This window comes from Cryptomeria japonica, chromosome 11 (assembly GCF_030272615.1).
Source record: "Cryptomeria japonica chromosome 11, Sugi_1.0, whole genome shotgun sequence".
Classification (NCBI taxonomy): Eukaryota; Viridiplantae; Streptophyta; class Pinopsida; order Cupressales; family Cupressaceae; genus Cryptomeria; species Cryptomeria japonica.
Genome location: NC_081415.1, coordinates 707,986,833 through 708,058,921, shown reverse-complemented (window position 1 = coordinate 708,058,921; position 72,089 = coordinate 707,986,833). Strand labels below are relative to the sequence as shown.

General features: G+C 35.1%; 1 protein-coding gene across 2 annotated transcripts; it reads left to right on the top strand.

Moving 5' to 3' along the window:
- Positions 1-31,164: 31,164 nt before the first annotated feature.
- Positions 31,165-50,917, top strand: LOC131061347 (ubiquitin-conjugating enzyme E2 36). Of its 2 annotated transcripts, none has more exons than XM_057994993.1 (9): positions 31,165-31,486; positions 37,618-37,645; positions 37,787-37,873; positions 43,374-43,432; positions 43,585-43,626; positions 43,714-43,787; positions 43,917-44,014; positions 44,167-44,243; positions 50,445-50,917. In XM_057994993.1, exons 1-8 carry the CDS (start codon positions 31,451-31,453, stop codon positions 44,202-44,204), a joined length of 462 nt encoding a protein of 153 aa, XP_057850976.1. In that variant the 5' UTR covers positions 31,165-31,450; the 3' UTR covers positions 44,205-44,243; positions 50,445-50,917. The 2 variants fall into 2 exon arrangements, with proteins under 2 accessions (XP_057850976.1, XP_057850975.1); XM_057994992.2 differs by having other exon boundaries at positions 31,222-31,486; positions 50,454-50,917.
- The last annotated feature ends 21,172 nt before the right edge of the window (positions 50,918-72,089 follow it).

The window sequence follows — 72,089 nt, the reverse complement described above, 5'->3', positions numbered from 1 at the left end:
AAATAGCCATACATCATCTAAATAATGCATCATCATATATAAAGCATACATCCATCATACAAAATCCATAACCAAATATAAAGTAAAAGCATACATCATCTAAATAGTTGTGCAACATAATCATATAGCAAGTAGAATGCATATAGAGCAAATAGAATCGACTACATATCATATCATAAAAAAGAATCAATGTCCAAGGTACAATGATATCACAAAAATATATCGCAGGAATCATCAATGTCTCATCAATGGTGTATACAAAATCGGATCAATGATCAATCTCTCATATCAATGTCAACCAGGATGATGAGTAGAACTCTCTCCAAATATTGTCGGCCTAACTGAATCTCATGCTACTCCCCCGAATGCACCAACATCAGCACATCTAAATCTTCCTGCAACGGGATATGAACAAAATTTCAGTTCTTTATCCAATCAATCGCTTTGATCAATTGATTTTGTATCCAATCCCCTCGCTAGAGATTTCCATCAATCTCTTTGAGCACACATCTGTGAATCTCATTCATCATGAGGTCACACATATAGTCTATCCAATCTTGAGTTTACATCATTGACGCTCATCAATCATGAAGTCAATCAAACTCATCCTATCAGATCATCAAAGCTTAGAGTTTAAATCATTGACCCTCATCAATCACGAGGTCAATCAAAACCTATCAATCATCAAATCAATCAAAGCATCAAAGTAATCAGAGAATTGACACTTTCATCAACCAAAGTTGCAGGAATCAAATAAATTTTAACAGGAAATCAATTTCGCAAAAATCCAATTGTCAATTCTCTCAATTGATCTCTCGAGGCAGAATCCTTGTATCGTCATTTATCAATCAATGTTTGGGGCATCATATCAAATAATGTCCACATCAAATCAAAATTTATTGTATCAAGATCAAATCTGCATCAAATCACATCAGCATCATCAAATCGAATTTTCTTTGAACCAATGCGTCCTCACACATCGCTTCAAAGAGGGGCGAAATGTATACACTAAAAAATGGTCTAGAGATAATTGATTAAATACTCAGTTATTTAATTAACAACCCTTCCCAATTAATTAAATTCGTAATGATTTAATTGATTCCCCTCAATTCATCTACTTGTAAATAAATCTAAATGATTTATTTATATAGTTCATTTCAATAATCCCCTTTGATTAATCAATCTAAATTAATTAATCCTCCCCCCATTTAAATCAATTATTATTATCCCATAATTAAGATTAACAAATCCAATTTTGTTGAAATTAATTATCCATTTTGCTAATTATTTGAATTTCTAAATTCAAATTGAGCAAATGGATCATAACTTCTAACCACCTAGCCTAACCACACCCTAACCTAACCCATTATATCTAATCCTGGGTTTAACTAACCCTATCCTATCTTGCACATCCTAACCTCTTTATTCTAACCTCCCGTGAGTTGGATATCCCCTCCTTGAGACACATGACATTTTGGCCACATGTCTTCTCCCTTGAACACTTGCCCTCTCATGAGCAAGGTTCTTTTACACTTGTCACAACACAGATGACATGTGTCCCTTCCTCCAATCACTTCTCTAACTTCCTCAATTATAGCCCTTGATATCTTTAGATCGAATCTAGACTGTCGATTCCTACCACCTCAACTTTGGCCTTGGAAATCCTATAAATAACCCTCATTTTGGAGCAATAAAGATCCCTTTCATCCTAGATTTTAGTATCATTACTATAGGCATTTTATATCTAAATCATCTAGCATAATTGATAATTAGATCAATATTAACATGTTTATAATAGCTTTTAGCATGTTAATTTAGTTTCCATTTATCAATCATGTAGCTTAAATCATCATTTTAGTTAAATCATGCATCAATCAATCATGCAATAAATTACATGCATTATCATGAAGTAGCTACTCAACTTTTGAGTTGCAACTTTGGAGGTCATTGCTTCGCTGAGAGCCAACAATTCAACACCTTCGAGTTCCTCAAAAATAGAGGAAGATGGGAAATGTCAAAGGAGCTTTTGGTTTGATTTTATTTAGCTTTCCATTTTCTTAATAATTTCATTTACATTGTCTCATCTATGTGCTTGTTTATTACAATTGAACCTAATTTTAACAACACGGTCCATCAAGGAAGATGTGTCAATACCTATTGATTCCACTAGTTGCATTGTTGAAGGGAAATCTTTAGATGCTAAAGTTGAAGAAAAAGATGAATGGGTGATTGACAGTGGTTGTTCACATCATATGATTGGTGATAAAAGTAAATTTGTGAGTATGGAAAGGTATGATGGTGGAATAGTGAGATTTGGAGATGACAAAGCTTGTGTGATCCGTGGTACAGGTTCTATTTCTTTTGATGGTAAGCATAATACTGATGATGTTCCATATGTTGAATATTTAAAGCATAATCTTTTGAGTATTGAACAGATGATTGATAAAGGTCATGTCTTGCAATTTAAGAATGGTAAATGCAAAATCCTAAATGTCTCTAGTATATAGATTGCATCTAGAACTAAGACTGAAGGTAACATTTTTCATTGAATGCCGATGAGAAAATTTGTTTGATTGCTCAGATTGATGAAAGTTGGTTGTGGCATATGATAATGTGGCGTGTTAATTTTGATTCTATGATTAAGATCAGTTCTATCCAAGCTATTAGAGATTTGACTAAGATTGTTAAGCCTACTAATCTGGTATGTAAAGAATGTCGGTTGGGTAAGCAAACAAGAATTTCTTTCAAAAGCAAGTAGTATATATTTGATGGATTGTTGGATCTTGTGCATACTGATATATGTGGACCTACAAATGTTATAAGTGTGCAGGAAGATAGATATTTTATGTTGCTAATTGATGATTATTTCAGAATGATGTGGGTTGTCTTTTTGAAAGAGAAATCAAATGCATTAGACAAATTCAAGATATTCAAAGCAAAGGTTGAGACTGAGTCAAGATTGAAGTTGAAATGTCTAAGATCAGACAGAGGTGGAGAATTATGTTCTAGTGAGTTTGATTCATTCTGTGAGAAGCATGGGATTAGAAGACAATTATCTTCTCCTAGAACCCCTCAGCAAAATGGAGTTGTTGAAAGGAAAAACAAGACTGTCTTGGATGTTGCAAGGACTATGTTAATTGAAGGAATGTTCCGAAGATCTACTAGAGAGAAGCTGTTAGCACTGCTATTTACACATTCAACGGAGTTCATATTAAAGGTGATATCAATAAGACTCCTTATGAGTAATGGTTTGGTCGTGTTCCCACTGTGAGATATTTTAGAGTATTTGGCAGCAAATGTTATATCAAGAGAGACGAGGACATAGGAAAGTTTGATGCTAGAAGTGATGAAGAAATTCTCTTGGGATATTCAATAAAGAGAAAAGCCTATTGGTGCTACAATAAGAGGTTGAGGAAGATAATGGAAAGTGAAAATGTGAAGGTGGATGAGATTCTTGGAAAAGAGATCAGAGCTTGTGGATATGATGATGGTTAGCATATTGTTCTTAATCCTATTTAGACTGAAGAATTGAAGCAGATTGATCCGGTAGAGACTGTTAATCCAGATACTGTTGTTGCCGATGGAGAGATGCAGGAACTTGAAAATCAAAACAGTCAGAAGACCCCAAGGTATGTAAGATTGAATCATTCTGAAAATTAAATTATTTGTGATAAAAATAAAGGTGTGATGACTAGAAGAAGGTTAGTTTCTGAAGAAGTATGTTTGATTTCAAAAATTGAACCTAAAGATGTTATTGAAGCTTGTAAAGATGAAAATTGGATGAGAGCTATGGGAGAGGAATTAGATTAGATTGAGAAGAATAACACATGGGAACTTGTGCCTAGACCTAAGGATAAGAATATTATTGGTAATAAATGGGTATTCAGGAATAAATTGAATGAAGTCGGTGAGGATGTCAGAAACAAAGCAAAATTGGTATGCAAAGGATATTCACAGAAAGAAGGAATTGATTATGAGGAGACTTTTGCTCTGGTAGCCAGACTTGAATTTGTTAGATTGTTGCTTGCATATGCTTCTTACAAAGACTTCAAAGTGTATCGGATGGATGTCAAATCTACCTTTTTGAATGGTGATCTTGAGGAAGAAGTTTACATTGAGCAACTTCATGGATTTTCATTATCAGATGATGAAGACATGGCAAAAAGGTGATCTTGATGAAGAAGTTTACATTGAGAAACTTCATGAATTTTCATTATCAAATGATGGAGACATGGTATGTAAACTAAAGAAATCTCGTTATGGTTTGAAACAAGCCCCTAGAGCTTGGTATGCTAGATTGGATAAATATTTGTTGGAATTGGGATTTAATAAAGGGATTGCTGATAGTAATCTGTACTTTAAGATTGAAAATGACAACATCTTGATTGTTGAAGTATTTGTTGATGATATCATCTTTGGAGGTGATGATGACTTGAGAATGAAGTTTGTTGGTGATATGCAAAAATAATTTGAGATGTCTATGATAGATGAGATGAAATTTATCTTAGGTTTGCAGATTTCACAGGCTAGAAAAGGTATTTTTATATCTCAAACTAAATATGTGAATGAATTGTTGAAGAAGTTTGGATTCAATGACTCCAAAACGGTTGGAACTCCTATGGTGATTGGCTGCAAATTATCTAAGAATGATGATTCTCCAAAAGCTAATAAGAGTTTGTACAGGTCTATGGTTGGTGAACTACTATATCTTACTCTGACTAGGCTTAACATTGTGCATGTTTTGTGCATGGTTGCTAGATATCAAGTTGATCTTAAAGAGAGTCATGTCACTATTGTGAAGAGGATATTCAGATACTTGAAGGGGATTGTGGATTATGGTTTGTGGTATACAAGGAATGATGATTTCATGTTATGTGCTTACACTGATGTTGATTGGGCTGGTGATGTTGATGACAGGAAGAGAACCTCTGGTGGTGCATTCTTTTTGGGTAAGAAATTGATTTCATGGGCTAGCAAGAAACAGGATTCAATAGCCTTATCTACTACTGAAGCTAAGTACATTGCTGATGTTGGTAGCTGCACTCAGGTAGTTTGGATGAAGCAAATGTTGAAGGATATTAAATTTATCTATGATGAGCCTACTATCATGTATTGTGATAATTCTAGTGTTATTAACATATCAAATAATCTGGTGCAACCTTCAAAGACTAAGAATGTGTCTTAAACTTTACTGACGGTATTTGCATAAGCTTATACTCCCACTAAAGTGGGGGCTAAATGGAGTGTCCTAAAATTGCACCCCTTTGCAATTTTGATCGCATTCGGGGCCCTCACCTTAGCGTTTTCATCCCTACACTTAATCGAGAACTATTTATGCCTCCCCCATGCAATAAACTTCATGTTTTCATCTTGCACTATGCTGAGGCCCCTTGTTCCTGACCCAATTTGGGGTAGGACCAGGGCGCCATGCCCTGGTCCTCCCTAATTGGGACCTATTTTGGCCCCTAGGCCCTATCTCAAATTTGACCGGGAATTGATTCCTCATGTAGGCCTATGTCAGAAAATTAAATGTTTGACGACAGGCAGGTATACGAGGAGGCCTTCCCCTCTCATTTGGATATACATTCATGAAGACAGAATTGGATCTCAAGTGTTCAAGCATTCTTCAAGGTTGCATATTCTTCATCTATCCATTAGAGCAACATTACATGATCATTTGCAAGCATGTGTGTGTTGGGGTTTTGCCATGTTCATGCCATTTCATACAACATATGTGATTACATCTAAGAAGCAAAGCATCGTCATCATCTATTGCAGATCCAAAGGTATACATTTCCATCATTTATTTCAAACATTTGTAGTATTTCATTCAAGGTTGATTCCAAGCTGGGGTTTGACTTAGGCAAACCCCTATTCCCAACCCCTTTCTCATTATTTTTGTGTACAGGAAATAGGTGCGCAGTTGTGCCTCTGGAATTAAGCTTTATTTGCAAAGATGGAAAAACCCTTTTCGACACGTGGAAAGTTTGGAGGACTAAGAGGGTGGGTGTCCTTGTCCGAACACATGATCCCTACTACTTTTGGTAGATTTCACAAAGCAGCTTCGAATCATTTCATACTTCTCAGATCCTGGTGCACGACAAAATCCCAAATCTGTAGCTCATCGTTTCCGCTTATTTTGTCTTCAATTTTAGCACCTTACTAATTCAACTTACAAAAAAGGGTCAAACACATTCCAAACACAATCAATCTACTTAATATTCAGTCCTTGTATCATTTAGGATTGGATCTAGTGGATTCATCCCCTCTTCTGAATGTAAAGTCTTCCAAGAGAAAATTGACTCGGTGATTTCTCCTTTCCATGTGGTGAATTTACTGCCCAGATTTTCCACTTTACAAAAATAATGAGAAATACCTCTCAAGTGACAAAATATCGAGTAGACCAAGAGTGGGGAACGAGAATGCCCCTCCAAGACTTCCAAGTCATCATGACTCATCCAAGAGAAATCTCCTCATAGGTCTCTGCTGAATTCTCATCCAACCAAGATGTAGGCTCCTCAAACTTCCAGCTGAAATCTCATCAAGAGTAACCATCTCAGCATACATCTCTCATCAAAAGAGAACTATAGCCTCACCTGAGTCTCTATGTATCCATGAGTACCAAGAATTGATCAATCCCTGTCAAACTCCAAATATATCTCCATATTCCCATGAAGCTCGCAGACATTTGACCAACACACCCGATACAAAGAGAACTCACCAGACCACTGTCAAAGCTCCAATCTGCAGAATCAATAACCCATCATGACACCATGATCTTACCATCTCCTCTTAGGAGATCACGTGCCTCAAGTGAACATACCATGGTCTCAAAAGCAATGTATCATGCCAAAATCTAAACTAGTATCAAGAGTGTACCATGACATAACACCAACATACTCTAGACCAATATCACCTATCAAGCATAACCAACACCTCAAATAAGGACTCGTTGAACCCTCGAGATGTCAACAAATTATGAAGATAACCATCTCCTAAAAGTGTGCTCACAAATGTGAAAGACCCTTATGCAACAATAGGATCTAAGGCATCCTCCAAACATATACACACTAAGAAGATCATCCACCATCCAATGGTGAATATGCAATCATTGCTAAAGCTCCCACTGATATGTGGTATCGAGCTCTCCAAACATTATGACACACCATCTCCCAAATCTAAAAATCTTCCAGAACCACACACATAGGTATACTATTAGTCACACCAAGTGTAATCGAGATCTCCAAACCAAGAAAATACACCATGCTACAGGACCCCATAACTGACTATCCAGGCACCCAATTATCATCCATTCTCTTATCTCAAAGCAACCACACCAATGCACAAGTGACCACAGACAAGGCCAACTAACAAGTCTTCATAGGCACTGAATCAAACCTCGTGGATAAAGATAGTCCACACTTGAGTTATCCCACTGCAACTGAATAGGTTACTAGCCTACACAACTACATAACTCGTAGATCCAATCAACTACATGCAAACTCACTATCACATTAGCTACATGCAAACTAAGATATCAAACAAAATATTCATGTAGACAATATGACTTAAGCACAGATCCGATTTGCCAATCATGTCCACATCGAGCACCATAGTCTAGGAATCCATCAAGCACTGCCACATAAATGCTAAGTGACTAATTGCTATCAACATCCCTATAAAGAGAAAGCATTTCACCTCCTCTCATTATGCACAAATCATCCATATAGAACTGCAACTATCTCATCCATTAACAACCTCGAAAATAACTCTTCAACATATCTACAAGTCTCTTGGTATTCCAAAACACCTACATGATCAATCCATGATAAGCTCCAAAATGCAACATTGCACCATCATGAAGCTCTCCAAGCAAATGACCAAAGTATTTGATACCAAGACTCACCTTTATTGAGATGTTATGTTGCCAAGACATCATTGCAGGCACTAGCATCGCTCTAAGAAGATTTAGTGTCAGAAGTGTTCTTCTTTCCCTTCTCACAATCCTTTCAGATATGACAAATCTGCCCACAATTCCAGTACCTTGCCTTGGACTTCTTTCCTGAAGACTTTGATCTCCCTTGTGACTTGGATTTGGACCTCTTGTCCTTCTACTTGCCTTTTTCCTTTGATCTGCCCCGCACAACTAGAGCATCTTGACCATCTCAAAAGATTTACTTTGTGCTTCCTCTGATAACAGTGAAGCAACCACATCTTCCATTTTAAAAGTGGTTGTGTTACAAGTGCGGTGGTTGTTGCACCAAAAGATTGACCTGTTAATGCCTGATACAACCACTGGACTTATAGAATCCACAGGAGGCGGTTAAGCCATCTCACAAACCCAAGTGTTGCGCTACACAACACAAGGAGACCAAGGGCACACACCTTGCAACAATCCCCCCAGTGCAAACAAAGGGGTTTGAACCTGTGACCCAGGTTTTGATACTACTTGTTACAAGTGTGGTTGTCATTGTACCAAAAGATCAACCTGTTAATGCCTGATACAACTACTAGACTTATAGAATCCATAGGAGGCGATTAAGCCATGTCACAAACATGAGTGTTGCACTACACAACACAAGGAGACCAAGGGCGCACACCTTGCAACATGTTGTAGTTATAATGACCATCACCAGATGATATTGTGCATCAGGCAAGGAACGTAACAAAATCATACAACGATCCTCGTCACTAATTGTTACACTCATAGAAGTTAACTATGCAACAATGATGTTGAAAGTATTTAGATGGTCTGCTATAGATGTACCTTCATTTATCTTCAAGGAGTACAACCTTTTACTCATAAATAACTTATTCACCAAAGACTTTCCCTGATAAATGTCACCAAGCTTCTTCCACATAGTGGTTGTTGTCTTCTCCTCATGAACATTCAATAAAACAGAATCTGCAAGGCAAAGTCTAATCAGCTGTTTGGCTTTCCTATCTATGAGATCCCAATCCTCTTATTTCATATCTAATGGTTTAACTCCAGACACTACAACCCAAAGGTCTTTGTCCACCAATAGGTCTTCCATCTTGAGTTTCCATAACTCATAATCACCACCATTGAACTTATCAAAGTCTACTCTTCTTGATGTGCCCACCATCTCAATCTAAAATCAATAGTACTCTGCAAAACTCCCACAACAAAATTAACACAAACAACCCGTCCTATCCACAAGGATAACACAACTAACCAATCTTTGATATCACTTGTAATGAAAGCATAGAGTGGAAACGCCTTCAACAGTGTTAAATTCAAAGAGGAGAGAAGCAAAGATGACTTTCAATTTCAATTATAGTCATTAAGTTGCACATTAACAAGATAACATAGTAAACAACAAGATTCACACAAGCACATAGATTAATTTTTATTTTTTACATGGGAAAACCCTTACGGGTAAAAAACCCACCACCAAAGCCAATCTCTTGTATTACCGTAATAAGACAATTACATACAAGTTATAGATTATGCTCTCAGGTGTACATTTGCAGTCTCTGTTTAGGCAGCATTACAGACAACAGATTGAGTTCAATCCACATAGATTACAAGCACAATGTTTTGCACAGATTACATTAGGCATCAAACAAAACCATATAGTCGACCTACTTCTAGCCACTTGCAACCGTTTCTTCAGGTGTTCATATTTCTCTGTCACGAAAATAGTTTGTTTCAAATCCTCATGCCTCCAACCATCAAACACATCAAACTGTGGAAAACATGTCATGTATTCTGCATTGAATCCCCCTAAGTCGACTCCACCATGGACCTATCATCAACAAACAACTTGGCAGATCGAGAACACCTCAACTGTGGATCCCACTCCATGTCATGGCTTATCGACAAGAGCTAGAACTTCAACACTCCCTTATAATCATCTTATCGAACTTTGACATTACATCGAACTATCTTTCTTATCGCTAAGACTCAATAGAGTCTCATTGAACATTGGCTTATCGGAGTAAGTTATGCCTTCGACAATATTTCACCAAACATTGAAGTCATACCAAAATCAACTTGTCGCCCAAATCCAACAAAAGTCACACCAAAAATGGCTCAACGGTAAGAGATGTGACTTCAGTTAACTACTTGATGCATCTAACCAAAACTTGAAGTCACATCAAAATCTGCTCTTTCGCTAAGACCAACAAAAGTCACACCAAAATAATCGTAAACGTTCGATGTCGCCAAGACTTCTTATAAGTATTATCGATATGGTCTTATTGGCAAGAAACCACGACTTTGACTTACCTCTTGGAGAGACTTACCGAAACCTGAAGTTACATTGAAATCCACTTTGTTGCCAAGACCACTAGAAGCTATATCAAAATAGTCTTATCGCCAAGAGATGTGACTTCGGCTATCAACTTGAAACATCTTGCTAAAATCACATGTTACACCGAACAATTCCCTCTATGCTCAAGTTCACCAAGACACCGAACAGAGCCACACTGAAATGCTCACTATAGGAACAAAAGGTTATCTAACTGAGATTTAAACCAATGAGTTTGAGACACCAATTCCCAACATATACTACATTACTTCGTTGAATTTATCAAGTATTGTCTTATCGACCTTGACATGCTACCTTTATCAACTTCTTATCATCAAGACCGATCTCCAAGAATCTTTGCTGCTAATTTGCATGATATCCTCATACCATGTATTGTATATCATCTCATAATGAGCATTGGTGGACTTCCATACCGATTATGCTCAATTTTAATATTTTCTTTGATATCTTTATCTTTTTGTTCTATGTGATAAAGCTAATGTTTCCTACCAAACCTCGTCATTTTATAGATCCCTTCACTATTTCCTTCTTCTCCTTTTACATGTTTGTGTACATGGAATTGACATTTCAGTATTTTTATTCCACTTGCATTCAATTATTATCTCTTCAAGTCATAATATTTTCTTCATTGTGAAAACTATCTAATTTCGTGCAATCCTTGTGTTCCTTATTTTTTATGAAACATTAGACATTTATCCATCAACTATCTTTCGATTTATTGAGATTTTTTCATCTGCTTCTATGATAGCAAATCAATCCTCTTAAGTAGATTTGAATATTTAATGTTGATCAGTTCGTAAGTCTGGAATCCAATGTTATTGATTGCGTAGCCCATACAAATCATTAGGTCCATGATATCCTTATCAGTGATGCCCTCTAGGTGTATGGATGCCCTTTTCTCTTATGCATCATATTCCCCTAGGCATTTTAGTGTACCAATCTCTTATAGAAATCCTACTAAGATATATGCATAAGCTCCTTTGTTCAATCAATCAAAAAATTAAAATTCTCTCATATAAATGTTCTCCAAATGTTTATACAAAACTGTAGTTCTATTAGATAAATTGAATTAGAATTCTAATTTGTACTCCTTGCCTCATCTCACAACTTGCTTATTATTTTTGGCCATCCATCCTTTGAATTGTAAACTATCTCTTGTCTCTTTTGTTCCATACCTTTATTGCCCAACATATCCGTTGCACCATTTGCATCCCTAAAAACATGAGTGATTGAAATATTTGTTAGAAACACAGTTGTTGTTGCACCAAAAGATCGACTTGTTAATTCTCGATACAACCATGAGGTTTTCTTTTAATGAATCCATGGGAGGCGGTTAAGCCATGTCGCAAACCTGAACTCTGTGCTTCACATCACAAGGAGACCAAGGGCACATACCTTGCAACAATTTTGCCTCCCCAAGTGCAAGCAAGGGGTTTGAACTCGTGGCCTAGGCTCTGATACCACTTGTTAGAAACACAATTGTCGTTGCACCAAAAGATCAACTTGTTAATGCCAGATAAAACAATGAGATTTTTTTTAATGAATCCATGGGAGGCAGTTAAGCCATGTTGCAAACTCGAGAACTGTGTTGCACAACACAAGGAGACCAAGGGAACACACTTTTCAACAATATGTGAAGAGGAATCATTCAAAAAGCCAAATACTCGAAGACAAGAACACAAGAGTTCAGACAAGAAGAAGTGTTATAGAGGTAAATGAGCAAACTAATTGGTATTTTATTTCACTCATTGAACCTAAATCACATGAAGAAGCAAACAAAGAAGAAAGTTGGGTAAAAGCAATGGAATAAGAATTGAATCAGATACTGAAGAATCAGACTTGGGAGCTAGTACCTAAACTAGTGGACAAAAATGTGATAGGAATTAAGTGGGTGATCTAGAACAAACTAAACAAACAAAGATAAGTCACAAGGAACGAGGAGAGATTGGTATGTAAAGACTATTCTCGGGTAGAAGCTATTGATTTTGAAGAAACTTTTTCTCTAGTTGCTAGGATGGAAGCTATTAGAATGTTTCTTTCTTTTTCTGTCTATAAGAACTTCAGAGTATATCAGATGGATGTTAAGTTGGCATTTCTGAATGGAGAACTAGAAGAAGAAGTATACATTGAACAATTAGATGGATTTAGATTGTAAGAAGATCCAAACATGGTTTGCAGATTAAAGAAGGCATTGTATGGACTCAAATAAGCACCTAAATCGTGGTATGTGAGATTTGACAGATATTTATTACAACATAACTTCGAGAAAGGAACTATAAACAACGATCTTTGTTTTGAGGTTGAAGGCATTAAGTTGTTGATTGTTGTTGTTTATGTTGATGACATTATCTTTGGTGGAAGTGATGGCTCATGTAAAGAATTTGCAGAAGAGATGCAAAAAGAATTTGAGATGTCTATGTTTGGAGATATGTCATTTTTCCTTGGTCTTCAAGTTACTCGGATGAGTGATAGAATCTTTATTTCTCAAACTAAGTATGTTAAATAGATGTTAAAGAAGTTTGATATGGAGAATTATAAACTTGTTACTGCCCCTTTAGTTGTTGGATGCAAATTAGGCAAAGATGATACATCTTTTGATGTTTATTAGAAGAAGTACAAATCTATGATTGAAGGATTGCTATATCTTACTACTTCTAAACTAGATATTATTATGCAGGCTATATGTTTGGTTGCAATATTTCAAGTCTAAAGAAAACTCATGATCAAGTAGTGAAGAGGATTTTTAGATATCTGAAAGGAACTTAGGACTTTGGCCTATGGTATAAGAAGGATGGAGATTTCATATCGAGAGCATATACAAATGTTGATTGGCTCAGAAGTATTTAAGAAATGAAGACTACTAGTGGTGGCGAATTCTTTTTGGGTGACAAACTGGTTTCATGGATAAGTAAGAAATAAGAACTAGTGTCATTATCCACTATAGAAGATAAATATATTGCTACAACATCTTGTTGTACTCAAGTTTTGCAGATAAGTAGACTCTTAAGGATTTTAGAGTGGTATATGATGAAGCTATTCCTATTATGTGTGATAATACTAGTGCCATAAGCATTTCAAAGAATCCGGTTATGCATTCAAGAAACAAACATATCTCAATCTATTATCATTTCTTAAGAGATAAGGTTATGAATAAAGAAGTCAAACTTGAATATATTTATACAACAGGGTAGGTAGCAAATATTTTTACTAAGGCATTGACGAAGGATACTTTTGAGTATCTCAAGTAGAAGTCATGGATTATTGTCCCTCCCTTTTCTAACTAGATGCATTTTCAATTTTTGGGGGGAGACTTAGTGCTTATCCCTGTCTCATGGACTGATGTTATTGTTGCTCTCAGGGGGGAGTAGTGGTGTGAGTTGGTTGATATGATTTGCAGCGACCTTTGTCATTATTGGCAAAGGGGGAGAAAGTTGTTGTGAGATTATGGAGAGAGTTGTTGTTGTGAGATTATTATGATTAAGTGATGTGTTGGTGTTGTCAAGTGTTGTCATCAATGACAAAGGGGGAGGTTGTTGGAAGCATGAGCTTGTATGGTTGTCATTGTTGTCAAACCTAGTCATCCAGATGGATGTTGGTTCAGATATGCTCTTGGTTGTTGTAGAGTTATGTTTTATGTTATAGTTAATGTTTTTGGTGTTGGTTGTGTCATCTTGTATTCAAGATGGTCTAAAAAGCTTTTGGTGCCATCTGAATATGTTATTGATTGTGTTGTGGTTTAGTGGATCATATTATTTTGGTTTGAATATGTGTTGAGATGTTGTTTTGGGTCTCACCATGGCGTGTGGAGATCCACCTTGAGTATTTTGCATCAGAAGAAGTTATGTGGTTGATTGGTTGTTATTTATACTTGTTGCATTTGGTAACGAATTTGGAGTATGTGTTAGCGTGTGCAGATTGTTGGATCAATCATGGAAGGATCTATTGTAATATGTTTTGGTTCCCTCTTTCTCTTGAAGTGGACCGATTTGAGTATTTTAGGTCTGGGTGGCTTATTTTATGTAATATTGCTTATTCTATTTTGGCAGATCCTTAATTAGGACTTCAATATTGTGTCTCATATTAAAGTTGTGCGAATGGATGAATTGTGGAGTGTGAGAAGTGTATGCGAATGATTTGAAAGTAGATTCAAGTTTGTGATTGTGTGAAAGTCAGTTTGAGAAGAGCTTTGAAGGTGATATATTTTGCAAGATAGTGTGTTGTGACAATGAAGATTATTAGAGATGTTATCCATGATGTTGGTCACTTGATCTAGTTGTTCATGGATAATTTCATGTTCAAGAGAATCCTTCTCAATTTCAATTTAGCTATTTCATTCATTGCAGACTAACAATGAGTCCTTCAACAATAGTTTGTATCTTATCTTGAAGAAGTGATTTTCAGTTGAGCAAGTCCTCTTTGTATCTTGCCTAAGGTTTTGTGCCTTAGTTCTGCAAGTCCTTCAAGTGTTTGTGCTTCTTGGTAGTAAGCCTAAAATGTTGTAAATATTGTTATTCATATTGTGAGTTAGATTCTCACTGTGGTTTTTCCCTATTTGGGTTTTTTACATAAATCTGGTGTTCATATGTTGATGGTTGATTCTTATGTGCTGATGATTAATGTGTTATTGCTAAGTAAGTTACTATTGTTTATTAATAATCTATTTTGAAGTTCTGGACTAATTCACTCCCCCTTTTAGTCTTGTTGGGTGTTGAACAATATTTTCCAACTTTCACATATCTTGTCTAATATTTTCTATCCAAATCTTCAATTTTCAATTCTGTATTTGATTCTTGCACATTGTATCGATGTAAATTTGTGAATCACCTTCTATGTCGACATATTGAATGCCTTTTTTGCACATAACCATATTTCCCTTGATAATGCTTCTAATTCAGCCTTGTTGTTTGTGTTTATTCCAACTTTCCTTAAGAGAGCCCATATCATTTCCCCTTTTTAATTTTTGATAATACACCTAGCACCAACTAGGCCAAGGTTCCCTTTCAATGCCCCATTCAAGTTCAATTTATATCTTCCTACTTTGGGAGCCTCCCAATTAGTTGTTATTCTATCCTTCATTTTATTGGTCATATTGCCCTTTAATTCCTTTAGGTTCTTCTATTTCTATTGAATTTCTCTATATCCCAACTTGTGATTCTTTTCCCATTATCTTTGGCATTAATTACTTCACAAATTGCCTCCTCTATTTTACTTATTAGTTCTTTTGACTCTAATTTATTATCGCATAAGATCCCTTGATTCCTTTCTTTCCATAAGTGCCAAATAAGAATTGATGGGGCCACAATCCATATCTCTTTTTGTCCATGATGCTGCATAATCAACCAAATTTCTAAGATTTCGAACAACTCTTGACTCCTAGAGGTAATCCATCCCAGCGAATATTGTAGCCAGTCTTAACATGCCAAGGAATAGGGGCATCCGAACAAAATATGGTCTATTGTTTCTTCATTTTCATAGCATAGCTCACATCTATATAGCCCTACCATTCCCAACTGCATCATTATTTCTCCTACCAGTGTTCATTTATGAAGTGCAACCCACAAAAATGCCCTTGCTTTGGGTAAAATATTTTTGTTCCAACAAATCTTTGCCAGCCATTTGGCACACTCATCGACAACATTTTTAATTTTATAACCCAATTCAACTGTGTATTCACCCGACTTCACCCCACACGATGTTATTTCATCCTCTTCCTTTCTTATCATTATCTTTCTTTCTTGTAGGATTCGTCTTATAAAGTTTGCCACCTCCTTTAAAAATAGAGTGAGAGGGAAATCCACCCACCCATAATCTTCTCCTATTCCCTTAACACAATTTTTTATATAATATGCAAATTTACTACCAAATATATCTATTGCTCATTAATTTTTCTATTGCAGTTTACTAAAGACGATAGGGGATTATTGGATTGTCATTCCAAGAATCATGCCATAAATCTGCCTTCTTCTCATTACCAATTTTTCATGTTAAGTGATCTATGATGACTCTTCTGCTTTCCAATAGGAGTTTTCGTATTGTAAAGCCTCCATTAGTGTTGGCTATTGTGAGAATTCTACTAGGCTCGCCATTATCTAGATACTTCTTTATGAGAAAATTGACACCATAGCTTTTCGGGATTCCTTTACATTTTCCAATTGAGTTTGGCCCCTAATGTTAAGTTTTGTTGGTCTATTTTCCTCATACCTACACTTTGTTCAAATTTTGGATGACTTACCTTGTCCCAACTTATCAGAATGATTCTCTTTTCTTCCTTTCTTCCATCCCATAAAAATTTCTTCAAAAAGCTTTCCATCCCATTCCTCACCCTCCTAGTCAATTTGAAATAAGACAAAACGTACATTAGTATTGCAGATAACATAACCTTGATCATTAGGATTTTGCTTGAAAGAGAAAGCCACGTATTCTTCCATGCCACTATCTTATTTATGCATTTGCTTATTGTCTTCCCAGTGGGAATATTTGCATGCCTCTGAGAATAGAGGAGCCCCCAAGTATTTTGTAGGAAGTTCTAATATTCTAAATCCTAATGTATGAACTATCCTCCTCTGCATAACCTTTTTGGTGTCAAAAAAGTATATCTCTAATTTGTCCTTATTAATCCTTTGCTCAGACACCTTAGTACATTTTACAAATTCTAACATTGTGTGTATACAAAAATGCAATTTTTATGATTTCTTATAATTTATAAGAATAATACATTTTAATAACAAGAGCTCTGTTAGAGCTGGAGTCCCTGCCTATTGCTAAAAATAGCAGGTAAGGTTGTGAATTTGAAGGCAACGAGTTGAGGTTCTTGGTATTTGGTATATCAGGTCTCTACCATTGCTCGATCTTAGCAGTGAGAGATAGTGGCAACACGTGCTTATGAGACTGTATCATAATAACTAAAATATATTATAGACATGAACATCAATAATGCTTACTGCTTAGATTTCATTTGTTCACCTAAATGTTAAGGATTTTTTGGAGTGAATTTCAAAACACAATTGCTAAGATTATAAAATATGAGCAATAGGTTGTAGATATGAACATTGCATTTATCTTTAAGATCAAAATCAATGATGCAGTTTTTAAACAGTACCATAAGATTTGAATAATCTCATAGATCAATACCACATGGTTTCATTTAAAAAACAATAGAAAAATCACAATAACTTCTTTTTTACTAAAATTTGATTTAATCATTGCAAAGAAATTACTATTGCAATCAATCAAAATACAATCTGAAATAGTGGCATAAGATTTCCATGCGAAAATACAAAAATGCAGAACATGTGTTCTTTCTAAACAATTTTAAATATTGCGTCTAGTCTACAACATCTGGTTTTCAAATTAATCAAATGCTTATGATGTATTGCTTGGGCCTATTCTCTTAGAACATTTTGGGCAACAAATATTTGTAATGAATATTTGAATTAAACTTTGAAAGCTGAACTATAATTCATCATACTACAAGATTGATGGACTACCAAGGATTCAATTGATTCAAAAGTAGTTTGCAGGCAAGGAGATCTAGCATCTGGTTTGTCAGAGATGCTACCTGAGGTGAACTTTCCCCTAATGTTGTGGTAATTTGCAAGCTTCAATGGTGTGTTAGGTTGCACAAAGGAAACACCATTTAGCAATGTCGCCATAATGGTATGATCCAAATTCAAGTGGGTAGATTTAGGGAAGCTTGAAATTGAAATGATGGTTTGTTAGGGTTTTGTAATATTTTTCTTGCAAACTCTGCTCAATTTTCCTCATCAACATTGTTGACTCTATGAAGAATCTTGAGGTAAGTTGCTTACCATGGTCTTTGGTTTATGCACATTCGTTCACCACAAGCAACACAGAATTATACATATATATAATCATTCACCTTGTATGTCAGCTATCCTAGATAACTTTTTAAAGTTGTTGTGATGAGATACTTTGCAAGCATGGAAAAAATTCTTTGGAACAAGGTATAGGTTTGCCAATTGTTTGATAAAATGACTGCAAAAGATGTGACTTGCTTAATGCATGTGGTTTAAGGTTGGCTGCTAATATGAAGGTGTAGTGAATTGCACATGGAACCCAAGTGTTTTGTAGGCTATTGAATCTCATGATGTATATATTGGTAATTGCTTTGATAGCAAGAAATGACTATCGTATGATCTCTATGGTTTTATGTTTTGATCCTTGTTGTTAACAGTGTGCTTATGGTTGGAAGTTCATTATAAGTATATAGTGAAAATCGATTACGCATTGAAGTGTTATGATTAACATCAAATAGAGAATTATGAGCTTGCACAATGTAATACAAATAGATACCAATGCTTTTTGAAGTGGCTGTAATATTATGATTTGAAAGTCACACCTTTCTCTAAAGGATAAGGAGGTGATTAAGTCTATTCATCAATGGTGAGTGAGAGAATGTTCACAATTTTTGTCTCCAAAATTGTTTTCAAATGGCTTGTTTTGCATATTTAAATGAAAATATTTGTCATTATCTTACGAGGCAATGAATATTCTATTATTAGCCGCGTTGTCAATTTTTGAGAACACTGCACATATTCACGCTTGATTTGACTTTAGACATCATTCGAAGTGATAGCTCAATATGGTTTTATTTTGGTAATATTTCACGCTTGATACAGTTGATGTAGTGATAATTTAACAATGTGATATTCCACAAGGAATTGATGATGCTCAATAGATGATATAATGGATGTAGTGATAATTTAACAAAACTGATATTCCACAAGGAATTGATGATGCTCAATGGATGATATAATGGCAAGGAAAGAGAAGCTTCTAATGACATTATGTAGCTATGGGTTTTGCAGTGATGATATGGATTGTTATTAATGGATGGGATCTCATGTTGCTAGTAAAAAAATTATGGTGTTGTCCATTTAAGTGTGACTATGTGCTTGAATAAGAAAGAGCCAATTGCTTGGAGAATTTATCATTGTAAAACATAACGATAACAATCAGCTTGAATTAAAACTCCATTAAATGCTTTTCGAATAAAGACCATTGAGTATTACAATATTGTAATGAAATGTTAGTATGCAAGTGAAAAACATAAAAATAGATCACTTAGTAATGAGTATTTTTTTGTAATGGAAAAAATTAAGAAAATCAAATTCAAATACAAATATATGAGCAGAGTATTTACTTCAAATCTAAGAATTATCTGATTCTAATTTTGAAATGTTCAGAAAACCAGATGTTCTAATATGATTGCAAAAACTAAATCAATGTCTAGAGAAAAGGTGCGGTTACAAATAATAATTATTTGATTTTTTTGGTTCAAAAGAGTATAAAGGCATTGTTGAATTATCAAAATTAGAGAGGAATTGATGTCTCGGGGTATAATTGTGTTGGCATTATGTGAATCGGTATGAGGACATAATGACATTGTATGTTGTCATTGATGTCAATATGTTGAAGAGGTGAGAACCAGCATATGAAAGAACCAACATAACACTATGAACTGACATTTGTGCCAAAGTGAAGCAGTGTGCTTGTTCAAGGTGAACCGGCATATGGTTATGGGAACTGGCACATGGAAGCATTGTATGACTACTAGTTGGTAGTCTCAAATTTAGGGTTTCTAGTTGAAGTGCTTCAAGCTTGTGTGGCTCAACCGGTGACATTGTGTGATGAGTTAGCATTGTAACAAAGAACAGATCATGTTGCCACATCAACCTTGTGCGCGTGAAGGATCTTGCATGAAGGAGATTGTTCCTATCTACCTCAGGAATATGCAAAGTCTGTAAAACGGTGATAACGTGTGATGGGTTATCAGCTGCCATGAAATCAGTGAAAATGGACGATGGAGAATGTCTTGAGATTGGATCAAGACTGTTGCAATTAATGGAGTGTTCTCAATGGTCAGGATTGAATCGTTTGAATTCCTTAACCTAACAGGTTTAGGGTTTAGGGTTTATGCTATTGACCTATCTATTTTCCTATAAGGTCGATGTTGTTGCCCTTTCCGAGGTTGTTGGCAAAAGTTGTGTGTGTGTATCCAAGAGAAGGGATACATGATTCTTGCCAGACCAAAAGGAGAGAAGTGATACCTGCAGAGTGTAAGTATAGAAGATGAAGAGGAGCTTAAGCGGATCTGCATTGGCATTGAGTGTTGTTACTAGATCATTGTAATACCTGTTGATCTCTAACCACCTCAACAGATGGAAAATCCCTTAACAGGTTAGCCTTAACCGACTTGCTGTAAATCATTTAACAGGGTAATTCAAAGCTATTGAGTTCTTAATCCTTTAGCTATTGAGTTCTTGAAATCCTCTAACAAGGTAACCTTTAACAGGGTTTAACCCTTAACTGGGTATTCTAGCCATCCCTTAACTGGGTGATCCCTAACAGGATCGGTTCCTAGAAGAACCTATTGTAATGTCTCTAACCGGACAAGGCTCCTAACAAAGCGGACTTCTAAAGAGTTCAAAAACAGCTCATGGGTATTCATCCCCATCGTGGTTTTTCCCAATTGGGTTTCCACATGAAAAATGTGTGTGTCATGTGTGATGCTTTTATCTTGTGATGCTTTCCTATTGTCTATCAAGCATGTGATGGTTCTGTGTTTTATGCCTGTCAATAAAACATGTTGAACTAGCTGTTATTATGATCTGATGATATATTACTTGTTTATGCATAAGGGTGAAATTGTAGTGTAGCCTTGAGTTTAGTGAAAAGCTAAGTGAGTAACCAATTAATGCTTGTCTTATTCATTCTTAGCTTTACCGATTGCACTCTATCTCAAACCGGTGTCACTGTTTACCAGTCATTTGAAATGTTTGTTGTCAAATCGGTTTAGGACTATATTTTTGTCTATACTGATTCACCTCCCCCTCTTAGTATCGGGTTAGTACTATCCGTTCATCATTGAGTTATCAATTGGTATCAGAGCAACCTCCAGGTCCTCTATGCTATAAGCTTAACCGCTTAAGGTAAAGATCCCAGTCTAATGATGAAGAGGGAAGGTCCAAAGTTTAATAGAGAAAATTTTAGTATATGAAAAGACAGAATGAAGATATACATCAGAAGCATGGGTGCTCAACACTGGAGCTATGTTGAGACTACCTATGTTGCTCCTACCGGTACCCTTACCGATGACCAAAAGAGAGAGATGTAGGAGAATGGGCAAGTCATGGAAGCCCTGATTAGTAGCTTATTTGACATTGAGTTTATTGATGTTCAAGATAAGGTAAATCCCAAGGAGGTATGGGATACTCTTGAAAATATCTATGGCGGTGATGAGCATGTAAAACAGGCTAAGGAAGAAAGCCTTAGAGGGAGGTTTGAAGATATGTGGATGGTTGAAGGTGAGACCATTCAATAGTATGGAATAAGAATCAAAACCATTATTGGAGATATCAAGAATGCAGGTGGTAAAATAGAAGATGCCACTGTGGTAAGCAAAGTCCTGAGATCCCTATTGCTGGTCTATGCAATAAGGCTTGCTGCAATTCAAGAGCTAAGATCAATAGACAAGACTAAGGTATCCCTAGACTCCATCATTGCAAAGTTGACAGCCTATGAGCTAAATAGTTTCGATGACAGTTTCAAAAGACTGAATCAAATATTAAAGCTTCTGCAGTACCATCCAGAAAAAGAAAAGAAGCTAGCACTAGTGGTGAACCAAGACAGGGCAGAGAAATGGTTAATGAGGAGATTCTGATGGCATTTGAAGCTCTCCTTTCCAGGAAACTTCCTAAAGGAACTGACAAATACAGAGGTAAGCTACCTTTGAAATGCTTTTCTTGTAACCGGATAGGACATATTGCTGTAAACTATCCTAATAGCGACAACAAGGACAAACTGGAAAGGTTCAAGAAATTCAAAGGAGGAAACCAAAGAAACTGTTTTGTGGCAGTTGATGAAGGTGTCACAGATGAAGAAAATGAATATATTGTGTTTGTTACTGTCAAGGAAGATGTGTCGGACAAGAAGGCTCTTGTCTCCTGGTTTGATAATTCTGATGAGTGGATCATTAACAGTGGCTGTTCTCACCATATGACTGGTGACCGGAGCAAGTTTTTATCATTGGAGGAGTATGATGGTGGTGTGGTTCGCTTTGGCAATGATGCACCATGCATGGTCAAAGGCAGAGGGTCCATCTCTCTGAATGGAAATAGTAGTGCTGACAATGTGTATTGGGTTGATGGTCTTAGACACAACCTTCTGAATGTTGCCCAGCTGAATGACAGTGGCCTCACTTTGGAATTCAAGAATGGAGTTTGTAGAATCAAAGGAAAGGATGGTGAATTGGTGGCCACTGACATGCAGACCAAAAGTAACCTATTTCAACTAAATGCAAATATAAGTACATGTCTTATGGCTAAATTTGATGATAGCTGAATATGGCATAGGAGACTCTGCCATGTAAACTTTGATAACATTGTGAAGGCTGGTAAGATCAAGGCAGTTAGAGGGTTGTCGATGCTAAGCAAACCGGATAATACCTTGTGCAGAGAGTGTCAATTGGGGAAAATGTCTTCCTCGACCTTTAAAGGTAAATCTTTCACTGCTGACAACTTGCTTGATCTTGTGCATACTGATTTGTGTGGTCCTATGAAAACTAGAAGTGTGCAGGGTGATAGGTACTTCATGATTTTCACTGATGAGTTTGTAAAGTTCAAAGCTTTTAGAGCATTAGTGGAGAAGGAAAGCGGTAAAAGGATCAAGTGCCTGAGAATTGATCAAGGAGGTGAATTCACTTCTGGTGAATTCAACAAGTATTGTGAAGAACATAGCATCAAGAGGCAATTGTCTACCCTCGGGACTCCACAATAGAATGGCCTAGCAGAGAGGAATAACTGGACTATGGTTGAAGAAGCTAGAACCATGTTGATTCAAGGAAAGGTAGCTCGCACCTTTTGGAGAGAAGCGATGAGCACTGCAGTCTACACAATGAACCGGGTACTCATCAAGAAAGGTAAGGATAAAACTCCTTATGAGTATTGGACCGGTAAGACACCTATGGTCAACTACTTTAGAGTGTTTGGTAGAAAATGTTACATCAAGAGGAATGAACACTAGAGCAAATTTGATGCGAAATGTGATGAGGGAATATTCCTAGGATATTCCACCAAGAGCAAAGCTCTCAAGTGTTTCAACAATAGGACTTAGAGAATTATGGAAAGCATCGATGTAAGAGTTGATGAAACCTCTGAGAAAACTGAGGAAACCGACAGTGAGCAAGCGGTAAACGAACCGGTTGCAACCTTCTGGGAACCGGTTGACAGCCAACTGAGTACTAGTAACAATGTTCCTACACCGACAAATGTAGATGTTGATACTCATGGAGATGAGGATGAAGAAAAAAAGCAAGAGGAATCTATCAAGACCATTCCTCGGTATGTGAAGCTGAATCATGATCCTAAGCAGATCATAGGAGATAAGGATGCAGGAATCCTTACAAGAAGAAAGGTTAGAGAAAACTCTTGTATGATCTCTAAATTTGAGCCTAAATCATTCAAAGAGGCACATAAGGATGAAGACTGGATCAAAGCAATGGAAGAGGAACTTGACCAGATAGAGAAAAATGGTACATGGTCTTTGGTACCCAAACCAGAGCACAAAAATGTCATTGGTACTAAGCTAAATGAGGATGGCATAGTGATTGGGAACAAAGCCAGATTGTTGTGCAAAGGATATGCTCAAGAAGAAGGAGAAGACTATGGAGAAACCTTTGCTCCTGTAGCCAGATTGGAAGGAGTCCGTATGCTTCTTGCATATGCAGCTTTTAAAGGTTTCAAAGTATATCAAATGGATGTAAAATCTACATTCCTAAGTGGTGTACTTGAAGAGGAGGTGTATATTGAGCAACCATATGGGTTTGCCCTATCTGAAGACAGTGACATGCTATGTAGGCTACATAAAGCCTTATATGGACTAAAGCAAGCACCTAGAGCATGGTATGAATGTCTGCATTCCCATCTTGTGAAGACTGGATTTGAGAGAACAAGTGAAGATAGTAATATATACTTGAAGTCTGAAGGAGATTAGATCCTGATCTGTGAGGTATTTGTTGATGACATTATCTTTGGTGGAGATGACAAGATGAGTCATGAGTTTGCAGATGAGATGAAGAAAGAGTTTGAAATGTCACTCATAGGGGAGATTAAATTCTTCATTGGACTGCAGATCCAGCAGATGGAGGATGAAATCTTTATCACTCAGTCCAAGTATGTCAAAGAGGTGTTGAGGACCTTTGGCATGGAAGATAGCAAACCGGTTGGTACTCCGATGGTGACCGGTTGTAAATTATCTAAAGAAGATGACTCAGAATTGGTTGATGAGAAGGAATACCGATCAATGATTGGTAAGTTGCATTATGTAGTGCATAGCAGACCAGATATTGCACATGCAGTTGGCATTACTGCAAGATTCCAGAAAAGCCCAAGAGAATCTCACCTGGTTGCAGCCAAGTGGATTCTTAGGTATCTGAAGGGAACTATTGACTATGGATTGTGGTATCCTTATAGCAAGGATTTCAACCTGAAAGTATACATAGATGCTGATTGGGCAGGCAATATAGATGACCGGAAAAGCACAACCGGTGGTGCATTCTTTCTTGGTGGTAGACTGGTCTCATGGATGAGTAAGAAGCAGAGTTGTATCTCTCAGTCTACAGCGAAAGCAAAGTATGTTGCAGCTTTCATGAACTGCACTCAGATAATTTGGATGAAGCATGTATTAAATGGCTTCAAAGTTCCTATATCTGAACCGGTAAGTATATTTTATGACAATACTAGTGCAATTAATATCTCCAAGAATCCGGTTTTATATTCTAGAACCAAGCACTTTGAGCTTAAGTATAATTTCTTAAGGGAAAAGGTTCAGAACAAAGAGATTGCACTGGAACATGTTTCCAGGAAGGAGTAGTTAGCAGACATATTCACCAAGCCTCTCCCAAAGACTACATTTATGTACTTAAGAGGTGAATTAGGGGTGTTGCCCCTTTAGGAGGTAAACTAAAAGCATATGCTCCACATCAGTCAGGTATTGCATAGTCAAATTTATTTTGGATTTGTGTGTTGAAGGATGCTACTCCTCAGGGGGAGCAACATAATGGAACAGGGAAGCTTGTGCCTCCACTTTGGCATTTTTGTCAAAGGGGGAGAAGATGTGAAGCAGAGAGATATCTTTGTATATTGCCATCAATGCCAAGGGGGAGATTGTTGGCATTATGTGAATTGGTATGAGGACATAATGACATTGTATGTTGTCATTGATGTCAATATGCTGAAGAGGTGAGAACTGGCATATGAAAGAACTGACATAACACTATGAACCGACATTTGTGCCAAAGTGAAGCGGTGTGCTTGTTCAAGGTGAACCGACACATGGAAGCGTTGTATGACTACCGGTTGGTACTCTCAACTTCAGGGTTTCCAGTTGAAGTGCTTCAAGCCTGTGTGGCTCAACTGGTGAAATTGTGTGATGAGTTAGCATTGTAACAAAGAATAGATCACGTTGCCATGTTAGCCTTGTGCGCGTGAAGGATCTTGCATGAAGGAGATTGTTCCTATCTACCTCGAGAATATGCAAAGTCTGTAAAATGGTGATAACGTGTGATGGGTTATCAGTCGTCATGAAATCAGTGAAAATGGACGATGGAGAATGTCTTGAGATTGGATCAAGACTGTTGCAATTAATGGAGTGTTCTCAATGGTCAGGATTGAACAGTTTGAATTCCTTAACCTAACAGGTTTAGGGTTTAGGGTTTATGCCATTGACCTATTTGTTTTCCTATAAGGTCGATGTTGTGTCTCTTTCCGAGGTTGTTGGCAAAAGTTGTGTGTGTGTATCCAAGAGAAGGGATACGTGATTCTTGCCAGACCAAAAGGAGAAAAGTGATACCTGCAGAGTGTAAGTGCAGAAGATGAAGAGGAGCTTAAGCGGATCTGCATTGGCATTGAGTGATGTTACCAGATCATTGTAATACCCGTTGATCTCTAACCACCTCAACGATTGGAAAATCCCTTAACAGGGTAGCCTTAACCGGCTTGCTGTAAATCATTTAACAGGGTAATTCAAAGCTATTGAGTTGGAAATCCTTTAGCTATTGAGTTCTTGAAATCTTCTAACAAGGTAACCTTTAACAAGGTTTAACCCTTAATTGGGTACTCTAGCCATCCCTTAACCGAGTGATTCCTAACAGGATTGGTTCCTAGCAGAACCTATTGGAATGTCTCTAATCGGACAAGGCTCCTAACAGAGCGGACTTCTAAAGAGTTCAAAAATAGCTTGTGGGTATTCATCCCCACCGTGGTTTTTCCCAGTTGGGTTTCCACGTGAAAAATATGTGTGTCGTGTGTGATGATTTTATCTTGTGATGCTTTCCTATTGTCTGTCAAGCATACGATGGTTTTGTGTTTTATGCTTGTCAATAAAACATGTCGAACTAGCTGTTATTATGATCTGATGATAGATTACTTGTTTATGCAAAAGGGTGAAATGGTAGTGTAGTCTTGAGTTGAGTGAAAAGCTAAGTGAGTAATCGGTTAATGCTTGTCTTAGTCATTCTTAGCTTTACCGGTTGCACTCTGTCTCAAACTGGTGTCACTGTTTGCCAGTCATTTGAAATGTCTACTGTCAAACAAATTTAGGACTGTATTTTTGTCTGTACTGATTCATCCCCCCTCTTAGTACCAGGTTAGTACTATCCATTCATCATTGAGTTATCAAATTGTTGTTAAAGAAAAATGGGAGGATTACAATGTATATGTTTACAGTAAGAGGAGCAACTAAGACAATGAACCAATGACACAGGAGTAAACAATGTGCATTATTTTTGTCTCAAAAAAGAGATATTTGGTTCCAAAATTGACACAAAAGACTATAGATAAGACAATAGAGCAATGCAAAAGATGTATTCTCAAATTTATTGTAGAAACAGGGGTGAGCATAAATGGTACAAAATAAATGATATAATTCAGAGATTGACAGAGGCAAAGTGCTAGACAATATGCAACAAAAGTTTTCTACTAATTCTATTTTTCTATTGTAGGTATTAATTGCATTTCTCATATGTATTTGAATTCAAGATGGTTGCAGTTGAAATGGTGAAGATTGGTAAAGTCAATTCAAATATTTACAGAAGATACCTTCCAACCCCAAAGTGGCAAATTGCAAATGTTAGAATCAAAATGGGAAATAATGTTTTGCGCAAACCAACAAACAACCTCAATTTACACCTTCAACATAAAATAAAAGAGGAATTGTATCAGTAACATAATTCAAGTAATAACTTTCTGCCATGCATAGGCATGTTGCCATTTTTGTATTTTCAAATTTCCTGATTATCAAGGTGATTTGTATGAAAGAGCTTTGAAAAGAGAAAATACCTTATTAACAATTACAGAGGCTTATAATTACAAACATCAGATTTGGGGAATTCAAATAGATTGATGGGATAAATTAGAAGAAAAATATAAACTTTATGCCTTCCATTAATTAACATATGTAATTTATTTGTATTTTTTTGGTTCTAATTTTCCATTCTTCTACAAAAGAAAAGGGTGATACAAATTGGGCTATTGTTGAGGCATTCTAAGCAATGATTAGCAAATTCAATATTAACTGATAACCATTTTTTTCTCACAATGTGATGATTGATCACAAAAATCGATAGCTTCATTTCATTGATTGGGGGCTTGCAAAATTCTATCATCTAGGAAAAGAATATAGTGTTCGTGCTAAATAATTTTTATAGCTGATTTGTGTTGGTGAAATGTTATAAAATTCAAGTGAGAAAATTGGATAAAAGCTATAATTTAAAAATCAACATATATTATTGTTTAGATTGTACAGTAATCTAAGCACAATAATTTTAAAAAAGAAAAGAAACATAAGAAAAATAGACTTCTCATATAGTCTCTTCATTTCAAAGTAGGCTTTTAAAATTTTAAACACTGTAGCTGCCAACGCTTACTGGAGTGAAGAGAGTAAGTTAAAATGGTATAGTAATGTGAAAATCATGACCAACAGGCAAACAAAAAGATACTAGGTGTTGCGCTTTTTACTTGGCTTTGTTGTCACATAGTCATGTCTTAATCCTTGGTGAATTTATTGTGAACTTGCAACTAGATAGTCAGAAGGGTTTAAAACATAAAAGAAAATCACATCTTGATCAACTTCTAACCAACTTACAACACCAAAGCGCAGTTAAATGGTGGCAGTAAGAGGAAATTAGCACCCAAGTTTAAGTGGAAGTCTTGTCACATTTTTTGATGCCATGACCGCTAAATTTTATTTTTTTGTCCTACTTGCTTGTCGTGCAAAGAGCAACTTGAAATTTTCAACGCTACAATTAAGGTTTTAAAACATAGAATCATTCAATAGTAAGTGCTATATTATCTCAGTCAAACTATTTGGAAAACAACAGGTTTAAAGGCAGGAAAGGGTCAATCTTAGAGTATTTGGAGTGTATTATCTCCAGGATAAAAAAAAATAGGGGTTCCTCTTATCCGAACCCTAAAAACTGCCGTTGGAGGGCTATAAATGTGTCTTAGACATATTGATTGGAAGCATGATGAAGAGCTGAAACACATAGGTTGGAAACATAGAGAAGCACAAACTTACTCTACAAAAATTATGATTCAAAGGTTAAAGTCCATTCATTGTGTTTGTGTGTAGTGAAGGATGGTAGATTCAAAGTTTATGTTGCACAAACCATTTATAGCTGTTATTGTTATGAGAATTTAACTCCGGTAAAGAACATCCCACAAAAAAATTATCCCTATAATCAGATCTTATACAATGAAAACTGGGCAATGGTCTCTGAAACAAAAGGGCTTTTACGGGAAACTACATAGAACAAAAATTCGACTATCAATCAGTGATTTAGGGCTAAAAAATATTAGCCAAACCAGTTAATAGCTAAAAAAAACCATATTTATGGTCATCAAGCTAACTAACCAAATACAACAAACAAAAACGAAGAATTAAATTAAATGCATACTTACGTTAGTTCAAGACAAGGATTACAATTTAGAATGCCTAGATTTATGTGTGCTCTCCTACTGTCTTGAAAACTATCTTGATGAATGTTTTCCCTTAAATTTCTGTCCTGAAAGATTATTACTGAATAACACAAATATTTAGACTCCAACTGGTATTTACTAATGCCAGCTGCAATCTTAATGTTCACATTAAAAACTTGCCCATGCTCATTTTGACAAAATAAACTATCTGCAAAATTTTATGAGAAACAAATAACTATTTATTGGGTGTACTATCTGAATTATAAGGATGATTGAAATAATAGATTGAAGCTCTCAAGGGCTCTGATAATTGGCATGCAACTCCTGTAGTAGTGCTATGAGATGAACAACAAAAGAAGTTAAACCTTAAAGAGAATATATATGCAGAGAGCTATTGCCCTTTTCACATACAAATGTTTATAACAGAGTGTTTTGTTTCACATTTGCAGAGCTTAATAAACCTTTGGACAACAGATTTGTTCACACAAAAAAATCATTTATGTTCTCTCTTTTAGGGGACACAAAATATAGAAGACATAGGTGGTACGAGAAGCCATGTATGTCCAGTATCACGCCACACCGAAACATGCTAAGCCACCCATCCAAGTGCCGACGTAACAGATGGAGGTAAATAAACCATCAATGATCACTATTCTATTACATACTTTAAAAAACTCTCAATAGAGCAGTTGTCTTCTTTCAAACAGAGAAATATGCAACATACATTACAAACAAAACAGACTGAAAGGAAGGCCTAAGCCCATTCGATGGAGAGGTAAGCGAGACAATTTCTGAACATTCTTTTACCAAAATGCTAAGCATACAACAAAATGTGGTGTGGGTGCAGAAGTTGATTCAAAGGAGGAAGATGATTTGAAAGCTAACATTGAACAAAGGAAAAAACCCTAGATGCAGTTTCAGAAACGGCCAAAAAAATCTTGGAATTTGGGAAGCAAATCATACCTAAATGTCTGCAGAGTTGACTGCGTGCAAAACTATCACTTATTTTTAATTATAGGGTTCAATGCCATTGAAAATACTCTAACCTCTATTACCGTCAAATGCTTTCAATCAAAATGAGATGCCCATTTTTTGTGTAGGTTTAGAATGGTAGAGTGCACGACAATTGAATTAAGTTTTATTTAAACCTAAAAATTAATGAAATCCTGTACTCAACATTGAAATAAGTACTAAGTATTCAATAAAAGCTGCTCAATTCATTTATTTCATGTCTTCCCTTGTGATTGTTGTGAGTTGGTGACCACAAGATAATAAATGCTTTGCCAAAAACATTATCGATAATTTATTAAGCAAAATGCCCAACACAAGGTTAATTTCTATATTTTTTGTTATTAAAAATTCATTTAAACTGCGAGGAAAATTCTATCAGCCAATTGTATTTCAAGAAAAAAAATTAAAGAAATTCTCAAAAATAATGATATTAAAAGAATCATGCTTTAAACTTTAGGATTAGAAATTTTTTCCTTGTTTTGACTAACAAAATTAATATTAAGAAGTGACATGAAAACATTAGTTCCCTCCTTAAGGCAGGGACTAACAAACAATAATATCTAAAGAAACCACTAAATGACTAATAAATACAACTATTTATAACCGTCTACCAAATACTATACGTAATAACTTTTATATACATCACAAAATTACAAATATTTACACCTATCAACCATTTAATAATCTTTTGACTATATTTATCCTTTGTAGGCTCCATAGGACCACTCTAGCCCAAATCGATGGACCACATATGACCCATTGATGGGGTCGTATCTTAAAATTTGTTACATTTAATTTATTTCTAGTTGTGGTAGAACACCAAATGCTATGAGTTAAAAGCAAAATGACAAAAACACATGATGGCATAAAAGCACGGCCATTGCTTAGAGCAAACGCAAACAGAACTACAAGGCACTACTCCAATTTAAAACCATATACTCGCCTTTTTAAAATTAAAATTTATGCTTTGATTTTTCCGTTCCTCAGGTCTTTATATTTTCGACTTCTTTTGAGGGTTTCTCATACATCGCTCTGCTCGATTAAAAATCTTCAATCAAGCGGCGCTTTGTATAAATATTGATCGCTCTGTAAAGAGTTATTTCAATTTTGTTTGTCTGCCATTTCACTCGGATCGATACCCGCGCAGCTATGTCGAACAGTAATCTGCCTCGCAGAATCATAAAGGTTTTTAATCTTTTCTCTGCTCTGCCAAATTTTTACTTTAATTGAGGTTTAATTATTTTGTTATTGGATTCGACTCCTAGACCTAGGGTTCGCATGGAGTTAAGTTTCAGCTGATTCCGTGTTTTAAGTCACCAGGTTTCGACATCGCGACCTGTTTTTTAATTAAATGTTTTTAGCTGACAATTAGGTTGTAGTTGTTCCAGTTTTGACCGATCGTTTGGCTTTAGGCTAGCCTCCTCATTGTTCATGTTGATTATTTTAACCTTCTAAATTGGAATACCCTGGGGTTATATTCAAGGACCTAGGGCTTATATAGTCAAATTCACACAGGACTTTAAGTTGACCTTGTCTGGTCAAGTACATCGAAACCAGAATTGATCGCGTTTTATTGCTTAATATTGTATAAACATCTCTGATGAGGCTGGAACCTGGGATTTTGCTATAACGCTCCATTAGTTGGCAACTGTTATTGCTCTAGGGTTTTGAATTGCAAATTTTTCTAATTTATTTTGTAATCCGCAACGCATTAAGACGTGTTTTGTGGGTTGTAGTCTGGTGCCTTAGCTATAAATTCCTCATAGATTTACCAATTGAGCTCATACCATGGACTAGGTGGCTATATTCTTGCTTTCAGAATCTATTTGCCTTGCCAATGTGCCGGGCTTTGCGCATAATAAGTTTTTTAAGGGATTAAGTGTCTTTTTCGGGGCAAATTTATGGAATTATTGTGTTTATGTAGGTAATTTAGCTTTGAAAATAATTTATAGTTTTAGAATGTGAAAATTGGAAGGCTTGCCTACCAAAAATCGAAATGTGGCTTTGTTTAGATTGACTATATATATATATATATATATATATATATATTCTAGTTCATTAGGAGGAGGCTTGGTCTTGCATGAAAATGTTGTTTACCTTTGTTCAAAGGTTTTTGACCTAGGTGTGTTTAAATATGGTTTGGGCATCTTACAGCTGTCAACTTTTGCTTTTTTGGTTGGTAGTTGTCCTGTTCATGAAAATTTCAGCTTATGTGAGCACTACATATTCACCAAATGTATCCCAGATATTGTTTCTCGTCTTGTGCGTGTACTTTATACCATCAAATTCTCCTGGGATTTGCACCTTGTATTGTTAATTCTGCACACCAAATATATAATTGGGTGTGATATGTTGCTCATTTTACACATATAAACATAAAATTTGAGGATTTGAACCCGGCCTTGCCCATTGAAGTCCTATTGATTCATCACATGAGCTCATTCCATTGTTATCTATAAGTAGATGTATAAAGTAATATTCTTGGGTTCATTTCATCCACTTGAGTTTGAACACTAATGTGATCTATTTTGAAGTAATTATTTTAGTACTACGCTATGATGTTTGATTTTTTTTTTGGCAACTCTTTAACTATCTAAATTGCATATATTTTTACAAATTAATGTCTTCATCCATCCATGTCGACTCTGCTGGATTTCTTATTTGTCTGTTGTGGTTTCAGTGTTTGCTTGGGATGGGTTGGTAAACGTAACCTTTATTTCTTGAATCTTTATATAGTATAAACCATTTGTCGCCTCTCAGTTAAATTTGATAACCTTATGGGAAATTGCTGCTTTGATTTAAATAATAAATCCTCCCAAGTTGACATTTCCTTTATTTATCAGGAACTGGGTTAATAGATAAAGGCTTTTGAGTCACTGTTATGATATTACAGGGCCTTACAAGATTACCATAGTTACTAGGGGCTCGAGGGTGTGATTCCAGGAAGGGTTTGGTGCTTTTGAAACATGGATCTCTCAGTATGGGGTTACTGTAAGTTGCATTATATCTGGCATCAGTACAATTACACTTGCATTCAAACCAGGTCATGACTTGTGTTGTTACAATGTGGAGATTTAGATTCGAGATCTCTTAGTATGGGGTTATTGTGAGCTGCAGTATATCTGGCAACAGTACAACTACACATGCATACCCATCAGGTCATGACTTGTGTTATTGCAATGCGGAGATTCAGACTTCATTCATACTCTTTATTAATGCACTACATAGCCATTACACCACTACCATTTTGACTTTATGGAAAAATAATATATATATTGAAATTAAAATAATATGCACTACCTCTTGGACTCTATGAAAAAAGTATACATATGGAAGTTAAACAAACATTCATAGAAGTTGGGGAAAAGCAAAGTTTAAATGTATTATGTCAACAGTGCAGATGCTTTAAATTCATCCATTGTATTGTTTGTAAAGGTGAAAAAATAACAATTTAGTATTTATTTACCATAAGATTCAATCTTGGATTTTCTGAGATGCGGGGATGGGGTGGGGACAGTGGGGGTTTCTGCTAATTAAAATCATATAACAATAACCATAATTTGCACAAATATGAAATATACAAACTTAATTGGAGAATTGATAAGACAGCTGATTACTGATAATTTAATGTCAACTGTCAAATCATAAATGTTAAAGATAAACCCAAAATGGTTATATAATAGTAGCATTAGTTGAAACTGTACAAAATGTACAAAATTAAATAAAGAATTGAGAACGCAGCCAATATTTGATAATTTAACATCAATCATCAAATCGTAAATGTTAAATGTAAATCAAAATGGTTTATGTCATACTAGCATTACTTGGAATGGGGATTACATTGGCAAACCAAAACCATAAATGAAGTTACATAACAGTGTTTAATTCTTTTGAGTCCAGAATGAGCCTTAGGGGTTGTAGCCACTTCCTGGATGCAGGGGTAGTGTCTTGGGTTTGTTCACTGTTGAGAAACATGGCAAGTTTGAGTGGTGGAGCTGTCCCCCTCTCCCCAGTGTTGCGTTGCAGGACCCAGGGCTTATATTTAGTCAAATTGACACAAGACTCTTGCCTGACATTGTCTGGTAAGGTACATTGAAATGCGAATTGGTTGCTTTCGATTTCTCAATTTTGATAAATCTCTCTGGTGGGTCGGGAACCTGGGGTTTTGCTACAATGCTGCATTAATTTACAACTGCAGTTCATTAACTAGATTCAGGGTTGTGCTATTGCACAAGTATTTTGAATTGTATATTGTTCTAATCCATTTTTTAATCCACAATTCATTAAAATGTGTTTTGTGGATTGTAATCTGGCACCTCAGCTGTGAAGTCCTCATAGATCTGCCACTTGAACTGATACCATGAACTAGTTTGCTATGTTATTACTTTAGTTTTTGTTTGCCTTGCCATTGTGCAGGGCTTTGCCTTCAATAAGTTCTTTCAAGGATTGTCTTTTCATGGTAAATTTATGGAATTATTGTGTTTATGTAGGTAATTTTTTTTGAAAATAATTTATAATTTTGTTATGTGACTTGTTTAGCTTGAAAATAGACATTTTTTCTCTAGTTCATTAAGAGAAGGCATGTGGTATTGCATGAAAATGTTGTTAGCCTCTGTTCTAGTTTGAAAGTGTTTTGAACCTAGGTGTGTTCAAATGTGGTTTGGGCATCTCACAGCTGTCAAAATTTGCCTTTTTTTATTTGTAGCTGCTCTGTTCTAGGAAAATTTCAGCTTATATGAGCACAACATATTTGGCAAATATCCCCCAGAAATTTCTTCTTGTCTTGTTTATTGCATAAGAAGTATGCTATCCCATCAAATTATCCTAGGACATGCACCATGTTTTGTCAAATGAGCACACTGAACATTGGGCAAGGCATGTTGCTCATTTTACACAAACATAAAATTTGAAGATTTGGACCCAGGGTTACACATTGAATTCCTATTGATTCATTACTTGAGCTCACCCCGTTGTTATCTATAACTATAAAAGAATATTTTTGGGTTCATCTTGTCAACTCAAGTTCAACGTGTCTTTAATCTATATTAAAATAATTATTTTACTACTAGGCTATGATGAGCGATATTTTGTTTTGTAACTGCGTAACTATATGAATTGTATATTTTTCTACAAATTAATGTTTTCATCCATCCATGTCAATTCTGCAGGATTTCCTGTTTGTATGTTGTGGCTTCTGTATTTGCTTAGGGTGGGGAAGGGGGATGTGACCTTTAATTTCTGAATCTTTATATGGTATATACTATATACTAATTGTCACCTCTCAGTTAGATCTGATAATCTTATGGCAAGTTGTTTCTTTTGTCTGAAATAATAAATTGTGCCAAGTTTACATTTCCTGTATTTAACAAGAATTGGATTAATATAAAACCTTTTGATTCACTGGTATAATTTTACAGGGCCTTACAAGATTGCCATAGTTACTAGGTTGGTGCTTTTGAAATGTGGGTCCCTCATTATGGGGTTATTGCAAGCCGCAGTACCAACTAGGCTTGCATGTCCGCCAAATCATGACTGGTGTTGTTGCAATGTGGAGATTTAGACTTGACCCACTCTTTTTATAGATGCACCACTTAGTGATTACATGCTACTCCATGCACTTGGAAAAAAATAAAAAATGTATATTTTGAAGTTAAAAAAATATATGGAAAAATTATATATGTTGAAGTAAAACAAATATTCATAGAAGATGGGGAAAAACAATTTTTAATGTAATAATTCAATGGCGCAAATGCTTTAAAATCATAAATTCGTCTGTTACATTATTTATAGAGGTGAAAATGTTGTAATTTAGTCTTTACAATTTACTTATTATAAGATTCATAACCACTGTTTTTCTGAGTTTGTGAGATGAGGGGACGGGGTTTCAGGGATGGCAGAAAACTTCCTTTTAGGCACAGTGGGGGGACCAGTTAATTAAGAATATATACAAATTAATCATAATTTATACAAAATGTACAAACTGAATTGGAGAATTGATAAGACAGCTGATAGTTGGTAAGTCAACATCAATTGCCAAATCATATGTTAAAAATAAATCCAAAATGGTTCATAATGTAGTGGCATTGCTTGGAATTGCACAAAATGTACAAAATTTAAAAAAGAGTTGAGAACACAGTAGATATTTGATAATTTAACATCAATTGTCAAATCATAAATGCTAAGTATATATTAAACTGGTTTATATCATACTAGTATTACATGGAATTGTTTTTTATATTAGAAAACAAAAACTATAAATGGAACTTGATTACATGGGATTTAATCAGGAACACTTTGGAATTTTTTTTTTCATCTGTTGCGGCACAAAATAGTTTTAATTCTTTTTTACTACAGAATGGGCATTTGTGGGTGGTAGCCTCTTGCTGGATTTGGGGGCAGCGTCTTTGGTGCATTCACTGTTAAGACAAATGGCGAGGTTGAGGGGTGGGGCCCCTGCCACAGAGTGCAGATTAAGGCCTTTGAGGCCACAGGAATCTTCATTGTACATGCTGTTTCTGGTGTGAATGTGGGTCCTTCAGAAAAGATTAGGGTTTTTCATTGTTCTTTTAAACCCTTTTTTGTTGATTTTTGTTAAACAGTGACGGCCGGGGAACATCATGACATCCTCAGCATGCGCGTGACAGGTATATTGGGGATGTTGGGCCATCCCCAAAATGTTTCTGTAGTAGAGGGACATCCTTGAAAATGTCTTCCAGTTTGGGGAGGCATCCTGGGGGTGTCTTCTAAAATTTTAATATAATGGGTATGGAAAGGACTGTCTGTCTCTTTTCCCCCATCACCCAAATGTCCTGGGATGTGCAAATGCATGCCCCCTGGTCGCACTGTTAAACTAAGTTTGGAACTTTAAAGTTTAGGTACTTGATTATCTATGTGTAAGGTGAAGTTGCAGCATGGTTGTGTGTATCTAGAGGATAATACTAAATATCCTCATATCCATGAATATTATTTTATGAAACATCAACCTATCTAGGTTGAAAAATCAACCTTAACTCACCTAGGGTGAATTGATCTCACTCGAACAATGATATTTCTTACATATTTAAAACTTTCTTATTTCTACTAAATAGGGTGAAATTTTCAAAGCCTATGGTTATTATTATTTATATTTTTATGATGAACAAACCAAACAAGAGGGAAGAAAGTGAAATATTTTTTTTATTTAAGGTTGTTCTTAATTGATTTTTGATGTACATTGGCTTCTTTATGCTGTCAATTTTTAGCCATTAGAGATATAAGCTTTTATATTGTTGTATTTTTTTGTCATGTTTTTGACAAAATGGTGGCACTTTTGACAGGAAACACAGCGTTTGCTCACTGAGCCAGGTTTGCATCTCTCTGCTTTATTCTTTATATCTTATTTTGAAATTGCAAGGGAGCTTTGGTTTTAACAATAAGTCAGAGTTGTATGCTAAGTTTTTGTTAATCTAGGTTTCTTTATTAGATTGCTAATTTTTGTGTACTCAGCACCTGGTATAAGTGCTTCTGCATCCGAGGATAATTTACGATATTTCAATGTGATGATCCTTGGCCCTGCTCAGTCTCCTTATGAAGGTATTTTTAACAAGACTTCTCAAGTTGACTTAATCAAATTGTGCATTTTCTTTTTTAACTGGATAATAATTTTGTTGCATTTGGATGTCAGCTTGAATGGTGCCTGAAGCAATATTAGATTTATATCTTGTAATAATCTCAACATATATTTCTTTGCAGATTACTTTTATTCTACGAAACCCGGGGACGCGTCCCCTACCTGAAAACCCCCGTCCCAGTCCCGGGGACGTTTCGGGGACTTGGGGACGGCTAGGGGACGTCCCCCCCCGGTCCCCAAATTGTCAAAATTTTGAGGGGACGTCCCCAAAACGGGGGGACGGCTTCCCTAGCTATGGGGGACGTCCGTACGTCCCGGGGACGGCTGGGGACGGATTGGGGATGTCCCAGCCGTCCCGGGGACGGCCAGACGTCCCCCACATCTAGGGCTAGGGAAAAATATTAAAATAAAAAAAGTCGTATTTTCAAATTTTTTTTAATGATGTTTTTTGCGTAATTGAGGGAGTGAAATATCTCATGAAGGGTTTTTTGCCAATAGAAAAATAACACCCGATGCCTATATAAAATAATAAAAGTATTTTTTGCGTAATTGAGGGAGCGCGCAAGGGGCACTGCCCCTTGACCCCGCAAGGGGCGATGCCCCTTGACCCCAAGTTGGGGGCGCTGCCCCCAAACCCCTGTCAAAAAGTATAGGGGGGAACTGCGCTGATGGAAGTAGTGAAAATTTAACCTCCGAGTCTGATTAGGCTCCATTATGTATTTTATTTCTTTAATATCTATTATGATATGCATATTGACAATGTGAATGAAATGAAATTCTGAATTATGAGTGCATATTGAGTATTGAGTCTATTGATAATGTTGTATGTTCGATATTTGCATTCTAAAATGTTTTCATAGTATCATACACATGCTATATCCATGTTTTCATATGAATATAATGTATAGATGCATGCTTTATCCATGTTTTCATATGAACATTTAGAATTTTCCTATATATTTTAAATTTTCCCTATATTTTATACAGCCGTCCCCTTTGCTGTCCCCCCCCCTGTCCCCAAATTTGGCAAAAAAATTTGCCGTCCCGGAAATTCGTCCCCCCGTCCCCCCGTCCCGGAAACTTGGGGTAACGTAGCTTTTATTAGCCGATTATGGTCACTTATTTGGACTTGAGTCTCCAGATTTCCCTTTATCAATTCTGAACAGTGAACCATTATGCATTGAGCTTGTTCAAAACTTTGATATAGCTCATAAATTTCTGTTTATAGAGCTGTTGATAGAGCCGAAGAAGGATACCATCACACATTATCTCTAATAACTAAGCAAATAAATATGTCCGTGGAAGTCGAAAATCTAAATCTAAAAGTATATCATCATCACAGTGTTTTCAACAATGCCTATTGGTTACTCTGTTCACTTTATACTATTGACTTTATGAAAGTGATTGCATGAATTTTATTAGGAGGTAACCTTAAAGAGTTCTACGAATCATTTTTTTTCCGATTGTAAAGAGTATTATTCTTGATTTGAAATATGAAGTTAATGAATGATAGAACAAAAATCCTCAATTTCTTCTTGAGTTTTATTATTCTTTGATGTACTATTTTGCTAAGTTCCTTAAAGAGTTCTACGAGGCATTTTTTTTCCGATTGCAAAGAGTTTTATTCTTGATTTGAAATATGAAGTTAATGAATGATAGAACAAATATCCTCAATTTCTTCTTGAGTTTTATTATTCTTTGAATGTACTATTTTGCTAAGTTTTTGGCTTATGTTGAACATTTGGCTATTTGCTTCTTAATATGATTTGCATACATTTACATTTTATCTCTATTGAGTTAGTGTATGTTTAAATGCAATATGTAATATTGCATTTAAACTTTTGTTTCATTGAGTTTTCTTTCGCCCATTTAAAATTTGGTTTGGACATTAAGAGTTTGCTTTAATCATCTTTGATCCTTTTTGTTAAGTTGTTCAAGTATTTTAACGTAGGAAGAACATATAGGATTTGCCAAGCCTTGGGCAAACACTGTTATTAGTTTGTCAAATGCAATTATTAGGATTCAAAGAGAACAGATCTTCGCAAGCCAACAAATTATGTTGTAAGGTAAAGTTCTAGAATCAGTCTGCAAGACAATTTGCTTTGGACTGCCTTGCATCTTAGGGCTAGATAATGAATGTGGAAGTCAATGATGAAACATCAGGGACTCCCATCTTGGTAAATAGAGTGGGTATGCCTTAAGTTTGCTGACTTGCAACACCCTCTCTTAAAAGTGTTTTTTATATGGACCTACAGACCTGTAGTATATGATTTTAAATTTTAATCTTCTGGTGCAGCAAGACAAAGCAAAAGAAATACCATGTGAGGGAGGGTTATGATGGAAACATTCTCATCAATGGACTGAGGGTGCATTACATGGCATCTCTTCATGCAACATTGATCATTTGGTGATGATTTAATATTGGAATGTATAGATCACTATAAATCAATTAAATGCATTTTGAGGATCCTCGTGGGTTTAATCAGCTATCCATTTTGAGAATGTATTTGTTTCTTAGAGAAGATGCAATATAGATAGACTGATTTATAGACTATGGATAGGTACACTGCTTATTTTTCAAGCATAATTGTATGGGCAAAACCTAGGTTGCTGGTTTGTGTTTGGGCAAAATTTTTTTTGGGGTTGGGTTTGTAGTTGTACATACAAAAACATATAAAAAAAAAATGTACTGCAACAGTAATCGAGTTCAAAATACACCGCTATATTAATAGTCAAATAACATAGCAAAAAACACCACCATATTATAGGCAAACTCGACTGTCATGATATATATTTAAATTCAAAAATAATAATGTCAAGTGTCAACAATCAGCCATCATTGATCAAATATCAAATGAGTTTTGTATATATTTGACAATATTTAATATATATATATATATATATATATAGATCTATCTAACTTTGTTATTTCCTTCAGCTACAATTTGTCTTTATACCTCTATGTGATTGATGTATACTCATGTATGTGATCAAATTAGCCTCTAAATGATGTTATTGTGTCTTTAAGGTTTATTTATTACAGGGTGCATGAAACAAGTTTTTAATCCAAAAAAATCTCCGAATTCTAGGGTTTTTCAAGTCTTTTCCGAGTTTTTGTACCGAGTTTGAGTCCAAGTCCAAAATCAGCTTGCCGAGTCTGAGTCTGTAACTATGGTCTAGCCACAAATCAATTATAGGCACCTCAAATCGGGGAGAGAGAGAGAGAGAGAGACCTTAACACAATTCTTTTTTATTTTTATAAATGTTCACATTCACTGCCTTTTCCTAGCATAGTGTGGATGAATTTATGTTTTCTTTCTTTTTAACTAGAAATGTGGTGGACAACACACTAAATGCTAGAGACTTAAAAGTGTTACGATAGCAACGGACTAAATTAAAGGGAATGAACAAAATAAAACATATGATACTGCAATCACGATATTGAAATTAATTGTAATTTACAGAAAAGTAGGAATCTCTGAGGAGGGATGCCAAGCTACAACACTGATAATTGTGCTTGGATAACAATTATAGCTAGCTATGTCTAGTATTTTAAAATTTTAACAGAATAAATGATTTGCACTGTAACCCGAAAACCATGTGACAATTCACAAATACAGTAAATAATGGGGTTTCCAAAAATTTCAGAATTTTATACATTTGACCAATTTTTGGATTGTTTGAGGCATTTGTTTAGCAGTCACAATGTGTAGTGCTAAAATGTATGCCAAAGAAACCATTTTAGAGGGTTGATGCCGGATCATCTTGGGGTAGTGCAATCTTGCAACACCCAAACATGATTATGTACTTCACAGGCATAAAAGGAACATTTTTTATCAACGATCATGTTGAACACAAAAGGCGAAGGTTCATTCTATTATCATATGGAAATGAAAAGGCATCATATGGAAGTGAAGAGTTGGTCCAAATGTGAAGAGACAAGATGAAGTGTAGAAGTGAAGAGTTGGCCCAAATGTGAAGATTCAGCTTGAATGTGAAGAGACAAGATGAAGTGTAGAAGTGAAGAGTTGGCCCAAATGTGAAGATTGCAGTCACAATGTGTAGTGCTAAAATGTATGTCAAAGAAACCATTTTAGAGGGTTGATGCCGGATCATCTTGGGGTAGTGCAATCTTGCAACACCCAAACATGATTATGTACTTCACAGGCATAAAAGGAGCATTTTTTATCAACGACCATGTTGAACACAAAAGGCGAAGGTTCATTCTATTATCATATGGAAATGAAAAGGCATCATATGGAAGTGAAGAGTTGGTCCAAATGTGAAGAGACAAGATGAAGTGTAGAAGTGAAGAGTTGGCCCAAATGTGAAGATTCAGCTTGAATGTGAAGAGGCAAGAGATGAAGTGTTGGGAAACCAATCTTTACATTTGTTTTTCAAAAGGGGGCTTCTTGGAAAGGAATTAGAGAGGTTTCTCTTTGGTAGAGCAAGACATGTGGAGAAGGTGCAAAAGCTCAATTTGGATTTTGTAAAGAGAGTTCAATTGAATGAATGCAAGGTTTTGTTGTATTGGAGGCCTGTCATAATTTTAAAAAAAATTGTTGCTGCTGCTCATGGTTCCTTGCTGTCTTTAAATCTGAATCAAACCATAGAATTTTGTGTATTCATGGTACATCAGTAATATGTGTTTTGGCTGTAATAACAAGGCCACCATTAATTCAATTCCTCATCGATTACTGCTTCATTAATCTAAAGTTTTCTGACATTTTAAAGAAGTTGTGCCAGCCACCCAGCAAATTTACCTAGTTTTTCAGTATTTTACCAAAGTTTTTCCTGAACTGCCTCCTGGATCAAGAAATATACTTTGATTACTTCAAATTAATGTTTGATTCTGAGGGCGAGAGTCCTTTTGAACTAAACGAAAATTGAAATTAATATTTTATGATTCAGTCTTGGCTCTATGAATGGTACTTATTTGAAATTGATATGTGGTCCTTAGCTGTCAAGTGCAGGGAGTTTCTAGAAAGGAATTCACCTTAGAAGATAAACTTTTTAGTCCTCTGAGATCTCTTTTTAAAACAGAGTAAATCGATGTATTAGTCTGGACTTCGATCACTCTTGTAATTGGTTGGTCTTGAACAAAATTTGATCCCTGTTTTAAAAGGTTGTTGTGTTAATAAACTCTATGTAAACTGATAATGTAATTTAAGTTAGCATATTTTTTATTAAGATAACACACTCATTATCTGAATGCGAGCTTTTCTGTGCTGGAATTGAAGAGCTGATTAAATTAATTTAATCATTTACTTATTCCTTATTTTTTTTTTACATTTTTGGTCTTACTGGCTTGGCATTTCCCTTTTCAATACGAGTTATGAATTATGGATTTTATGACTGATTTTCTCCTAGTCTTGTGTTCATTTTTCTTATGATTGTACTCCTGTTATGATGGACTTTGTCCAATCTGAGAATGTCTATCTTGTGTTAATTACCAATGTGCAGGGGGTTGTTTCAAGTTGGAATTATTTTTGCCTGAAGAGTATCCAATGGCAGCGCCAAAGGTGAGATTTACTATAATTGTTGAATTCTTTTGAATGACAGATTCAAATGGCGAAGAATTTTGTTGCACCAGTGGTCTTGCATTGACAGCTTATGATTCATGTGAAATGAGGTTTATGATATATATTTTTTCTAAATTTTTTGTCAATAACAGGTTCGCTTTCTGACGAAGATTTACCACCCCAACATTGACAAGGTGACCTATTGTTTAATCTCCATAATTGTATTTTTGATTATTCCAGCTTATTACCTTAACAGAACTAACCAAATGTGTCCTGTACAGCTTGGTCGCATATGCCTGGATATTCTGAAGGACAAGTGGAGTCCTGCTCTTCAAATTCGAACTGTTCTTCTGAGGTTTGTGTATTTAAAATTGTAAATGTTTGGAACTTGTAGCATCCAAAATCCTTTTGTTCGTGTAATTTAATTACCAAGCTGCTACTATATTTCACTATCTTTATATATTCCTTATGTCCACTTGGTCAGCATACAAGCATTGTTGAGTGCACCAAACCCAGACGATCCACTCTCTGAGAACATTGCAAAGCACTGGAAATCAAATGAAACTGAGGCTGTGGAAACAGGTGAAGATTTGCACTATTGGTCTATAATTTTTCTATAAATTTTCAGTCGCTATGATGTTATTCTATTTGCATTATTTGTTTCTCTCTATGGCTGGATAGAATTCAATGAAATGGCATGATTTCTGAATTATATGGATATCTGTGTATTACAGCAAAAGAATGGACAAGGCTGTATGCAAGTGGGGCTTGACATTCTATAATAATTCTCTCCATATTACAATTGTAACATGTAAGTTACAAGCTTGCATATTTGATAGCCTCACTGAACATTCTTTTCCGTTGTTCTTACATTTCAGGAGATGATTTTTTTCATGGAATGGGTATTTGATTATTAGTCTAGCTCTCTGCATAGCGTTGTTGTTGCAAGATGCAGGTAGCAAAGAAACCTTTCATATGCAATGCATAAATATGTATTTAAATTTTAAATTATTAGGGGGTATCAATGTTTTCTGTAAAGCTGGCTGAAGGATTTCTTTATGAGAAGAGGATGTTTGAAGGGAATCCCAAGGAGAGATGTTGGCTATAATGTTTCATGCAAAAAATGGAATCATATATCATGGACACTTTCAGAAATTTGAAGCCTAGAGAAGTTGTCCCAGTGCTTAATTTTTTTTTAATTTTTTTTATATGTTTTCCGCATTCTTTAGAATACTTTCATCCTACCCTTTGACTCCCTTGAGTTGAATTGTTACCCATGGACATTGTTTTTGCAGGGCAGAATTGGTGCATCTGAACTAGTAGAATAAGGCTCTTTTCAAAATGTTTTACCCCACAGAATGTGTGGATTATCCTTGAACCTTTCTTCAACTGTCTTCTGTATCTGTTCTGCTTCTTTTCTTTTTTTCCAATTCTACTACATGGATTGAGGATGAGCATGAGCATGGCTTAGATTGCAACATGAACCATACAAACTGAATCAATTTAGTTCTTTGTAAACCATATTCAGACCAGTTGGTTTTCTTTTCCTTCTACTTAAACTATGTTAATTCATGGGAAGTCTTAAAATGTCCTTCCTGTCATGGTAGGTGTTATTTATTGAGTTCGTACATTTTAAAGAAAAAGATTTTTTATCAATGTGACTACTAACTCTTTGCATGAAATGCTTTGGTTCTGCAGGCACAATATTTTTTTTTTTCCATTTCAAATCTAGGCATCCTTCTACATCTTTCCCAATCTGTGCTTATTTAGTTCTTTTTGAGTTTGATTTTAAATGTGTGATAAGTTCCCTAAGAATCACCCCAAAGTGTTTATTGCTTTACTTTGTTCATTATCTAATGGTTTCTAGCCCTTCCCCCATACTAACTGAATCAAAATGCTTAGAGGTGCTTGTGTGATTTATGAGTCCTCTTGCCTTGTGGTCTTTCAACAATATTTGAGTTAAAAGGTCATAGACTATCTCACAAGGTTCAAGTTCGAGTTTGTGTTTGACAACAATGAAATTCGGATGAATTTCACCAAGGGGAAAAAGTTTGAAAAAAAATTTGTGATTAAAATTGCCGTGTAAATTTGAATTTTAAAAAAATTCTTAGATCCATAAAAATAAAACAAAATTTTTATTAAATTTGAATACATTATAATATATCAAAGAACATTATAATATAATTTATTTAAATATAATTAATAAATAAATACCAAATGTAAATTTTTCTATATTAAATAATAAATATATTAAATTTATATGTTAAATAATAAATATATTATAATAAAAATTAAAATCAAAGTATTAAAAAAATTAAAAATTAAAATATCAGCTGCATTCAAACTATGGTTGATTATAGGAGTGAAAATTATAGAATGAATTCAAATAGGAGATATTTGTTATGATTCTTTGAATGTAAGTTGCTTGCTTCAGAAATTCGAGTTACTAAATAATTTAATTATAGAATATTATTTGTAAACAAATTGTGTTGTTGGCATTGTTATTTTGGGCAAAAATCAGGTACACACCAATAGGGGACATTGAAGAAACTTTCTTCAAAGAACTACACAAAATTATTGAAGATAGATGGAACAAAAAGGCCACTCTCCTACATTATCTCACCTTTGCATTGAGGCCCAAATATTAGTGCTGAGGTCCTTTTTGTGTCAAAAAGAATTGCTCTATATAGAGATGCCAAAGTTAGCGAAGGGTACGAGGTAGCATTTCATAGACTATAAATTGATCCTTACATGTAGGATTTAGTAAGGATTGAGTTCATGAGTTTTGTTTGCTCGAACGACTTTATGGATGCTCTTCATGGCAAGTATAAGGTAGGTCATGCTCATAGTTATAATTTAAATTTTATAACTCTTTAATTTTGTCTTAATAGGTTGTTAGTTCATTTGGATCTGAGAGGAATTGGAGCACATATTCCATTATACACTATTTAATTTAAGGTGTATGTATAATTTCACATGTGGTTATGATGCCTTTCTAAATTACTTTGTTAGTGATGAAACCACTCTAAGCATCTGATATGAGAGTTGGGAGGACTGTTTTGACCTTGTGTGCTTGTGTTTTAGCAAGGGTTTTGTATTGTGTGTTGCATAGAGAGATTTGGTGAAAATTGGTGAAAGATTTTGGGGAAGCCTTTTTTGGAATGAGTGCTAGGAAAGTTCAATTTAGAGTTTCAAAATTTTTCTTGTATTTCCTTGACTCATTGCAAGCCTCTACTGCTTCATGTCCAACAATATGCCAACATTTTTGAAAGAATGTTGTGGAGGATCCATCAGGGCCAAGGGCCTTGTAAGGCTGGATTTTTATCAAGGTCAGCTTAGTTTTGTCTTTCTTGAATAGTGCCATTAGCATCTAATAAACTCCTTTTGTTTTCCCAAATGAGAAGCATCATTGTTGTCGCATAGGCTAGAGGAGAACAAGCTTGCTTTATTTTTTATTGCTTCAGGTCTAAGAGCATGGTCCTCCTAGAGGATAAAATAGCGGTTGTCTTGTTCTAAATATCTTGGACTTTTGTTGAGTAATGAAAAACATTGGAGTTTTTGCCTCCGTGTTTTGCAAGCTCAGCTAGGAGGGCTTTCTATTTTGTGAAATGATCTTGATATGTGCCACCATCCATTAATTCATTTAGAGAGTGCAGCTAAGACTCAACTCTTTCCTTCTCTGTGAAGATGTTTTTTGAAGATATGGTTGTTCTACTCCTTTATCTTGGCTTTTAGGGCAGTCAACTTTTTCACCTTGGCAAAAATCTTTCCATTACATGGGGGGAGGTCTCCCAGCAGCCTTTTACCTATTATATATTGGGACCATATACGTTGAAGAGAATACAAGTTTAGATTGGAGGAGAAGCAAGTAAAACCTGGAATAATTGCCAATTACCACAAGATGCTCAGGTTTCTAGAGGACCCTAGGGCTGAGGTGAAGTTATCTTGTCATTTAGTACCATTTTTGAGTGAGCTTCCTTGCATCTTCAATGTTTACTTTAGATTCTTGGAGTAGGATAATGTCTGGTGTCTGCAGATCTAACATTCCATGATAAGATTTTCATTGTGCCTTTGAGGAGCCCTTCCTCATTTGCTTTACTTTTTGTTTGCCAAAATTTAGGATGGATGGAGACCAAATTTGATCTCTTCTAAGGTGACTTCCTCCCTTGTTTTCTCGCTTCATGTGATAGGGCCACACACAGCCTTTCTTTTCTTTGTGTCATGTTGAGAAATAGTGCAGGTAGTGTTAGAGATGAACTTCTCCTTGTCTTCATTCCATTCAATCATTTCTTCTTGCAAGACCCACATTGAATGAGTTTGATTACCCAGCTATTTTTTATGTGGGTTCTTAGCCTAGTGAAAGGGACTAGAGCTGGGATCTGCCTTGCACTTAAATGGTAGTTGGGAAGGGAAGAGGACCTTATTATATCCAAAGAGGGTAGGACCATGGTTTTCTCTATCCACACATGGGGGATTAAGCCCAACTTACGGTTATGTAGAGTTTCTTTGGCATTTTTGACTTCCTTGGGGGCTTGGTTTTTCAATTGGAAGAGAAATGAGATCTAGATTTGCAAACTCCATGTAAGGATGGGAGGAATTCAACTTCAATAAAGGTGGAATTCAAATGAGGATTTTTGGTATGTGGCATAAACCCTAGAATGATCTCCAACTGAAGTCAGTGTCTCCTGTACCATCTCTATAAAACTCTACTATGCTCTACTGCTTTCCTTGGAGCTGAAAGTGATCTGAAAATTGTGGGCTTAATCTTGGTGAGGCCTTCTCCCTATGGTGTCCCGTTTCCACTTGGTAATGATATTTGGCTATGGAGGGCCTGTTGTGCCATGATATCTGTCCCACTGAGCCGTGAAATCGGATGTATTGCCTTCCCAGTTCTTTTGACTGGTCTCCACTGCATCCTTTCTTTGCCATTGTTCGTCGAATTCTCTTTGCTTAATGCCATAGTTATGGTTTACAACCTAATTTTACTCTATTAAAAATATGATTTTGTTTAATATTAAATTTAATTATATAAAACTATATAGTAATTAATTATAAAGTAATTCTGATTCAAATATTTAAATCTTCTACTTTGTTAAAATGGAATGGTCCTGTTGTCAAGTGTTTCAAAGGAGTTTTATAAAGAAAGCATGAGCTGTGAATGAGAAGGTGGAACAGCGGCAGCTAATTTAAACTGGTCATTCCTATCTCTGTCTCCACCATGCACTAATTTTAACTGTGAATGGGGAGAAGATAAATAAGTAAATGGCTCCCCACGTTCTTTCTTCTTGCTTTGCCACTACTTTTCCATGTGTATGTAGTGATTTGGTGCATGGTTTCAAAGAGTCAGCTCAAGCAGTTATACCTTCATGAGATGGGATCAAATGAAACACAATTTGCAGGATTACATCATGGAAAGTATACCAGAAGATGATTTGTGTGCATGAAAATATTGCAGAGTGATGATGGACATTAAAAAGAATGTGGGGTTGAGACAGAAGAGCATGGGGATGGTAAAGATATTTCCTGGTTAGTTTGAGGGCACGAAATAGTGATCTTGCAGTTAAAATTTTCAGTGCTGTGGGTGGTCTTCAACCCGGGAAATGTTGCAGGTGGTGGTTTCTTTCCAAGTGCTGATATATAGTCATGAGGTCATGAATGGAGAAAGAGAATATTGGAGGTAAGTAGCATTGTAAAGGAAACTTAGTATCTTTTTGGAAAAAGCTACAGGGTCTCCTGGGTTGGATCCATGGCCATACCTGGCTGGAACTGTTCCATTGGGTACAGTGACAACAGCCAAAGCAGGGGGATCCGAAAACATAATTTTCTCAAAGCTAAACGGATAACCACTTCTAAATGACTTTTTCATTCCTCATCTTTCTTCTCTTGCAGGAATGTCATGCCTTTTTAAAATCAGTTCAGGAATTGAAAATTTTAGGACTTCAAATTCTTCTATTGGTTTTGTAAAGGTATGACCACTTGTAGATCATAGTTCATCTTTCTTTTTTGCCAGGAATGTTATACCTTTGAAAAATCAATTGAAGAATTTAAAATATAAAATATCAAGGAAGCTGACTCCCTTTATAAGCAAATTCAAAAGATTAAACAACAATTTGAAGTAATGGTCCAGAGTTGAAAAACAATTCAACAATTCATAATCTGTAGTACATTGAAGAATTTTTATTGGGCTGCTATAAGTACTTGTGTTTTTAGATGCTATCATATTTTGTGACTGTCATATGCATAATTTCATATCTTCCATAAACAATTTTTTTATGTTATCTGACAACCTTTTACTCACTAAAACTCACCGACCTTGCTGAACATGCATGTAACTGTAGTGGGTAACTCCACTAGTAGGTTGAGAAGTGAGTGATAATGAACTCTTTGACAGTCTTTTTACTCAAAAGTGCTTTTGAGGGAGGAAGCTTTTTGATTCTCTAAAATATTCTTGATGCGTTTGACTCACCCACTATACAGTTGGGGTGGGGGAGGCAGGAGGGAGATGGTCTCTCCCAAATGAGGTAAGAGTACTTACTTGGTCTCCTCCTGGCTATAACTCAGATCAGGTAGTACTCATTAAAGGCTTCATTAGAAGTTTTAGAATCTAGAGTACATTAATAATTTGTAAAACTCGTATATGTTCAGTTCCCTCTTTTTAGAGGGAATGAAATTTTATAGTTGATCAGAGCTTAAGGTTGGACCCAGAGATGGAAGATAAGGATTGTTTATATTTTGTGCTTGTGTTATATTTTTATATATCTCGCCTTTCTATAGTGTCTTTGAAGTATCTACTTAGTTGTACTCCTACTCATTCAATCTTTTAGCTGTATACCATAGTTTTATCTCACCATTTCAATCTTTTGGTTGTACTTTTGCTCATTCAAGTAATTTGTAGTCTGTCATCATGATCATCAGCTAGATTTTTGCTATATTTCTAATATATTCATCATGTATTAGTTATCAATATATGTATCTGTGTGGATTCTAATTTATTTGATTGCCATGCTTCAAGCTGTTACAGAGGCTTTTGGAAGAGTGCACTGTGTACCGGGTCTCTATTTTATGTGAACAAGATTTGGTGTTCGTTATCCTGTTGCAGAAATCTTAAACTTTTAATACAATCAAGCAAAAATCTGATTGTGTTCATGAGTTTTAATTTAGTGGTTAGTTGGTTCTGGAGCCTTTTGATCTGGATTCTGCATATAGAACTTGTTCTACTTCACATTTTCAATGGTACATCTATCAAGGTTCCACTTGTAATGAATTTCCTTATTCTTGTCTGGACACCTGTTACATTCCACTTATAGACAAAGAAATACATTAATGATCATGGCTTGATAAATGAACAATATTGACTTGAATGTAGTCATAAATTGCAGGTTGCACCTGGACAGGTTCTAAACTTATGAATTGCAGTGCAGTTATGTATTAATGTAAGATTTTGGATGGTTGGAATCTTATAAGCAAAATCTTTTTTTCTTTCAATATTGTAACATAGTATCATATTGGTGCAATTGGGGCAGAGATTGTCTAATTCGTCTTGCATGTCTGTTAGTAATGCATCATTTCTATGTTACTTCTGAATGTTGCACTTTGGTCTTGTTGTAGGGTAACTATGCTAGTTTTTTTTAATTTGGGATTTGTGTCTAATGTCTCCAATATTAGAACAAAGGTGCCATAAAGTAACTCTATTCTCTGGTTTTATGTCTCGTTCTAGAATTGTCATAACTGAAACAGCAGCCTTTTTTTTTGAATGTCAAACTCATTTTATTTAATGAGACACTGTAAGGCCAAGTACTGTACAATGTAGAAATTGCTACCAATGGCTATTATCTTACGTACTGTGAACGTTTGTAGTTATTGTGAATTGAAGATAGCAGAACCAAAAAAAGATAAATGGTCTATTTCAAGTTGGTTTATATGATAGGGCATTAAGATATACGAGTATATTTTGCTTAATATCAGTGTAAATATGGTCAAATCACTCACGTATTGGAGCAAAAACATTATGGTCATCTACGCCTATGCTCATAAATGGAATTTGATTGTCAAATCAGATATTCTTCCCAAAAATTAACAAATCTAGCTGAGTAGGGTATCTTTAAAACATCTGCATTTGAAATTTTACTATTTTTTAACACTAATAGAAGATAAGAGGTGTTTTGGAATTCTATCTATTTACAAATGTGATGTAACCTATTTAACTCATTTTTTGGCACATTTGACTGTGGGGTCATGTCTGATATTCAACATCAAATTCATTGTTAAGTCTTCGCGAAAAATTCAGAGTTTTGAATCTAGAACCCATCAACATGGCTATGGCATTACCACCAAGTGACCTTTGACTCGAACCCTTATTTTGTTACCGTATGTAATTCAATTTCACTTGTCTTCTCACTGAATACCATATTTGCCAAATTTGTATTGAATGTGATATTAATGTGTCAACCTACGTGAGGCACCAAATTTTATTGGATGGATACAATTTTTTTTTGTACCAGTCTACGTTATCATAGTAAAATGTGGCGATAAGAAACGCTTTATGAATTGGGCGATTCTTCAGAAATCTAAACTCAGTCTCCCGTTGATTTATATTTTCTAAGATTGAGTCAATGGTTAAAGTGAAGAAAATTTATAATTTTTTTTGGAATGGTGTGCATCATAGGCAGTCAAATTATTATTATATTTGCATTAGTATTCAAGAAATTAATATTTTTTTAATGTTTATTAAGTCAAATAGTGGGACTAACTTGGCTATTCCAGTGAGAATCTAAAATTCTCTGTTTCATTCTCATGCACAAGATGTTTAGGAATGATGTGAAAAAGATTCAAATAAACACAAACATGGGAGATACCATGAAGCTTAGGCAATACATTTTGTATAGCAAATAAGAAAACAAGATGAAAAACAACTTAATTGGAAACAACTAAATTGGTATGTGTATGTAACTTATTGAATTGGCGTGGAGCCAACTTGATTGAAAATAATGTTACACAATATGTGGCCTTGGGTGAAAGTTATAGTTAGATGCAACTACCCGTTCTAATTAAATTTTTGTGTAGAACTTTGGTGTGCATTTCTCTGAGTGAACCTCGTAATGCCTAGTGTAATTAGGAGATATAATGAATGAATTGCTTTTAATAATGTCCATGAGGCCAAATTACCTATGGGACCCACAATAGTAAACAAAGAAATACATGCAAAGTTCAAAACGTTGTGCTTGCTAAACTTCCTTTTCCTTTTGCATCTTGTGTAACTTGATTAGGAAATTTGCCAACTCATGTTATCTTTTCCTCTTGAAACAAGTTGTTGAAGATGTCCTTGTAAGTTGGACACTCCAAGATGTAATGCCATGTTATCTCCACCATTCCTTGAGTGCAATATATACATTTTCTATCTGCCCACTCCTTTTTAGATATTATCCATCTTCTGGTTTTGCATTTAAGTTGATGTGCGCTGGTTCTTATTTGAGCAATTAACATTTTTGCTTTCCATTTTATTTTCATTCATATGTAATTCTTTGGCATATGGTCATGTGTTGGATTGAAATGTTTGATATGGTATTCATTTTTCCTCTCGAATTGTCTTGTCAACATGCTTTCCCTAAATTTTTCTTGCATGTATTTTTTTATTTCCTTATTGTTATTTGGGTCTTATACTAATATCCTATTTATTCATCCATTAATGTTCATCCATGTACTCTTCTTTCTCTTTAGTTTCTCTTTCATTGCCATTTTTGGCCAACGATGTATCTCCATGTTTTCTAATCTTCTTAGATAACTTAGCAATTGGAACATAGCTGTTGCTTCAATTGAAAAAGCCCCTACAATTGCTAGAACAATTTCATATGGTATAGATGATTTGATTTTGAGGCTATTTGTGATTACATGTTTTTGTAATCTCTTTATCTACCTCCATTTTCTTTTTGAAGTAGAGTTGCCCTAAACCTCACAACTGTTTAGTACCACTGGAATTGCAAGAAGGCTAAAAAGAGTTTTCTTAGTTTTCCAATCCTATAGCTCAGATCGTCTACATCTATTATGCAATGAGTATAAGACTTTCCATCCTCTTTGAATCCTTTTTGTTGTAGAAGTCAAGGCAAGGTATTTATATTCATTGACCACTTGTAAGAGGCTACCTTAAAAACAAATTTCTTGTGAACCTTCTTTCTCTTAAAAGTAAAGATCATGACCTTAGTTTTGCTAGTGTTCACTTGCATCCCTACCTCATGGCAAAAAAGTTATGGAGCCTTGAATGTTCTTTCAAATTTAGTGTTGTTTTTGCCATTAAAATAAAACCATTGGCATATAGAATTAGTTTTATTACTCAAATAAAGTAGGACATAATGGGTAGCCTTGTTTGACCCTAATGTCACTTCGAGAGTATTTAGATAATCCGTATTTGGTTCAGATTTTGGCCCAAACTTGGTCGTACAACCTACTACAACCCTATAATTGAAATTTCTAATTCTTCCATTCTACTCTACGGTTTGCTTCTAGTTACCATGTCAAAAGCTTTCTTGAAATCAACAAAGTAGCAAAAAACATTCTTTCCTTGTTTGTTCCAAACCTTTTCAATCAAGTGTCCGAGTGTAATGCAATGGTCGATGATAGGATACTTGAAATGTTATCGTACAAAGTATTTTGTTGAAGACAATCGAATATGTAAGAAACCAATAGGTACTGATATAGTGCATGTGAATTTGAATTGGCACTCACATCATCATCGTGAGTCATATTGAGGTAGTTTAAGAACTACAATTGTTGTAGAGAAATACTTAATTGTTTTTTGGTCTTACATTAATTCAGCGTTGATAAAAAAACCCTATGCCGACAAGTACTTAATGGCTATCCAAATGTTTGACATAGTCGCTATCATAACAACTTATTCATATTTGACTGCTACCTGATATCTAGTGAATTCCAAGTTGAGTCACATCTCTAATGTATTGAAGAATGCGATTGGTAGTTACATAGATCTGGATATAACACTATGGAGCATAATATTTGATTGTTTTGGAATTTTTTAAAATCCCAGGAGATGGTGAGGCAAGCCCTTGTTAGTCATCTCAAATGAATACTGGCGTTTGACTTTTATTTTGCAAATTAGAGTAGGCAAGTTTCCAAATAACTATAATATCATCAACAAATAAATAATGATAAGGGATACTCATATATGCCAATGACGACAGCTTCTCCATCTTCCTCTTGTGGTGAAGACAATGGCTTCGTTGCTCATGCTTTTTGGCAGTTCGATGGCATTGATGAGAAATATGCTTTTTGGTAATCGTTGAGGAGGACGATTTTGCTGAGGAGATGCAAACACCAGCCTCAAATTTCTCTCCTTATTTTTGTGTTGCCACATCTACCACGAGTATTTTTGAGGGAGTTTTTAACATTGTTGTTTCTCAGGAAGATGTGTGGATGAATAATTTCACTGAAGAGGAGGATGAACTTAGGAGTAGGGGCATGGGTTTGTTAGGAAGAATTTGGTGGATTATAATGGTGTTTGATTTCTGGGTTTGTATAAGAGCTTTCTTCTTGTTTGTTTGTTTGTTTGTTGAGAAGAAGTCTTTTATTGAGGTGTTTTTTTAAAATCGTTGTTTTTGTTTCTCTATCTCATGTAGCAAAGGTAAAAAATTTTGTGTTGGTGAAGATTTATTGTAGTTTGAGTTTTTTTTTTATTTTTTTTAAAGGTAATGGAGTGAAGGTTGCTTCCACTCTTGTTGGTCCTACTTTTCTTAAGGTTTTTGAAGAACTTTGTGGAGAGTAACTTTCCAAGGAAATTGTTGGGAGTTCTAGAGAGTAATTGCTTTAGGGCTTCTTCTAGAATTAAGGTGAAGGGGCTGATTTAAATTGATATCCCTACTTCTCTTATTGATGAATCATCTACTTGGCTTAGAAATTCACTTGCTGGAAAATTGTGCGTCAATCATCTCAATATTGATTTTGTCAAATGGGTGATTCATAGTTGGAAGCTAAGAGGTGAAGTTCATGTAATTGTTATGATGAATAATTTTGTCTTTTTCTTTTCCAATCTGGAAGATTGTTCAAAGTTTTTTTTTTTTTGGGGGGAGGTTCTTGGTTTTTAGGAAAAAATGGCCTTTGATTTTAAAATTGGTTTTTTTGGGTTTTAATCCAATGAATTATAATAGTTTCAAGATTCATGTTTGGGTTAGATTGCTATAATGTAAAAGCTACTTTTGCACTTTTAGAATGAAAAAGTTTTAGTCATTGTTGCAAATTCTTTTGGGCAATATTTTGCTACTGATCCAATTGCAAAGTTTAAAAAGTTCTTCTTGTTGGCTAGATTTCATGTGTTTGTGGAGAAAAATAAGGTACATCCTTTGGGTGTACTCCGATGAGAGCGCCTTTTATGTATATCTACAAGAAAAAAAATGACGTGTGTCACTTTTCATGATTGTGCGTCTCAACCTATAAAATTTTAAATATAAAATTAAGACATTTGTGTTAATTTATATTTTGTATTTTAAGTTTCACTCATTAATTTGAAATCATCCTAAAAGGAAAAATCATTTTGGTAGAGCATTTGCATGAAAGCATTACAATAGAATCTTAGAGCATCTTAATTGCATCATTAACTTACATCATCCTAGGCATACTACATCCTTGCCTATTTTCTTTGATCGTTAATGTAAAGTTGTTGAATCAATTCACCTAGCAGTTTGATTGAGGAGAATATGGCTCTTGCTTAGAAAGTTTTTAAATGGTGTTTGTAAATGACACCCCACTTTAGACGTAGGTACAATGGGTTGATGCAAATTTATTACAATAAGCTATTCCTTGATAGTTCACTTTTGTGGGTCCAATAATCTCTATAGGTGTGAAAATCATTTTGGAAAGATTTAGACTATAACATATTATAGTGAATTTATAGAATTTGAGATGTTCATCTAAGCAAGTCTTAAATTTCTAGCTAAAAAATGAATTAGGTTTGGACACTATTTACAATGGATTCTACTATTTGGGATTTGAGCAAAGTATCAACTTTTATACTAGGTTAGATCCTTATTATAAGAATTATTTTACTTAGGACATTTATAGGGTGATGTCAATGTTTTTAAACTTTTGCACAATTTTATACTTTTCTCATGCTTTCTAGATGCAATATAATACCAAGACTAAACGCACAATTTTATACTTTTCTCATGCTTTCCATCATGGTTCTAGTTATTGAGTTTCTAATTGAGCTTTAAATGTTGCAAAGAATTCTAAAAATATATATGTGATTTTAAAGATAAACTATGTAAAAATTGTGTGACGTTATCAAACTACCATTGAAACCCAACATGGTTATGACAACCACACAAAATTATGACATCAATTTTCCAAGCTTTAAATGCTCCAAGAACTCTCCAATCATTTTTGGTCTCAAGAAAATAATAAGTTCTCTCAAATTTTGAAGAGGTTAAAAGATGTCCTAAGAACCCTACAAAAGAAATTATCAATTCCTCAAAAGTTTTGCAAGGTTACAAAACCTTTACTGGCACTTGACATGGTTGTAGAACCATCAAAATTCTCAATAACCTTTTTAAAGAAAAAAAAAGGGAATATCAATTCTTCAAATTTTTTGCAAGGTTACAAAACATCCATTAGCATTTGCGAAGGTTGTGAGAACCACTTGAAAGCATGACAAACATTTTATTGGTTTTAAAGGGCCATCGACACTTTTTATTGGTTTGAAATTGGATTGAAATCCCAAAAGGGGTTTTGAAACCTCTCCTTTCACTTGACAATTTCAAGTTGAGGCAGAGGACGATCGCTAAGCCAATAATACCCTCTCTAAGTATTAGTTCATTTGTTGTTGTTCGATAGATGATTCAAGGTCCTTTCTCAAGGCAAAACTACATTGACAAATTTGTTTGCCAACATAGGGTTTTTACCTTTTTTGTTAAGGTTTTAAGATTTGATTTTCTATTTGCATATATTTTATGTCAAATTTGATTAAGGTTTGGGTTAGTATTGTTTGTTATCTCTTTGATCATTACTTAACATACCCTCCCTTATACATGTATATCTTTTCCCCCTTTTTTGCCGAGCTCATTCTTTAAGTCGCTATACATTACAATGATAGGCTCAACTTAGACACTACTTCAATCTTATTAATTCCTCAGAAGTTTTGCAAGGTTACAAAACCTTCATTGGCACTTGACATGGTTGCCAGAACCATCAAAATTCTCAATAACCTTTTTAAAGAAAAAAAGGAAGGAAATATCAATTCTTCAAAATTTTTGCAAGGTTACAAAACATCCATTAGCATTTGCGAAGGTTGTGAGAACCACTTGAAAGCATGGCAAACATTTTATTGGTTTTAAAGGGCCATCAACACTTTTTATTGGTTTGAAATTGGATTGAAAGCCCAAAAGGGGTTTTGAAACCTCTCCTTTCACTTGACAATTTCAAGGTTGAGGTAGAGGAAGATCGCTAAGCCAATAATACCCTCTCTAAGTGTTAGTTCATTTGTTGTTGCTCGATAGATGATTCAAGGTCCTTTCTCAAGGCAAAACTACATTGAAAAATTTGTTTGCCAACATAGGGTTTTTACCTTTTTTGTTAAGGTTTTAAGATTTGATTTTCTATTTGCATATATTTTATGTCAAATTTGATTAAGGTTTGGGTTAGTATTGTTTGTTATCTCTTTGATCATTACTTAACATACCCTCCCTTATACATGTATATCTTTTCCCCCTTTTTTGCCGAGCTCATTCTTTAAGTCGTTATGCATTACAATGATAGGCTCAACTTAGATACTACTTCAATCTTATGTTCACTTAATACATCTAGGGACACTGATTAATGTAATTTTGTTACACGTAATGGGCATATCCTTTATACATTTCATGATATTTCTCCTCCAAATGCCCCTCTTGATGCATCCTTTTTTGAGGAGCTTACTGTTGTGCACTCAATAGATACACATGTTCTTATTTAACATATATAATGATAATGCTCTTTTCCCATGCCTAGGAATTTATGCATATATATTTAGAATGATTTTATAAATGCATTTGATGACACCTTGGATTATAAAGCTAAAGAATCATTTAATTTATAAGATGATTATTATACATCGATACATCTTCATGTACTTTTATATATTACCTCACTTTAGGATCTAACTGCCTCTCATAGTGGTCCTCTGTTAGTAGCCTATAAATTGTTCTATGCATCAAAGATGAAATACTACTTTTTAGAAACCGTGAGGAATATCCTTTTAGTGGCCAAATGGGGATTGTCATTACACAATTATTGAGCTCCCTCATCCATAAGATTGACCATTTAGAAAAGTAAATTGTTTCTTATGAGAAAAATATTTAAGTAAAAATATAATATCGATATGGTACAAACCTCTAGTATAGAATTTTTAACCTATCCCTCAAGTGGATTTCTAGCACCTCATTTTACAAACTAATGAATTTTCAAGCTAAAAATTTCAATTATTTTTTCAAGGATGAGATCTTTTCTAACTTGATCACAACAAGCTTGAGTGGTGATGCATTTACATGGTTTCATTAATTACTCATACTTCACTTTCTTTAAGCATTTAGCTAACACTTGCATAAAACATTGTCATTACAACATTGAGCCCAAGATGTCTATAACACAATTCATTCAATTCAAACAAGGATAACATGATCTGATTAAGGATTATACTTTACAAATTCAAGCTTCAACTACTAATTAAGTTTATATTATGGAATGATAAACTTCAATGTAATATTTATTGGTCGTTTACTTCCACACTTCAAAAAATGAATATTGCTGTAAGATGTATCATTTCTTTTTAGATTATGTGCTATTGCATATAAATAGGAGTGAAGATACTCTCATGTTCACAAGTTAACACCTTTATAACATTTAGATATGGAGGCAATGAGGATGCACCTCATGATGATCAACATGCATCAATCAAAACAATGAGATTTAGAGAATTCATTGTATTCAAGGAGCTTCCACAAGTATTTGAACAACTTTTGGAAGATTATCTCATTAATTTATCTTTAGTTAACCCAATGGACATGTCTAAGATTGCACCACACAAGGTTAAATATTTTGTGGTTATGGTCAAATGCATAGACATTCTATAGATAAATGTGACACATTAAAACATAAAGTTTAAAATCTTATAGATAATGAAATGATATAAGTTGAGGATAATCATGTGTTGAAAAATAGTGTAATTATACAATAACATATGTTGATCTTAATGCAACCAATTTAAATGTCAAAAGCTAAATCACTAATGGAAAAGGAAATCAACCATAAAGTAGATGTAAACCATAACACATCCTTTTGATGAAAAACTCGAAACCCAAAGAGGCCTAGGCTTGTATTAATGATAAAATATGCTAGAATACATCAACCTACCTATAATCTTTGGTAGAATAATGATGCTTGAATGTCCTACAAAATAACTTGATCCTACCACTATCAAAATGCACCAAAAAGAGAGATGAATACAAGGTACCATCAATGGTATTCCAAAATAAATGACCAATACCACACACCCAAAACTAGGTGTTCAAATCCTCATGAGTTATCTCCCACCTCACTAAAATGATCAACATATCTTGAATAGTAACTAACCTCTCTTACACACCTTACATCCACCTCCTATGTCATAAACATTATAGATTCTATCATGACAGTTAAATTGACCAACATCCCAATCTTAGGTGCTCCATGAGAAGATTGAGAAAATTTGTTATAAGATCAAATAATAGAAGATGCTTGTACACCTTCTCACACAAATTTATCTTCACCTAGTTTTTAATATCTCCCCAGAAAAAACCCTTGACATAAATGCGACTACAATCACATGTGAAGATAACGACTATTTATCAAGAATGTTAAATAAATATTATAAATTGTCTAATATTTGGAAATTGAATGGTACTCAATCCCAATAATATGTATTTACATGATGAAGATCATTCTAATACGAGTTAGTCTATTGATTTTTTTTTATCATAGTACAACATTCATTGAGGTTACATATGGATAAAAAGGAAAGTGCATAATATAGCACCATGTATGTTGTGCATACCATACACTTTGGGTTTTAGTTAATGTCATGTATGTTGTGCATACCATACAATCATTTAATTTTTATACTATGCTTTATACTTTATTTTCTCTTTTGGGGACATCTTTCCTTTTGATACTTACATGTTTAGCTTCTATGATTTCCTATGTGTCATGTTTAGCTCCCATGTTCTCTTATATGTCATTTTCCATTCCTAAATGTTTTTATATTTTATGATTAGTACCTATTTTATCTCACATTCCTAGATAGCTTATACACTCCTTTGTTGCATGTTCATGATGTTCTTGAATTATTCCTATGTTTCATATTTATGATGTCCAATTCTCATTCTATTTAAATTTCATGTTTTCTATGCTAATACATGCCATGTTTATTATCCTTATCTTTATAAAGCTTCTAACAATTACACATAATTATAATATTCTTATTAACCAATTATCATGTTACGTGTTCACACTTGTCATTTTATGATACTTACATCTTTACTAATGTTATCACAACCATATCATATTGTTAGAGTTATCATGTATTAGCTAATAATTATTTATTTAATTATTAGTCTATTATACTCTACGCTTAAGCTAAACTTAGGCATTTAATAATATGGTAGGTATTCTAATTATTAAATACACTTTATCCCTTTAGGGTTGCACACCTTTAAGGTTGCTTATTCTCCTTTTATAAGGATTGTATTGTACTTTTTATTTAATTCCCTCTCTGAATGATAATCTTTTTCTTCAGAGCCATTATTGCTTTTTTCCTCCATTCTTCTCTTGTGACGGGTATTTTGCTTGAAGGCGTTCTTGGGATCTCTGAAGTTGTATTTCTCAACTTCTTCATGGCATCAGAGCCTACATTTGCTGCTACTTGTTATTGATCTTTCAAAAGATTTTTTTTTTTGGAGGCTAGGGTTTCAAGTTTTTCAGAGTTTTTTATTTGCATTTGGAGATCTTTTTTGTTTCTGGCCATTTTAGGTTCAAACGGACCTCATTGTTGAGCTCAAAACACCCCAAAACCCCCATTTTCATATAAAATTTGTCCAATTTGGACAACTTTGGCTCTGGGAATTTATTTGGGGTTTTATGCCCTTTTTGTGGGCACGAATTTTGAGAGAAAAAAATGGCATGCTTTTCAAGGCAAGAAAATCTATACGGCCATACCTGACTTCCGTTATTTTTTTTTGAAGGGATTTTGATTTTCGACTGCTAACATCAACATGACATCATGCTGACGTCAGCAGTACAGACTGCACAACCATCCATGCACTTTTTCCAGATTTTAATCTAGGTATATATTATTCAGTTTTTTGTGTTTTCACACTCTAGTGAATTACTTGGACATATGAGCTCGTGGAAACTTCTTGTTTGGGTGGCATGACTTGTTGTTGGTTGTTCTTCATGTATTTCCATCTTTTTGTTTTCTTTGATTATTGAATACATAATTTTGTAAGCATTTTCCTTTTTTGCAAATGCATTAAGATAAAGTGTCACTATGATTTGCCTGCTTGGGATCTTGCACATCTTGTGCCTTATTGTACTCGCACTCCATTATAAAGTACCATGGGGGGGTTTGATGTTTGCCTTTGTTTGCAATCTACCTTTTTCACGTGAGTGTTCCTTCCATGACATTAGCCTCATGATGTCTGTCAAGTGAGTGTTCCTTCCATGACACTAACCTTTATATGTGTTTGTACTTTCTCTTGCACTCTCGATGTTCCTGGTTCTTCGTCATGTAGTTTTTTCTTGGCATTTAGTTTCAGTGTACTTGTCACCTGTTAAGTTTATTTAAATTATGTGATCAAGAGGATATAAGAGATGAAGATATAGTTTGGAATTAAATTTGAACTACAGGTGTGCAAATGGAAAGGAAGCACAACACTTATTAATTTCGGTATTGTCCTCCTCCTAATTGTATGCAAGTAATATATATGTGAATGAGAGGGTACGTAGAGAAGAGATATGTCGTCCCACGTGGGAAGACACATTTCTCCCTACGTACCACTCATAATATCACAACATATTTAACAAACAATTTGCTTGCTTGACTGATCACGATTTATTATAAATCATTTTAACCCCTGCTCATTAACATGAAGGGGTGTAACCAGTGGCATAAAATAACATTCCCAACCCGATAACATGAAGGCATGCAACCGGTGACAATCACCATAATGAATTTGATTTATTTATTGTTTATTGTATATACTAATATGATAACATATTAGCATCAAAATTATGAAATTGCACGATCGACATTACCAGAATTAACACCCCCTGTTAGCTAGGGAGTACATATTTCATGTTAGAGAAAACATCACAATTCATCCATTGATTGTGAAGAGAAGAGATATCACACCATAGTGATATTCAAAGATATGGTTCAACAATGAATATCAAGTCTCATGATACTCACCATAACTCATAGTTATCAAGTAAGATATGTGCACTGGCATCAAGTCACATGATGCCTACCATACTAATAATGATTCATGTCATGTCCACAAATATTATGTCCATAATGTTCACCATGAAGATCTCTCTCATAATTATGGTTTATTTAATGATACCAACCAACTGATATTTACCATAATGTCTTAGAGATATATACTATCATGACAAGTCCACATATATCAAGTCACATGATATCCATCAAGATAGATAAATTGAAAATTGTAAAATCGTCACCTTACAATATCAATTTGAAACAAGTGTTCATTATTGAAAAGTCGTCACCCTTCAATAATGTTCACAGGGGGCCCATGAAGTCATGGAGTCACACACATGACAAATAAAAGAGTTTACACATTAAACATCTTAAATATATTAATATATCAGAATAAATGAGACTTTATCTCAAAATTAAATAACATTTTCAACCATATCAATTTTATTTCTAAAGTGTTCAATCTTGATCCTGGAGAGAGGCTGGGTAAGAATGTTTGCAATCTGATCACCTGTACTAATATAATTCAGTCGGATCACATTCCTTTCCACCATATCTCGAACATAGTGATAAGGAATCTCAATGTGTTTAGACCTGTCATGAAATACTGGATTCATTGAAAGCTTTATGCAACTCTGATTGTCACAATAGATGACAGTAGGATTTAAGGGCTGACCAAACAGTCCTACAAGCAATTTCCGGAGCCATACTGCTTCTCTTGCTCCCATGGAGGTTGCAATGTATTTAGCTTTTGTAGAACTCTGAGCAACTAAAGACTGTTTTCTACATATTCATGAAATCATTCCTGATCCTAAACCGAAGCAATATCCTGATGTGCTTTTCCTGTCAACTACACTTCCAGCCCAATCAGAATAAGTGAATCCATGTAGGTCAAGGTCTACATGTTTATATTTCAGACCAAAACCAATAGTTCCTCGAAGATATCTCAGAATATGCTTTGCAACAACAAGATGTATTTCCCTAGGTTCACACATGAACCGACTTAGTGTATTAACAACATAACATATATCAGGTCTTGTGTTAACCAAATACATTAGAGATCCAATAATATGTTTGTAGAGAGTAGGATCTGCAAACTCTGATTTTGCAATTGCTTCTTTTAGTTTGTGTAGATTTGTCTCCATAAGTGTGGTCATGAATCTACAATCCATCATTCCAAATCTCTTGAGTATATCAATGGTGTATTTTCCTTGATTAAGGTTTATACCTTCTGCCTGCTACCAAACTTCCAATCCAAAAAAGTAGTGAAGAATTCCTAAATCCTTCATATCAAACTCAGAGGCTAATTTTTTCTTACACCGAGAAATACGATTATCCTCTCCCATGATTAGTAAATCATCAACATAAAGAATAAGAATTAATAATTCACCACTTATTACTTTGTAGTAGAGATTTGAATCTGCTTCATTCTTGGAAAACCCTAATTCCAAGACATAGTGATCAATTCTTTCATACCATGCTCTGGGGGCCTCTTTAAGTCCATATAGGGCTTTCTTTAATCTGTAGACATGTGATTCGGCCTTATGAATCACAAAACCTTCAGTTTGTTCCAAATAAAATTCTTCTTCAATCTTACCATTTAGAAAAGCAGTCTTAACATCCATTTGATGGACTTTCCATCCTTTAGATGCTGCAATAGCCAAAACTGCTCGGATAGAAGTGTATCTGGCAACAGGAGAAAATGTCTCTTCATAGTCAATACCTTCTTTCTGTGAGAAACCTCTGGCAACAAACCTTGCTTTGTGATTCTCAATGCTACCATCTGCTACATGTTTGATTTTGAAGAGTCATTTAGAAGATACCATAGATTTGCCTTTAGCCCTAGGCACAATATCCCAAACATCATTTTTTTAGAATTAACTGATACTCTTCTGACATAGAATCTTTTCAAACTTGATGATTGAGAGGATCTCCAACACATGATGGTTATGTATCAATGATCTCACTCATCAAGGCAACATAACTAGAAAATATATTAGGTCTCTTACTTTCTCTGAAGGTCCCCTTTGGAGCAGCACAATTTTCAGCTTCTTGAAGCATCTTTTTAGCCCAAAGTGGTCTCTTCCTAGTTTCGGGATAATGTTCTTCCAAAGGTAAGTCTTGAACTTCATGCTCAGCATTTTCAAGGGTCTCCCTCTGAATCTTAGGGGTGGGATCCTCATCCATGTTTGTAGGAGGATCTTGGTGTTATAATTCATTAGATCTTTTGGACCTCCTGAATGTTATGTCTTCTTCAAAGATGACATCTCTGCTTAGTTCAATTTTCCTTTGTCCAGGTATGTATACTCTGTAGGCCTTACAGGTTTCACTGTACCCAACAAATACCCCTTTTTTCTAGAAGGTTCTAATTTTGATCTCTTTTCTTTGGGAACATGAATATAGACTGGACACCCAAAGATCCAGAGATGACTTATGTCAGGTTTGTTACTAGTAAAGGCTTCTTCAGGGGTTTTATTATCAAGAAGAGAATGAGGACATCTATTTTGAATGTACACAGTTGTCCTAGATGCTTCAGCCCAAAATGAGGTTTCTATATTTTGGTCAAGCAACATAGCCCTAGTAGCTTCTACTATAGTCCTATTCTTTCTTTCAGCTACACCATTTTATTGTGGGTTATAAGGTACAATTAACTCCCTCTTAATCCCAACATTTATACAATAATCTTTAAACATATCAGAAGTGTATTCCCCCCCATTGTCTCTTCTTAAGGTTATGATTTTCTTACCTGTCATGTTTTCTGCAAGAGATTTGAATTCCTTAAATTTAGAAAGGATTTCTTCAGACTCTTTGTACCTCAGAAAATATATCCAGGTCTTCCTAGAATAATCATCTACAAATATTACATAATATAAAAAAATCCTCCTAAGGAGGGTACAGACATGGGTCCACATAAATTAGAATGAACTAATTCTAATACATTTTTGGATTTACTGTTGCTAGAATTGAAAGACCCTTTAGTATACTTTCGCAAGACACACCCCTTGCATGCTCCTTCAGAACTATGACTTAGCTTGGGTAAGCCAATCACCATCTTCTCTATCTTAGGTAGGGCATGGAAATGAAGGTGCCCTAATCTTCTGTGCCAAAGTTCATTTGAATCTAGAGTCTCATGAATCAAGGCTTGAAGTGTAGTGGTGCAAAGTCTGTAGAGGCTCCCTTGTCTTACTCCAATGGTGTGGGCTTTTTTGATGGTGGAGTTCTTTGGCCAAGCAAGTACCTTTCCTTTCATAAAGGTTAATCTGTAACCCTTATCTTCAAGTGTAGAAACTGAGACAAGGTTTCTCTTTATACCAGGTACAAATAGAACTCTATTCAGTTGTAGGGATATGCCTGACTTTAGGTTGATATTGTAGGTTCCTATTCCCATAACTGGATAATTTGAGTCATCACCAATTGTCACTTCTTCATTTGATTTTGTCACAAGTGTATCTAGGTGCTCATGAAATCTAGTGATGTGTCGAGATGCTCCGCTATCAATCACCCATGTGTTGGAACTGAAGGTGACTTGACTAGAGAGGGCTGAGTAGAAGACTAGTCTCTGGGAATCACTCCCTTTCTTAACTTCTACTGTTGAAGCTTGTTGCTTGATCATGTCTGGACACTTCATTGCATAGTGCCCATATTTGTCACATCTAAAACATTGTACTTTAGAAATGTCTCTCTTCTTCTTTGAAGACCTCTTTCCATTTGAGTCGTTGTCCCTTTTTCTCTTAAAGTTCTTCTTCTTTCCTTTCTTGTGGGAATTAGAGTTTAGAACTTGAATGTCCTCATTACCATTGTTTTGTTTTATTCCTCTTGTGACAAGCCGAGGTTCCTCTTGAATGCAATCGGTTTTCAATCTATCAAACTTAGGAAATTTAGAATGAGCACTGATTCCTTGAATGAACGATTCCCATGAGGTAGGAAGTTCATTTAGGGCCATCATAGCAAGTTATTTGTTGTCTACTAGATGTCCAATAGTGGATAGTTGATCCCTAAGCTCAGTGATCCTCAAGAAATAGAATGTAATTGTCTCTCCTTTAATCATCTTTATATGGTGTAGTTGATTCTTCAAGGTGAGAGCCCTGATAGTGTTGTTGATTTCATAAATGTCAGCTAGGGCTTTGAACATCTGAAAATCAGACTCATATTTAGAAATAATTGGCACAATATGGTCTCTCACTGAATCTACAATTATCTTAAGAGCCATCTCACTCTCCTTGCTCCACTGAATTTTCTCCGTATCATCAAAGGGTTCAAGAATTTCACTTTTGACATGGGAGTCAATTTTATTTTCTTTCAAAACAAGCATGATCCTGAATTTCCAAGATACAAAATTTGATGCTCCATTTAGTCGATCTTGAAACCTAACTTTGGTTTCCATTAGGATTATAGGAATGTGATCTACTAAGAGTCGGGTCAATGTCTATATGATCGTCCTTAACTTAGCTTTGATACCATGTTAATTTTATTTAAATTATGTGATCAAGAAGATAGAAGAGATGAAGATATAGTCTGGAATCAAATTTGAACTGCAGTAGTGCAAATGGAAAGGAAGCACAACACTTATTAATTTTGGTATTGTCCTCCTCCTTATTGTATGCAAGTAATATATATGTGAATGAGAGGGTACGTAGAGAAGGGATATGTCTTCCCACGTGGGAAGACACATCTCTCCCTACATACCACTCATAATATCACAACACGTTAAACAAATCGCTTGCTTGACTGATTGTGATTTATTATAAATCGTTTTAACTCCAACTCATTAACATGAAGGGGTGTAACATCTAGGCATCGAAATTATGAAATTGTATGATCGATGTTACCATAATTAACATCACCTCTCCCTTGTCAGCATTATGGAGGATTCTACTATTGGTGCTAATACTTCCTTGGTTCGTTGGAGTGAGCTATGTATTCAGTATTTGTTCCTATGTACTAGGCGGATGCAACAACTACTTTCCCATGCACTTCGATGAGATGGATCATTTACCACATGGACACTCTTTCATTCTTGTTTTTGGAGGCAACCTTCCATATCTGATTGATCAGCTCTTCAGACTGGTATTTTTTGCCATCTGTATGTTTGAGTTCAGTTGTTTGCCTTTGTTTGCCATCTGATTAGAGTAGTGTCATTTGAGGGCACTCATGCAAATTACAGTCTTCTCTACCTGATCATCTTCTATTTTAGTGGAGGTTCTTCAGATCAATAGTTATTCTTCGACAGTGTTTGCAACTCCATGCTTCAGTGGTGTTCTTCATGTTCATACTTTGTTCTTATTTTCTGGAACATTCTCTAGTTTTGAGACTTCCTCAGTCCTTCACTAGTCTTCATCTCTTTTTGGAGTAGAGTTTTTTCCCATGTGGTTTACTCTATTTCTTCGTTTTATAGAGATTTGGTTGTGATTGGGTACCTCATTAGGCTTTGTTGTCGGGACCCAAATTTGCCTTCATCATGTAGTTGCATTTTGGTTCATGCATTTAGTTTTTTAGCTACTCCCTAAGTTCACCTTAAGGGGGGGGGGGGTGTTAAAGTTATCATGTATCAGCTAATAATTATTTATTTAATTATTAGTCTATTATACTCTACGCTTAAGCTAAACTTAGGCATACAATTTATCCCTTTAGGGTTTCTTTAGGGTTGCTTATTCTCCTTTTATAAGGATTGTATTGTACTTTTTATTTAGTTCCCTCTTTGAATGATAATCTTTTTCTTAAGAGTTGTTATTGCTTTTTTCCTCCATTCTTCTCTTGTGACAAGTATTTTGCTTGCAGGTGTTCTTGGGATCTCTGAAGTTGTATTTCTCAACTTCTTCACATATATTATCACGTTTTTAATAATATGTGTATCTTATGATCACATATCTACATGGTATGCTCCTTATCATGCTTATATCTTATGTTTCAATGTTATGATCCTCATTGTGCTTGTGCATTATGGTTATATATTATGATTCAAATGAGTTTTTGTCTTGTTCCTTGCTTGTTCCTACATGATCCCTATCTAGTATTTAGGGATACCATTATCTAATTCTTTGCCTCATTGGGAGAAACATTAAGGGGATCCTTCCTTTCCCTTGTTATTTGTACTTTCATGTTCATATCTTGCTTATGTTCTTGTATGTTGATCATATATGATACCTTTCTACCATGTTTACAAGCTTGATCATAATCATATTTTTTTAATCCCATCTCTACTTCCTTGTGTTATTGATATGAAAATAATTGGAGGAGCATTTATGTCACCTATGTTACTTTTGTGGGTTATGTTTCTCAATGACATGCTTATTGGCAAGAGACATTGTACTGGAAGAGATAAGCTCTTGAGGAGTGTTTGGGTGTTATCATTGATGGAAAATCAGATCAGAAGATTCATTCAGAATAAGCGGAATCATCCTACTAGAAGTTCTAAGTCTAGTATGCTTAAGTCTAGAAGGTGGAACACAATGTTCATCAGAATAAGAGTACATTGAGTAGAACTCAATTTTGGGTGCACATTTTTCTTTGCGGTGGAAGAGGTAGTCGGTTGGATGATTTGAATAGATTAGTTCACAATCCTAGCGTTTGTTATTGATTCTCGTGCAAGATTGAAGATCCGACATTTGACATTTCAGGAAGAACAAGGATATTTGGGTGATTAGTGGTGTAGCGTGTTATGTGGAATCTTTGGGATGATTTTGTTGATTGGTTTCGAGTTTGAGGTTGTCGAGCTGACATATGTGAAGCATATAATCAATTTGTTTTGGCCTACATGTGCATTAGTAATTAGATTGAGCTGACTCCTTTTGTACACTTTTCATGTTTTACAAATGTTTTTGGAGCCAAAATGTTGGTGACCTAAAACAAGGGATGTGGATATATAAGACCGATATATATAATCATTTCTGCAATCAATGTTGGTGTGCAAATATTGTATGAGCATATGTGCGCAGTTTCATGTGCAATATCTTTGGATTTATGCTCCGGTGTATGATAGAACAATAGAACAGAGTAGTGTACCGAAACAATGGAAGTAAGATACTTTGTGCTTAATCGGAACTACACTTTGGCATTTGTAGATGCTATTCATCAATTCAAACATTCAAGTTATTATTTGTAAACATTTGTAGGATAGTGGGTCCTCCGAGGGTTGTATCCCTCTCTTGTAATTGAGCAGTGAGCTCTAGGCAGTGTGCCTGGATGCATGTGCATTCCCCTTGGATGCATGTGCATTCCCCTTGTAATATTATTATACTCTTGATCAAATATTTTAATATTGTGGGTCTCAATCCCACCGTGGTTTTTTCCTTTCTGATTTTCCATGAAAAAATTTTGATGTTATGGTTTTGTGCTTGTTTGTATTGAGTTTCTGCACTTTACTTTTATTCATTTGCATCGAGTGGTTTAAGAATCAGTTCAAGAAAGTTAAAAATTGCAGAACACTAATTCACCCCCCCCTTAGTGTTCATTGATTTCAACAATTGGTATTAGAGCTTAGTTCCTCGAAGGAAGCCTAACTACTAGAGGAAGATCGGGGATAGTGAATCAATGGACTCCAGTTTATAGAAACAACTCACTCTGGCACTTGAAGATCTAAATACAACAAGAAAATAAGCAAATAGCCTGAGAAGAAATCTAAGTGATGCTGAAGACTTCATTGAGCGATTGAAGGAAAAAGTGAATACATCTAGAGAAAAGAGAAAGGAGCTTATGGATAAACTCAAGGAGAAAGAAGACCAATGCATTGATAACCAAGTCTTAAAAGACAAGATAGATGAATGTGAAAAACTTGCTAGAGATAATGCACTCTTGAAGAATAAAATGCAATTGATTGTGATGAAGTTGACAAAGGAGATTGAAGACAGGAAGAAGAATGAGGAAAGTTTGACTCGGTAATTAAAGGATAGATCTGATGAATGTTGTAGACTAAATTATGAAAATGACCAGCTAAGGCTTGAATTGATACAATCCAAGAATAATGAGCAAGACCTTGAAAGGCTGATCATAATTTTGAGAGATGAACTTACCACTGCTAACGAGCACAAGGAAAAATTCAAGGTTAGCTCAGCTAAGCTAGATGAGATGACAAAGTTAGAAGAGTAGAGATGATAAGTGAGGACTTGGATATGAGAAAGGAGAAAGCTCTGGATCTGGTCAAAGCAATGCTAAACCTCATCATCAAAAGAACAAGAGATCTCCGGTAAGATAACCTAATGCTTATAAATTCAATGGTAAATGTTTTGTTTGCAATAAATTTGGTCATATGGCAAGTCAATATAGAAATAGGGCAAATCAAAATAGTTCATCATTCTCTGGACAATGTTTCAATTGCAATAAATATGGCCATAAGTCAAATGAATGCAAAAGTATGGCAAATAGGAGAAAAATGAGATGCTATGCTTATGGAAGATTTGGCCACATTTCTAATCAACGTAGGTGAAGGGGAAATAAAAGTAATTCTAGGCCTAATTAGAGAAACAACATTGTTTGTTAGGCGTGCAACATATCCAGTCACATTGTAAAATTCTAAAGAAGCAAGAATATGAACAAGAATGCTTCGACAGACAAGAACAAGTCATATGATAAGGGCAAAGCGAAGGTTGAAGAGATCAAAGAGCAGTTTAAGAAGAAATGGGTCAAAAAGGGTGATTCAGATGCAATGAATGGGTCTACACCTGATTTCGGTGTTGGAACCTCATCCGGTAACTAAGGCACTTGGCCTTAGGGGGAATCTTTTCATGTAGATCCTAAAAACCTCCTATCTGAGATCTGTAAATGGCTATGGCAAGTTGCAAATGACTGCGAATGATTGTACAATCAATCTTGAAGGATCTTAGGAAGACGTTATGTTGATTTGAGACTTCGAAATAATATTCATGAGATACAGAGCATCTAGAAGAGTTAGGGTTGATCATTTATTATACCTAAAAGTTATGTATGCGGTCGATAAAAAGAGCGATTTAAATCTTATCACCCCCGATTTCTTCTATTTTTCACCTGCGTTACTAACTTCTTCTCTTCTACTACCCTGCCAATTTTCACTCTTTCAAGAGATCGCCCGATTTTTCAAAAAAATTTGGCCCATCTCTCGAGGGGGCATACTACCCACTAAATTAACATTTATGGGGCATATTCTTCACACCTATTTTTCTTTCTTTGAAATGA

Excerpts from the sequence above, each read along its gene's own strand:
- LOC131061347 (XM_057994993.1), top strand. The coding sequence starts at position 31,451 with ATGTCGAACAGTAATCTGCCTCGCAGAATCATAAAG. Across the intron at positions 37,874-43,373 it reads TGCTCAGTCTCCTTATGAAG|GGGGTTGTTTCAAGTTGGAA; the intron begins GTATTTTTAACA and ends ACCAATGTGCAG. Across the intron at positions 43,433-43,584 it reads ATCCAATGGCAGCGCCAAAG|GTTCGCTTTCTGACGAAGAT; the intron begins GTGAGATTTACT and ends TGTCAATAACAG.